This window comes from Amphiura filiformis, chromosome 7, assembly GCF_039555335.1.
Source record: "Amphiura filiformis chromosome 7, Afil_fr2py, whole genome shotgun sequence".
Taxonomy (NCBI): Eukaryota; Metazoa; Echinodermata; class Ophiuroidea; order Amphilepidida; family Amphiuridae; genus Amphiura; species Amphiura filiformis.
In genome coordinates, this window is record NC_092634.1 from 18,531,314 (window position 1) to 18,603,402 (window position 72,089).

A 72,089-nucleotide genomic window follows, 5' to 3' on the forward strand; every position below is an offset into this window, starting at 1 on the left:
AATAACTTCAAACATTATTGTGATTGTGTGATCATTTTATATATGCATTTTGTTGTCATATATTGTACCAATCCTACATTACTTTTAATTAAAGACTCAGATTTTGTTAGCTTAAACAAACAGTGTATTTATGTTGTGCATTCGTGTGAGTTCGGGTAGAAGGTGATTTTGGCCTTGAGTCAGTACGGCTCGTAACACTACTATGGCATTAGCACCGTAGCACCACCATGCAATTGTCAATAGTGCAAAGTTGAATGATAATTGCAGTGGAAAATGATACCAATTTAATAGCATTTCATTGGCTATTCAGCGATATCATGGCAATTGTCAGACTCAGATACAGCGCCTTGTATCATCCAACATGTCCAAAGCGCCTAAAACCCAAGAGATTTCTATCAGAAAACCGAAAATGTTCATTTTATAAAATGGATTTTTATATTTGCATTTAGAAGACGGAAAAATTATAGCTCTTATAACCAGTATTGTTAATGAGTTAATGAGTTATTATTAATAAGTACTTTTTTATTAATAAGTATTTTACAAGAATTGTTGAAAGAATTAGACGTTTAACATTCGTCATGTTGGTATTGTTGATTAAAACAAAATACTTACCTTTTGTCCTCGATTCTTTTCAGTTCAGAGAATGATATCCTTGTCCCTACGGATTTACTGTTCTAGCTTACGATTCCCTTTCCTCTCACTTTCTTCAGTTTTCACTTCCCTAGTCCACGTCTCAGTTTCATCAAATTATATCTCTACCAGTTAAGTCAATGAATGATTTACAGCAACATATTTGGGGGTTTTCACACTGTGATACTTGGGTAAAGCTTGAAGTTTAACATCGGATCGAGAAAACAAACATACTTCAGCATAATAGAACTGGTTTTCCTTCAACAAACGACATAGGCAAGCAACAAGAGTCGAGCCGAATAATAAGCAAGCTAAATTTAATTCGAAATATTAAAATTATTGACTAACCAGACAAGGTAAATTTACCTTCTAATCGTGCGCGAGATAATAATTTTTAGCCAGTGAAGTAGATTGTTCTTTCCAAAAAACAATAAACGACCACGCTTATTGGTCAGATCTTAGTTACTCATCGCTAGCGACTACATCGTCGTTTTGCTATAAGCAGATAAGCGATAAAGCAGATCAGCGAGAAAGGAATAAAAAGGGAGGTAACCAGCATTTTACAAAAATCAGATTTTCTGATATTGATTATATAATAATTTCGCGTCATGAGTTTAGAATCACGTGAGTATGGTGCATAAGAAGAAATACATCCAAATGAAAATGAATAATCGCCCATGTGATAAAACAGCACAAATGAAAAATATCTAAAGTAAGCTAAGCAGCGCAGAATTTTGTAATGCAGAGTTCTTGGAGTACAATGATGCAAAACTGCTCGTCTTGACTTATAACCCTATTGGTTTAAGTATAATTATGGATTGTCTTTAAACTTGCATACAATTTCAAATATGGTCCCCTTTATGCATCAATGTGAGAAAAAGAGAACATTTTCAGTGCAAATGTGAATAATCATAATAAGATCACGCGTGAATGGCATTCTAGTCCAGCATCCCGAAACAACATTGTGTGCCGTATTTCTATTCGAGTGTATGTTCTGACGTTTTGATACCACTACGCCCATTATCATTTTTGACAAGATAGCTCATGCTTTTTAGTATCAATTTTTAATGTATGTATATCATATTGGCCTGTGCCCACATTTTACATTTTTCTTTTATGATTTTATGATTTTTTTAAATTAAAAACTATTTATTTGTTTAAGGGGGTACTACACCCATTGCAATTTCCTTTTTTTTTTTTTGCCTTTTTTTGCATTGTTGTGAAGAAATGAGAAAAGAAATTGGACAAAGTGGTATGCAAAATGAAGGGCAAATCTTCTCGTTCAATTGGTGGCATCAGTATCAATGACGCGTACATACTTCTAATGGTATAAGCCAAAAAGTGGTACATCACTGATGTTTTAAATTCACTTCATTTTGGAAAGCTTACTATCAACGGATTTCGTTAAAATTTTGGATATGTGTTGCTAACACATTAGGGAAATAATGTTGATATGTAAAATGGGAATAAGTGGTCCCTGATTTCTTTTATGACTTCATGAACTTCGTGCTCCACAACTATCAAAAAACGAACCGGTTAAAATGCTTTTATTTTCAATGTTGAGCTATATTACTTGCGACACTATTTCACTGAAACTTAATTAAGCCATAGGTAACAGGTTACCACAACCACACTACAGCAATGTTGAAAAAGATTGTATTTTTTGTCATCTATACCACCATATTAGGTAGTTTTCCGTAAGCTTCATTTTTGTGATTTTGGTAACTATTTTATATTTATTTGCCCAATCCATCTCAATCTAAATTGTACTCACCATTTACATCCCAAGGTATTTTAGTATATCCACCTCACAAATTTCCATTATATATCCAGTAACAGACAAAATATCAAAATTGATGCCTCATTATGACATGTATGATATCACAGACTATCACATGTATTCAAAATGGATGACTGAATTTGACCTGATCCAATTGACCTATAACCTGACCTTTGATGACCTTATAGCCTTTTTTAATCTCTTTTCCTAACAACACATTATACAAGATACATACATGGTGTAGTATCAAATTGTCTATGTGGAAGAGATTAGGCGTATTTAATTTATTCAGTGTTATAATCAGTGAGTACATTTCTATAGATAGTATAACAAAGGATTTAATGTATTCTATTCATGTATTCTACTTGGACATGTTCAATAGAATAAATTATGGTTTGTTATGAAACACACATCTCAGTTACTAGGTTACAGTAAACAAAAAAATATATAGGGCTAAAATGGCTTACTAAAATGGTTTAAAAACAGTTTGTATGTAGATACATTTTATAAGTTCATGACATGAGGTGATGAACATATACGTATATATGTACTTTATAAATTTGCAAGAAAAAAAAGGAGAGGGGTACTGATGAATATCAGGGTGTTATTCCCCCTTAACTAATTCTGTAGTGGGGCATACTCTCTTATCTTTTTTTCATGTTCCTCGTATCATGTTTGACACGATAGTCATGCTTTCTATTTATTTCGTAGCCTCGGTTCTGGGCTCTGGGGATGGTGATATTTTTTTTCCTTTTTTTTTTTTTCTTTTTTCTTTTTTTTTTTTTTTTTTTTTTGCTTCTCGATTTATTTTTTAGTCATGTGTTTTCATATCCTGTCCACCCACCTCTGATCTGTACATGATAATATCAGATTACTACCTCTCTTAGTTGTCATGGTTCTGAGAAATAACCAGAGAAAATTGCTGATTCCAATCAGTTTTTATGTCTTACTCACAACACTGTAAAGTTCTCTGTGTATTATAAGTCACAACACTGTAAAGTTCTCAGTGTATTATAAGCTCCTAATTCTTTCTTGTTGCCCTAGAAGAGGACTACGGAGAAGTCTACGATTCACACAAGTAGTATATCATATCTACGAACTGAATTGACATAGGTCAGTTTATTTCCCGGCATTTGGTCACATTTTATCAATATGATAAAATATTTTAAATATATTTTATGGCATAAGAACTATTCTATATAGTAAATCAGTTATACCAAGTAACTGATGAGGCATACCGTATTAAATATGCAGGATAATAATCATCTTTCTATCACAAGGCGTGGCTTTTTACTTCCGCAATGGCCGTATCAGAATGGTCGGCTGCAGATCCGTCGGATAACGCCTTTTCAAAGAATGGTCGGCTGCAGATAACACTTTTTCAATGGGAAATGAACTTTGCTGCTTGGATGATGTCACGATGAGGTTAGCATTTATTCCGTATTGAAAAGCGTGTTCCGACGGACCTGCACTCGACCGGCCTCTATAGTGGTATATCATCTCTTCTCAAATTGTGACCTAGGTCCCGACATTTAACCGGAGCAGTCTCATCCCCCTGGTTATATAAAGGTCATGAAAACGTTTTAAAACGTTATGTATGAAAACACACTACAAAACTATTTCTAAAATATTTTCAAAATGTTATTGTAAAATATTTTTTTAAAAACATTATGTTAGAATATTTGCAGGTTATCAAAAAATGTTTTTAAATGTTTAATATGAAAACGTTTTTAACCCTTTATATACCCTTTATATAACCTGACATTTACACGTTTTTTGGCAACCTTTTCTAACCTTTGGCGAATGATGTTGAAAACGTTTGTGTTTCATACCACATTCTTTTTTATTTGAAAATCCAGTAAGTCCTGTTTTTTCCCGCGCCAAAAGAGATAACTAGACTTAGCTGTGGTCTAAGACCACGAACACAGCCGTGTTGTTACCCCTTAATGACCTTTGACTCCAAGATATATGAAAACCCCACAGACATTGGCTAATGTCAATGTATGTGTGCACGTGGCATCACTTTGCCATGTTATTTGTGGCAGAATGGGCATTTTGAAGGTTTTTCGTCTCAGACCGGAAGTGACCCCTTAATGACATTTGACCCCAAATAAAAAAATACCACATATGAATTGGGTAACCACAATTCATGTGTGAACATTCCGTTACTGTCCTATGTTTTTCTTAGCAAATAAAAAAATTGAAGGTTTTTCGTTTTATACCGGAAGTGACCCCTTAATGACCTTTGACCCCAAATCTGTGTACACCCCATAGACACTGGGTAATAACAATGCATAAGTGCAAGTGGCGTCACTGTCCTACAGAATCTGTGGAAGAAGATGCATTTTAAAGGTATTTCGTTTTATACTGGAAGTGACCTCTTAATGAGATTTGACCCCAAATAAAAAAATACCACATATACATTGGTTGACAGCAGATCATGTGTGAACATACCGTTACTGTCCCATGTTTTACTTAGCTAATAAAAATTTTTGAAGGTATTTCGTTTTATACCGGAAGTGACCCCTTAATGACCTTTGACCGCAAATCTGTGTACACCCCATAGACACTGGGTAATAACAATGCATGTGTGCAAGTGGCGTCACTGTCCTAAAGAATTTGTGGGAGAAGATGCATTTTGTGTTGAAATCACGTTTTTGACCGGAAGTGACCTCTTAATGACCTTTGACCCAACATTAAAAAATACCACATATACATTGGGTAATCACAATTCATATGTGAACATACCGTTACTGTCCTATGTTTTTCTTAGGTGATTAAAATTTTTGAACATATTTAGATTTATACCGGAAGTGACACCTTAATGACCTTTGACCCCCAATCTGTGTACACCACATAGACGTTGGGTAATAACAATGCATGTGTGCAAGTGACGTCGTTGTCCTACGTTAGTTGCGGGAGAAGATGCATTTTAGTTGAAATCACGTTTTGACCCTATGACCCCTGCGTGACCTTTGACCCCACGAGTTTCATGTGACATGTAGGGGCACGGTCAATGATCATTGTGACCAAGTTAGGACAAAATCGATGTAAGCATGTGAGTGCTAGAGCAAATGTAAAGGTTGACAGAAGAAAGAAAGAACTAGACTTAGCTGTGGTCTAAGACCACGAACACAGCCGTGTTGTGACCCCTTTATCACCTTTGACCCCAAAATATATGAAAACTCCATAGACATTAGCTAATGTCAATGCACGTGTCCCCGTGGTATCACTTTGCTATGCTTTTTGTGGCAGAAGGGGCATTTTGAAGGTATATCGTTTTATACCGGAAGTGGCCCCTTACTGACCTTTGACCCCAAATGTGTGTACACCATATAGACACTGTGTTATAACAATGCATGTGTGCAAGTGGAGTCACTGTCCTACGTAATTTGTGGAAGAAGAAGCATTTTAAAGGTATTTCGTTTTATACCGGAAGTGACCCCTTAATGACCTTTGACCCCAAATAAAATAATACCACATATAAACTGAGTAACCATAATCCATGTGTGAACATACCATTACTGTGCTACGTTGTTCTTAGCTAATAAAAAATTTGAAAGTATTTCGTTTTATACCGGAAGTGACCCCTTAATGACCTTTGACCCCAAATCTGTGTACACCCCATAGACACTGGGTAATAACAATGCATGTGTGCAAGTGGCGTCACTGTCCTACAGAATCTGTGGAAGAAGATGCATTTTAAAGGTATTTTGTTTTATACCGAAAGTGACCGCTTAATGAGATTTGACCCCAAATAAAAAAATACCACATATACATTGGGTGACTGCAGATCATGTGTGAACATACCGTTACTGTCCCATGTTTTACTTAGCTAATAAAAATTTTTTGATGGTATTTCGTTTTATACCGGAAGTGACCCCTTAATGACCTTTGACCCCAAATCTGTGTACACCCCATATACACTGGGTGATAACAATGCATGTGTGCAAGTGGCGTCTCTGTTCCACATAATTTGTGGAAGAAGATGCGTTTTAAAGGTATTTCTTTTTATACCGGAAGTGACCCCTTAATGAGCTTTGACCCCAAATCAAAAAAAATACCACATATACATTGGGTGACTGCAGATCATATGTGAACATACCGTTACTGTGCTATGTTTTACTTAGCTAATAAAATTTTTGAAGGTTTTTGGTTTTATACCGGAAGTGACCCCTTAATGACCTTTGACCCCAAATCTGTGTACACCACATAGACACTGGGTAATTACAATGCATGTGTGCAAGTGGCGTCACTGTCCTACGTAATTTGTAGAAGAATATGCATTTTGAGTTAAATTCACGTTTTTGACCCCTATGACCCGTGGGTGACCTTTGACCCCACGAGTTTCATGTGACATGTAGGAGCACGGTCAATGATTATTATGACCAAGTTAGGTGAAAATCGATGTAAGCATGTGAGTGCTAGAGCAAATGTAATGGTTGACAGAAGAAGAAACAAAGAAAGAACCTGTAAGAAAAAAGACACAGCCGTGACTAACGTCACGGCTGTGTAAAGAAAGAAAGAAAGAACCTGTAAGAAAAAGACACAGCCGTGACTAACGTCACGGCTGTGTAACAAAGAAAATATTTTAAAATAGAATGCAATATTCGTTTCTTCCATAAACGTGATCAATATCCTATATAGCATTGTCGCACCCCGTCCACAACTCCATGCACCACAGCGACCGCCCCGGTATCCTACATGAATACGGGTTGCAATTTTCGATATTTGTTACTTACGTTAGAGGGGAGGGGGGAGGGGGTTAGCCTTCTAACGAAAGGACTTTCGTTTATAGGGCTTCATCGAACTTTTGGGTTGTTCCCTAACCAAAGTACTTTGATAATTATATAAACTCTGTATGACCATTTTACTATTAAACACTTTAATTTTAACTGTGTAATTTGAGTTCAACGGAATGCGTTCATCATGATTAAATAATAATAACATATTTTTTATCAAAATTCGACTATGGCATAGTCTATGTGAATCGTGACCTTTTTCAGTCGCGATTCCCAGATATCGAAGTTCCCTGATATAACACGACATTTTAATGTTATTAAAACGTTTTTACCAAAACCAAAACACCAAAATATAACATGTTTAAAACGTTTTAAAAACGTTTTGTGTTTGCTGGGACAGCTGATTTAAAAAAAATTACATGATGTTGCAGGTTACGAGTACTGCACTCCATATTGATTTGCAATAATTTTGAAGAAACCAATGTAAAATGTCAATATGGTACTTCGGAAAATACTAACATTTGAAAATGATCAATTAAATCCTTAACAAAAGATAAACTTGACCGATGTTTTAACTATTTTTTTACAAACGTAATCGGACTTTCTGACCCCCTCCCCCCCTAACGAAAGGACTTTCGTTTATAGGGCTTCATCGAACTTTTGGGTTGTTCCCTAAAGAAGGCCCAAAATATTCATCCATCATCACCTGTGTATGTTTCAGACCAAGATTGAGATTTACTTAGACAGTTTTAACTGTTTATTAAAATAAACAAATTTCACAGTTTGTTTGTTGTAAAGTCTCTGAATGGGTGCTTATAGGGCGGTTAATGCAATGAATTCAATTTGGTATAATTATGTCTTTCAATATAATCTGAGTATTTTCAATTTTTTACCCCCGTATGTGACCTCTAGCGGTCACCAGGGGTCAAATCCAAAATGAATCCACGTCTTAAATGGATAGAAACGTTTAATAAAATGAAGCCAATATTGGCAAATTTACATTACAAATTTATTACAATAAAATAATTCGAAATTTCTGCATTTTTTCATTGCAATTTGATGATAAAATTCAAGAAAAAATTTGGGTAGCTTAATCTCAGAAAAGGGTCAATGGATATAACTTGAACCTCCAGTTGTGGAGTATGAGTTCTTTGTTTGTGATGTCACCAGCTTCTAGGTTAGAACAGGCTTGCCAAAATCCTGTTTTGGTGTGGCAAATTCCCGGGTCAAATTAGGCTATTTTTAGATTTTCACTGTAATCATTTTAGACACTGATGGAAAGAGCGTTTTTAAAATTCTAGTGAAGGCAATTTGTAATTGCTTCTTGTCTCTAGAAAATGATAGTTCTTATACTAGTCCTGCAACATTTGGGAGATTTTGTGATTGGTGTGCAGTTTCTGTAAATTTTCAGCAAACTTGTACTGTTATTATCAGACTATAAAATAAGACGACCCAATGAAATGGGATCAAATAGGATGCGAGAATCATGACGAAATGCTCCTAGGAACACGCCGGCAGTCACAACATTGTGCATTAAATGTTAGAAAAATAATTATGAAGCACGAATCACTTATTTATAACAAACTCATATATTGACATAAAAACAAATAAGAAACAGCCGGATCTCAACACGCGATATTCAAAATTCCCGCGCCTAAAATGTCTGTGGCAATGACGTCATGGTTACTTGTGCTCAATTGTCGTCAACCTTCATTATATTACTGAGACGTCATTGCCACAGACAATTTCGGTGCCCGAATTTTGAATATCGCGTGTTGAGAGCCGGATGTTTTTTATTAATTTTTATGGTCAATATGAGCAGGGAAGATGGGTTTGTTTTAAACCATATGAAAAACCATATGATTCGTGCTTCATAATTATTTTTCTAACATACGAGGCATATTAAAATGTTGTCATAGGGCCTGCACTTTGGCTCGTTTTTTGCAGGTTTACATGGTCCAATAATCACAAGATGACTGACATGTGGTAACAAAGGAAGCAGTCACTGCAATTTGATTATGTCCCATATGATTGGCCATTCAAGACACCCCTGTGAATATACTATAGCGGCCTTTTCAAAATATAATACCTGTTTGCTTGACTGTATTGACAATACCCGGGAACAATAGAGGTTATCCGTGTTCTATAAGCTGCATATCCTATCAACGACTGCTATACCTTGTTTAGGACTTTCAAAAGAAGTACCTACATGTGCAACCATGACTGTTTCAAAATAGCCCGCCAAGAGTCATGCAGGTAACTCCGAGGTTATGCATTGAAATGTTTTGACTAAGGAATACTACGGTGATCAGCGCCTTTTGTTAGAAGTCACACATGAGTAAAGTGGATAACCTCTATACACACAGTATATGCATTGGACAAACTTTTTACAATAAGCATGATAAGTGATGATGTGACCTCCAGATTTATACATCGTTCGTCTCGCACACTGACAACATTTGATTGAATGGACTGTAGGCTACTGCGCCGTGATTACGGTGAAGGACACCGGTTCAAATACTTTGTTTGGAGCCAATCGATAAAAGCATGCAGGGCCTCTATACCCATGTACAGTTTATCCCTACATAACCTATGTCTTGAATACGCTGGCAAAGTTATGTAATAATCGGATTAATACTATATAGCAGTAGGTAAAAACAAGTTTTGAATAATCCGCGCTATAAAGTCCCATTCAGTGATCCCAGCGAAAGTGAAAAAAAAATCAAATTGTTACGTTTATAAATTTTGTTAAAGGAAGTGTCCGGCAATCACAACATTATGTCTTATATGTTAGAAAAATAATTATCAAGCACGAATCACATGGTTTTATTTAAAACAAAGTCATATTAACCATAAAACGAATAAAACAGCCATCTCTCAACACGCGATATTCAAAATTCCCGCGCCGAAATTGTCAAAACAATGACGTCCTAATAATTCAATGAAGCCTGACGACATTTAAGGACAAATAACCATGACGTCACTGCTCTAGAAAATTTCGGCGCGGGAATTTTGAATATCGCGTGTTGAAAGATTGCTGTTTTTATTCGTTTTTATGGTTAATGAGTTTGTTTTAAATAAAACCATGTGATTCGTGCTTGATAATTATTTTTCTAACATATAAGACATAATGTTGTGATTGCCGGACACTTCCTTTAATGAAAAACAAATGGCAAAAAAACAAAACAGGAAAACGACAGTATTGACGAAGTTGAAGCCCCATTCAAATACATGTAGCTAATTTATATACTGTCAGTACCGGTATATAAATTACAGACTCACGTAAATGCATTATTTTTTGTCTTAGACACACGGCGCGGCTTTCGGCTGAACCACTGCACTAGCAAGCTATGTTAGCACATCTATAACAATGACGAAAGGTACAAAATCAGCCATAGGCCTTTAGATAGCAGAAGACACAAAAGTGGTGTTTTATGACCTTTGACATTCTTTTGTGGCGAGTGACATGGTCTTTCAATTCACGCCGAGTGTCCTTGACAGGTTTGACTATGCTTCAGTGGTCATGAAAGAATTCAAAAGATAACCTCTGCCCCAATAATCCCAAGCAATTGTCTGAAACTGCTCCCCGGATCATAAGAACTCAGTCCTCAAATGATAGTCATAATAATGTCCAAAATATAAAAATTACTGACTATCATTGAAGACTGAGTTCCGCAGTCTAGTATCCAAAATCTGAATTTTGATGATTTTTACGATCGTCGGGATGAAAAAAAAAATCAAAAAATCACTGAATGGGCCTTTAGTTCCCTCCTCTCCTTACCCTGGCAATATAAATCAAAGAAAAATAAAGAAAAAAATAAAGAAAACAAGAAAAGAAAATTAACCAAATTAAGGGATCTGTTTTGAGCGTTTCGATAGTATTTTTTGTGGGACATGAGAGCACATCAGACATATCGAATTGCATTCTGAATACGAAGAATGTCTTTCTGATATCAAATAAATTTCATTGTTTGAAATTCACGATATAATACAATTTTTATGACAAATTATTAAAATTTGATATTTTTCACATTTTTGATAAATAACAGTCCTCGAAGTAAATATCATAAATCTAATGTTATATTCTTAAACAGTCCCTGGCATACAGATACCATACATGTATAGGCCTATGTATAGTAAATTTGTCTGCTTTATCTGTTTTGTGCTGTTTAAGGGGACTCGATTAATTATAGAGGGCCAGGGGATTCACTCTACCATTAAAAAAATCATTTGAAGAAGTCAAAGAGCCCTAAGAATAAAAACTGTAGTGTAATTCACGCCAGACACAATTTCTTTATATGACAAAAATTAATTTTGTAATCGATCAAAAACAAACGTTTTATATCAATTTTAAATTTAGCCTGAATCCGTAAATATGGTACCTCTCGCCCTTTTTTAGGTCAAGGCTGTTTTTACCATTATACAGCGAACCATTGTTGAAGCTATTTCACATACATGTATAAAACATTCTAGTACCCATCTTCTTTTTTTTGTTGCAAATTTATAAAGTATATAAATATGTTCATCATCTCATGTCCTGAACTTATAAAATATCTCAACATACAAAGTGGTTTTAAACCATTTTAGAAAATCATTTTAGCCCTATATATTTTTTTGTTTACTGTATCCTGGTAACTGAGATGTGTGTTTCATAACAAACCATAATTTATTCTATTGAACATGTCCAAGTAGAATACATGAATAGAATACATTAAATCCTTTGTTATACTATCTATAGAAATATACTCACTGATTATAACACTGAATAAATTAAATAGGCCTAAATAATCTCTTCCACATAGACAATTTAATACTACACCATGTATGTATCTTCTATAATATGTTGTTAGGAAAAGAGATTAAAAAAGGCTATAAGGTCGTCAAAGGTCAGGTTATAGGTCAATTGGTTCAGGTCAAATTCAGGCATCAATTTTGAATACATGTGATAGTCTGTGATATCATACATGTCATAATGAGGCATCAATTTTGATATTTTGTCTGTTACTGGATATATAATGGAAATGTGTGAGGTGGATATACTAAAATACCTTGGGATGTAAATGGTGAGTACAATTTAGATTGCCTAGTTGAGTTGGATTGGGCAAATAAATATAAAATAATTACCAAAATCACAAAAATGAAGCTTACGGAAAACTACCTAATATGGTGGTATAGGTGACAAAAATACAATCTTTTTCAACATTGCTGTAGTGTGGTTGTGGTAACCTGTTACCTATGGCTTAATTAAGTTTCAGTGACATAGGTTTGCAAGTTCAAAATACAAAATATAGCTCGACATTGAAAATAGAAGCATTATAATCGGTTCGTTATTTGGTAGTTGTGGAGCACCAAGTTCATGAAGTCAGAAAAGAAATCAGGGACCACTTATTCCCATTGTACATATCAACATTATTTCCCTAATGTGTTAGCAACACATATCCAAAATTTTAACGAAATCCGTTGATAGTAAGCTTTCCAAAATGAAGTGAATTTAAATCATCAGTGATGTACCTCCTTTTGGCTTCTATCTTCAAAAGCATGTAAGCTACATTGATACCGATGCCACCAATAAAACGAGAAGATTTGCCCTTCATTTTGCATACCACTTTGTCCAATTTTTTTTGTAATTTCTTCACAAAATGCAAAAAATGCAAAAAAAAAAAATCAATGGGTGTGGTACCCCCTTAAGCAAATAGTTAAACATAATTTCCATAAAATGTAAGCTTTTACTGTCAGATATGTCCCCTTTTAATTTTGAGCAGAACAAGTGAGGTAAAGCAAAGAAAATTGAAATTTACTACTACTAGCGCCAATGAATGTTATACGATTGTAAAACGGTACGATCCTCTGGGTGTGTGGGGTGTGTGCGGGGTGTGTCCTGCACGCGTATTTTTTTTTCTGCAACTATAACGGGACGCAATACGATACCGGTATGTTATAAGAATCAAACTTACAAGAAAGATGGCTCTTGTCAAATCCTACAATTCTGTCAGAGAAAATATGCATATTTGCATTAAATTTTAATTAATTGACATAATTGATTAATTAATAAATATTTTATTTAATGATTTACCATAATTCCAAATATGTCAAACAATATGTCAAATTAAAGCTAATGAAATGCTTTATAAATTGGTCAGAGCGCATTTTGCAGAATGCATTTAGTACTTTAGTTACATGATTCCAAACATTCTATTCCAATTTTTTGCTATACACGCATAGGAGCTGTACTTTTAAAATCCGCGCCTAATCAATAATAATAGTCTTTCACTCCATTGTCAAACTACTGTGCTCCCTGTAGCATTATGGAGTGACCAGGTCCTAGAGTGTAGTCCTAGAGTGTGATGGTTTTGTAGCAGATGACAGTGCTCATTCAAGCCTGTCAAGGTCAGTTAGTAGCCACTTGCTGAATGGATGGCCATGATCAGCTATCTTGTCTTGTCTCGTCTTGTGCTAGTACTACTCAACACCCTCAAAATTGAGAGTCAACCGAGTAGGGTACGTGAGGCGCACTGCGACTGCAGACTAGTTGTTTTGCAGGTGGTTCTTTGTTGCTTGCTTGAAGGATTCTTTGTCGTCGATGTTGGTTAGGTTAGATGGTAGTTTATTCCAGTCAGTTAATGTACGGGGGATAAAGGAGTATTTGTAGCAGTTTTTATTTGTTGAAATTGGGATAAAACTCTTTGCTGCCTGTGATGTGTGTCGTAAATTCCTCTTGACCGGGCGCAGGGTATTTCGTACTGGAATGGCGAGGTGACCTGCTACAGCTTGATGAAATATGGTTAGTCTGTCCACTTTCCTTAGTGTTTCTAGGCTCTCCCAGTGTAAGTCCTTTTTTAATGCGCTAACGCTTGTATTTCTGCCATACACCCCCTTTACAAATCGTGCAGCCCTGTTTTGAACTGCTTCCAATTTGTTAATTAACACTTGAGTGTGTGGGTCCCACACGGAGGAGCAGTATTGTAGGATTGGGCGCACTAATGTCTTGTATGACATTTCCTTTATGTGTTGTGGGCATGAATGCAGATTCCTTCTCAGGAAACCCAGAGTCCTATTTGCCTTTGTTGCAATTTTATTTATGTGTGAGTTCCAGGATAAGTCCTCGGTCAGATCTACCCCTAAATAGGAGTGAGATGTTGTTTCATTAAGTATTATGTTGTTTAAGGTATATGTGTTGAGATGTGGTGATCTTGCATGGGTGACATGCATAACATAACATTTTTGCGGGTTGAACTCCATCTGCCATTTTGTTTGCCATCTTGTAAGTGTATCTAAGTCTGCTTGTAATTTGCCAGCGTCCTCAGGCCCGGCTACGGTAGTATACAAAATGCAATCGTCGGCAAACAACCTGACATTTGTGTTGATGTTGTCCGGCAAGTCATTGATAAATAGGAGGAAATCAAGGGGCCCTGTTACGGTACCCTGTGGCACACTTGAGTCCACTTTGACCCAATCTGAGCATTCACCATCAATCACCACGCGTTGTTTCCTGCGTGTTAGGAATGCTTCTATCCACTTATGTATGCTACCTCTGATGCCGTAACGCCATAATTTCAACAACAATCTCCTGTGTGGTACCTTATCGAATGCCTTTGTAAAGTCCATGATGATTATGTCAACTTGATGTTTCTTGTCTAGTTCAGCTGCAATATCTTGAATTGTGGAAATTAACTGTGTCTCACATGAGTGACCGATCTAAATCCATGCTGTTGATTGCACAATATATTGTGTGTGTCCAGATGGGTCATAATATTAGAGTGAAGTATGTGTTCGAACATTTTACTGCAAACAGATGTTAAGTTTACAGAACGGTAGTTTGCAGGGTCTGTTTTATCCCCTTTTTTATAAATAGGGGTGATGTTGGCACACAACCAGTCTTCTGGCACAACTCCCGAATCCAATGTTAATTGGAATAACACTGTTAGCGCTGGACTGAGTTCTTTTGCCGCCGTCTTTAACACCCACGGAGAGATCTCATCTGGACCTGTAGCTTTGAAAGGGTTGAGGTCAGACAACAACTTACAAACCCCTTCTTCTCTGATGGTTATGTTAGGCATTGATGGAATGTTGCTCTCTGGCTCTGTTGGTAGGTCCTCAAGTCTCTCTTGTGTGAATTGCTTTTGGTATTGACAGTTTAGGAGTTCAGCTTTTTGTTTGTTACATGTCACTAGACCACCGTGCGCATCTTTTAATGCTGGTATACCTGACGAATCATTTTTCAATGATTTGATGAAGCTCAGAATTGTTTTGATGATTCTAGACACTTATCTCTTATGTATCCCCTGTATGCTTTCCTAGTTGCCTTTTTTATTTTCCTCCTAAGTTCTTTAAAACTCTCCCAGTCTTCTTGACTGTTACTTTTTCTTGCTCTGTTATACGCCCTTTGCTTACGTTTGTGTAGGCGTTTTAATGTTTGATTGATCCATGGTGTGTAATTTCTTTTCCGCACCATTTTTGATGGCACATGTTTATCCACTGCCTGCAACAATCTAGTTTTGAAAATGATCCAGAGAGCATTTGCATCAGTTTCAGAAACGTTACCACTCTTGAAATCACTACTGATTTCATTTATGTCAGCTTTCAGCTCATCAATGTTGGCCTTGTTATAGAGGAAAATTTTCCTAGGCTTTTGCTTGACAGTGGATGGTTTGGAATGAATACTTACAACCGGGATCCCGTCGTGGTCGCTTATGCCCGGCAAGAGCCCAGATTTAACCACCAGGGATGGATTTTTCACAAATAACAAATCCAGGGTATTTTTACCCCTCGTGGGACCCTCCACGACTTGTTCGAAACCGCAATCATTCGCAATATCTATGAGATCTCTACACATGGGGCCTTTTGGTGAGCCCGGGCGAACTGATTGAGTCGCCCATATGATATCGCCAAGATTGAAGTCACCTCCAAGCCATACATTACTGTAATTGTCAACCTTAACCCTGGCCAGAGAAGTTCTGAGCATGTTCAGATCCTCAATTGGTGAACTGGGTGGCCGGTAAAAGGACCCTACTAAGATGGGCTTGGATCCTACAACGCTAAGCTCAATCCACACCAGTTCGCAATCGGTATCTAAATCATGTCTCTGGGCGTGGATCATGTCACTTTTGACAGCAATTAGAACGCCACCATGCGGCCTTCCCTTAATTTGAGGTCTGTCTTTCCGATACACTGTGTAATTATTGGGGAATATTTCGCTACTGTAAACAGAGCTGTCAATCCACGTTTCTGTCGCAATCAAGATGTCTGGATCATCAAACTCCAAGCATGTGGCGAGTTCGGCTGTTTTCCCTCTGATGCTTTGGAAATTGATTACCAGTATCTTGGTTGGCTTGTATGGTTTCTTATTAGTTTTTGTTTTATTGTCTTTTCCTCCTGTGTGTGTCCTTTACTCTCTTGATGTTTTTTACTGAACTTTGTTTGCGGGGATGAGGTTGCTATCGGAGATGATAATGGTTGATCAACATCTGCATCTATGTCAACTGCATCAAGACTACTGAAACTGTTAGTAACATCTATGGAGTCAGATGAAAAGAGACTTGAGGCAAAATTGGGCAAACCACACCGGCAGCAAATCCACGAGATATTACTGTGCTGCTCTAAAACCTCATAGATGCCAGTTTTCATCCCCATGCAGTTAACATGATACCACTCGTCGCAACTATCGCAACAAACCGCACGTTCTCCCCATAAGCATGCTTTTTGGCAAATATTACAAGGAAATTTACAACTTGACTGATTACTAGAATCAACTGACACTGGGCCTGGGTTAGGTTGACAATCCCCAGACTGCAAGATTATAATCATACACATGTACATCAAAGCCATTTTGTTTGGGTGTTTTGTTGCGTGTAAATACATATTAATACTCTTGTTAAAGTTTAACAGTTTTATTTGAGAGGGGTAGGCAGAATATAAGAACTCTGGGTAGAATTGAATTCTCATTAGCACCAGTTGCGTTTCCGTTTTACTGACTTCTCCTCCGGCAGTGTTAGGCCCTTCTGCCATGTCTGCCCGGCTCCAATCAGTGTTGACAACAATATCATAAGAAAGGTAACGCTACTCACGGTTGCAGCTGGTCTGCTCATATTTGCATACAAAATATAACAAATATATCAATGACTGGTAAGGAAAAGGATACTGCAGTCACCTCGCGCAATCCATTATTAACTACTAAACCCCGCACCCGGCCGTTGGGAAATCTCTACTCCTCCATCACTATCCACTGTGTCTCCGCCATGATGGAAATTTCACGTAGATACAATCTGACTGGTTACCGGAAAATAATCCTTCCTGTCTCCTTCAATCTTAACCATTAAAGATCTAAAATGGTTTCAAACTAGTCTCTGGTAGTTTTGGTGGCACTACTACCAAGATTTGGGGCAAACTATCCCTAAAAGATGTGAAATTTTGGGGTATAAAATGTTCAGTTGCTCCGATGTTTCGAACAACGTCTTGCTCCAAGCAGTGCGCCCTCAAAGAGATGCCTTGTGCAGCTGCCAATCACAGTAGAGGTTTGATAACATTTTGTTAAAAACCCAAATGTGATATAAGGACAAAGCTGTGCATGTTGGTACTTAATTGTTTGGATTCTTACGTTGAAATTCCCTTGTATTAGTATTTTTATGTGTAGTGTATAGTGGTCATAAATTATATAGCTTTTAAATTTTGGGCATTTTTGCTCTGTTGCACTGTACCATTATGGAATTTGAGCAAATCAATTACCGAAACAAGCAGGTATACAGTGTATTATTTTATTTTTATTTCGTATCTCAGGAGCACAGCTCACTTGGTAAGGCATCAGAATTTGGTACACTAGTGCTTCGAACTTTAAATCGGAAGGTGGTGAGTTCGAGCCTCATCACGGTCACATTAATTTTATAAACCAAATATTGTTCGAACTTTTCATATTTGTTTTTCTTTTATTGTTTCTTTTCTTTGTCTTTTTTTTCTTCTTGTTTTCTTTGTTTTTTTCTTTATTTTTCTTTGATCCATATTGCCAGTGTAAGGAGAGGAGGGAACTAACGGCCCATTCAGTGATTTTTTTCATCCGGACGATCGTAAAAATCATCAAAATTCAGATTTTGTACAAGACTGCGGAACTCAGTCTTCAATGATATAGTCAGTAATAATCTTTTGGTCATTATATGACTATCATCATTTGACGACTGAGTTCTTATGATACATCATCCGAAGAGCAGTTTCAGACAATTGCTTGGGATTGTTGGGGCAGAGGTTATCTTTTGAATTCTTTCATGACCACCACCGAAGCAGAGTTAAACCTGCAAGGACACTCGGCGTGAATTGAACTGACCATGTCACTCGCCACAAAACAATGTCAAAGGTCATAAAACATCAACTTGGTGTCTTCTGCTAGTGGTTCAGCCCTAAGCCGTGTAGGCCTATTTAAGACAAAAATAATGCATTTACGTGAATCAGTAATTTATATACTGACAGTATATATAAATTAGCTACATGTATTTGAATGGGGCTTCAACTTCGCCAATACTGCCGTTTTCTTGGGTTTTGTGCCAATTTTTTTCATTAAATTTTTTATAAAAGTAACAATTTGATTTTTTTTTTTATTTTCTCTGGGATCACTGAATGGGGCTTTGCAACGCGATATATTCAAAACTTGTATTCACCTACTGTTATAGCATTAATCCGATTATTACACAACCTCGCCAGCGTCAGCGCACTGAATGGTCTATTGTTCTATTGTGTCCGATTTGAGCGCTGACATATTGGAAAATGTTGCCAATCAATATTCATGAGAGTGTACATTCAACGTCCAATTTTCGAAATTGGGTGACTTGTGCTTGGCAGGTGTAAAATACATCTGACTGGGCGTTTTAAATACGTAACGCATAAAGGCATTGACATCATCGAATGGCTGCCTATAGTGCTGTTAGTGTTAGGCCTTTGTGGGGGGCTGTGTTTAGTTTCTATAATAATTATTATAAGGCCTACATTTATTTGTTATTCCTTTCTTTTCCTTTCTCTGTACTTTCTCTGAAACAACTTTAATATAGGCCTATACCGGTATACTTATTATATGTTACATGTAGGCCTATACGTAGCTATTACCATTATACAGTAATAGACATGCAGACATGGCAGCCTTGATATGTAATCATTCAGCAAGCGCATTCAATTTATTTAAATGAAGCACCTACAGTCAGTGGGGTGACAACGAACTGCATCAGCGGCTAATGTGTGCCTTTTGAGCTTACGGCTACTCAATTACACCCTTGAGTGGTATAACAACAAAAGGTACTTTTCGTTATAGTAAGCGCTTTCACGCGAATTTCGTTTGATCACTTATTGACAGTAGTCTGCTAGGTAAAGCGTTAATACACTGTCTGGTCAGCATACCGATTTAATGGTGGAAGCCCTTTGTCCCAAACAAAAGGTACCTTTCGATGAATAGCTTCTCAGATTTCAAATCGGCACAAGTGTACAATGCGTTACATAATCTATTGCCTCTCCATTCTTAATAGCTCCATGGCCAGCGTATTCAAGACATCCAATGCAAATAATCACCTAGATTATGACGTATCATACCATAAATATGGCGGAGTACTCAAATTCATTCAACAAAAGCATGATTACAAGCTATTGCAATCTACCGCGACAGCTCGTCTCACACACATAACAAATGCACAAATACGATCAAATAGGTTGACGACAACGTTTGATTGAATGCACTGCATTGTGCCATGATTACAGTGAAGGACACCGGTTCAATTCCTTTGTATGGAGCCAATCAATAATTTCACGCACATCCTCTATTATTGCCCAATAATTATTGCCCGGGATGATTGCACACTGTAAAAGAGCTATTGTTATAATGTTTGATGAAATCGTGTTTAACTACCGTATTTGCTTAAGAACGGCACAATACAGAGAAAGCAGACAGATTGACTACATGTGGTACATGTATATACATATAGGGAATGTGTGTGAGTCGAGTATTACCAGGGATCGATATAATGGGATAGGCATCGTAGTATTACGTAACACACCGAAAGATGTAGTTTAACTCTAGACAATAGGCGCCATATTGCAGGAGGGTTAGAGTTCATAGAGGAAACGTTAAAGGTTAGTAGATTAGGTCAACCAGGCACATCACTAATGTGTTTCACGAGTTGTAATACCGACAGGTAAAAACATTGATTTTTAAAATTCTCCCGATTTTTAAAATTACTAAATAAGGTTAGTACTTCAAACCATTCTTTGATGAATCTATGCAATATGACGGTAATTTTTGAAACATCTAAGAATCAATCTTAAACATCTTCATGATATTCATTTTTTTGCGCATGGTCAAAGCATGCTCTTGCGCCATCCACAGACTATCCGGTGGAAACTTCAAAGCAACGATCATGCGTTAATATTTACAAAATGGCGAATGATGTAGTTTAAGTCGAACAATAGCGTGACCGGCGTGACGTAGTTTTTGGCATTGTTCCTATATGCACTTTCACCCTCCTGGTATTACCTAATTATAATAGGGGCGTATCCAAAAATGAATTCACGCCCCTTTCAAATGTCGAGCCAAAGTGCAGGCAGGGGGGTGACACTAAATTCACGGCTTTTGTTTAGCCACGCAAACCTATAGCATATTTTGTTGGTTTGCTCTCAACAAAGTGAGGCAAGGTATCGATCGGTTATGAATAATTCACATCAACTCTTACTCAGCCCATGTGATTGAGGTCACCACATAAAGGTGTCGTAAGTTTAGCGAATCGAACCTGTTGAAGATAGTAAAAAGCGCCCCAAGCAAGTTAGACCGGGCGGAAGTGGGTCAACTACTATGATCCCATCAGGCCACAGTGATTTGTTTCTGCAAGAAAGTCTTTTAATTTGATAAGGGAATGTCTTGTTGATATAGTAATGTCGAAATTGAGACTAACTATCGATAATACAAAGGAAATATACGACAAGCATAAGATATGAAATACAGTGAGTATTTGAAGTCAAAAATAGTTTGACACTTCACGTGATTCCAAAATGGCACCCGCGGCAAGAGTTTTTGCCATGTGCTTCCTCCCTGTGGAAAAGTATCCCGAAAAATATCAATCTGCACTAATACACTTATTGGTGTAGCCTGCCAGTATGAATTATTGTTGAAAAGTAGAATGGCACAGTAATTTTGACATTTAATTGTATACCGCCACTAATAATCCAAAAATCCGATCTTTATTCATCACGTCTATTGGCTCATTTTCTTACATTGAACTATTATAGGCACTTCAACATCGATGATAACCAGCGTACACCACAAGACCCCAGAAAAAAAATCATAGTCTCACGTCAAGCCGTCTGTACACCTGTCTTCAATCATATAATAGATTGAATACAATACCGTTCTTTTCAAAGAGACTAATCTTACAGGTGCAAGTGATTAGCATTTCTTTGACATCTAGGGTTCGATGCATCGGTAGGTCCTACAGCATGAACGTGAGTGCGGGCGATCTAGTCAAAATTGTATTCATCTATTGTTATGGTACTTAATCCGATTTAAGTACGTCACTTCGCCAGCGTGCCTATAAACGTATTCTGTTAGGAAGTAGCCTACATAGTACAATTTCAAACTTTGTGATTGGCAATAGGCCCCTACAGGTAGGCCTACATTAAAACGTATGCATGGGTGACACCCAGGAGCGATTATAGTATTTATTTCCTAGCTACATCATATTTTGATTGTTTCCGTTTGCCATAATTTAACACAGAATAAAAGCAAAACTCACTGAAAAATAACATTTGCTGAAAAATCAACTAAGTTTAGGGAGTGTTCAGAAATACTTTGGTGGGGGACAATATATTTTTCGTGTTTATAACTTACAAATGTTTTAACCCCCACCCCTCTTCGTTAACCCAAAACTTTGTTGACCCCCGGTCTCACAAGTTAATGGACCTAAAAATTTAAAAGTACAAAACTATTTTGCTCCCCCCCCCCAAACCTGTACCATTGTACATCAAACGATAGAGGAAATAATATTATTAAATAATACTAAAACTTGTATTCATGTCAGTGTTGTGAGTAATTTAGTGAAATAGGGTAATTTTTTTAAATTAAAACTTCAAATAATATTGTTTTTGTTTGTTTGTTTTAGATGACAATTACAGTTTCATGCAAAAGAGTTATGCAAATGCTTTAAAATATACGTTCGGCACATAGGCCTACGCGTCATACTCTACCCTGGCAACAGTAGCGTAGCCAGCAGGGGGCAGGTGGGGCAGAGTGCCCCCCCTGACAAAAAATGAAAGAAAAAAGTGCCCCTTTGACAAAAAATGAAAGAGAAAATCAGGAGGGCAAAGGAAAAGAAAAAGGGCAAGGAGCCCCTTTTCTAGCAAAATTCAGGGCCAAAATAGTGTAAAATACAAAATTTTTCCGCGCTACGCGCGCACATTGTAACAATAAAGCCCTTTTTAGCCGGATAATGGACGAAAATAGTGTAAAATACCATTTTTTTCGCGCTACGCGCGCACATCATCCCAATAAGGCCCTTTTCGGGAAGCTCGAAGACATACAGTCTCTATGTATTGTATGATGCAACTGCAATTTTTTTCGTCTGTGCCCCAAAAAATTTATTTTGCCCCCCCTGACCAAGAAAGCTGGCTACGCCCCTGCCTGGCAAAGCTAGTCTTGTCGGAATGTGCATAATAATTATGTTTCGTTCGGTAGCCGATACAAACGGAAACTACTCTGTCCATTGATCAAACGTCTATTATATTAACGCCCTCTGGCCAGGTCAGACCATCATTTTAATAACAATATGCTATTAACATATGAATTGGACACATGCAAATTACGAAGTGTCACATCCTGATTTAATAATCCTTGGTGCAGGCCCTATGGATTTCCGGCGTGTTCCTTTAACAGATTGAAGCAACCACGTTTTTCTTCCTAAGCCTCCTCGTCAATAAGACCAGTCCGAGTGGCGCGCCTGCTTGCTTGCAGGGTGGTGTGGTGATGTTCTATTTTGCTTACAAAATATTATCTCATTATAGCAGTGAAAAGCGTGCATTAAAGATTTGTAAAATTGTATAAACGTTGTTTGCATCGTCTATACATACTAGTATGAGTCAGGACACGTTGTATACTATGCTGTAAAAGATGTAACCACTTTGGAGGACTATTTACTCCAACATTACCTTGCTGGCTTCAGGAATATATAGCTATATATTGACATCATTTATCCAGGCTGCAGACCTACCATTTAACCATAGGCAGAGGGATATTTGTTTCAATGCAATAAACGAGGTAAGATATGCTGGCTCGGTTTAATCTTCCGTAATGCATACCATGTGTGTGAATGGTTAAACGTTGTCACTTAGTCTAATGATTGCCATTTGACGAATTGTTTTTGGTTTAATCACAGATTCTGTAGTAATTCTCTATGGAAATTCTCTATTTTAAATGGATATTTCAAAAGGGCATTTCGTGATCCACAGCCTCATCCCCCCACTTTTCTCAAAAAGAGTTGAGATTTCTATATCACTGGAAACCTCTGGCTACATAATGTTTATGTACAAAATATTTCTTGCAGATTAATTCATTTAGCAAAGATATCGTGAAATTTGAATTTCGTTCTGGTGCACCAGAACGAAATTACAACGCATTGTCTATGGAGCAGTGTAATACACATAATCATGCATAACTCACGAACGCAAAATCGGAATCAACTGAAATTTTGGGAATAGTTTTTTTCGTGGATATCTATGAAAAATGACATAAATAGAGGATGCTAGGATCACGAAATACTCCTTTCAAGCAAGATTTTTCCATACATGGAACTCGCAACGACAGGACATTATTATCAATTAAGGCAATTACGAGTAAGAGGTTCAATCCCCAAATGACCAAATTTTCAACATTATGATGACCTGAGACTTTGCTTGTTTAAAATAAAACTACTGAAGTGTAAAAGATCCCAAATATAGAGTGCGCCCTCCTTTTGGGTGAACTGAGAGGAACACACCGGTAGGGTTGAAAAATCGACGTCAAGTGCTGAATATGGGAAATTTTTCATCAGAACTGTAAAATAATGATAGAAAACTTGATCGAAAAATCTATCTTTTATGCACGACGACACGAGAGTTATGTGTGCATAAGATAGAACTTACGGCTATTTGAAAACGCGTCTGCATAGCGTTGATACTTTTATAACGCAAGTAAAAACATTCTTCCGAATGTCACTTTTGGCTACAATTTTCCTGGACTAACATAATGTATCTTCGGATTCAAGGTTGCTTACTTTTAGAGAAAAAATACATCTTTGAAGTACATTCTGGAGATGTTTTAGGTCACAGCAGTGCGATGCTCCGAGCAATGATCATGGCCGATTTACTGTCACCGATGTACACGCTAGCGACGACCTTTTTCAATTGGGTACATCCGGGTCATAATCAGTCACAGTCACTGATCAGGTGGTCACAGTACATGCGCAGTGTAGACGGCTGGTGGAATAAGCACGTGCGGAGTTCAGGATTGGCAAAGCAGCGACTTAGTAGCCCAAAAGGATGACTTTTGAAGATTTTCCACACTACAGTTTCCTGTCCAATAGACACCAATTGATGGTTAAGAAAGTAATTGAGCAACTTTTCAAATCTGGCGTAGGCAATTTATGGTATTTTGCTATCCCATAGATACCAATGTATGAATTTTAAAAACAATCGATCGACTTTTAATTTATTTGACTCGCGATTTGGGCTAACATTTTGGCAACACTGCTGGAGGTCAGTGGGTGCATATACAGCAGAAACACGGCGTTGATCGAAGCCGTTCGGAGAACGAATATTGACGTTTTTCGTAAGTACATGTATGAAAATTTAAGAAAATATTATAGTACAGTGTGTCGGTAATATGTCACGAACTATTTCATGATATTTTGGAGACAACAACTAACTTGAGGAAGAAGTTTTTATTCATATGCATGAAATTGTACTCTGTATGGCAACTGCGTACATGTATCACACGTACATGTAAACAAGTACGTTACATACGATAACATCCTTGCAAGTTCTAACTTTCGTATCACAAGCTATCGGTTGTTCATACGAAAGTTAGAACATTTCGAACAATAGAAAACATGTCATTTCTGCATGTTACCCTTTGCACCTAATTGGAAAAATTCAGTGATTTTGAGGTCTCTGGTAACAACGTTTGCAAAGTATTCTTGTGACACATTAGAGCACATCAGATATATCGAAATGTATTCTGAATACGAGGAATGTCCTTCTGATAGTGATACCAAATAATTATGAATTTTTGATATTGGCGATATAATGTAAATTTTATGGCAAATTATTATAAATGATTTTTTTTTCCATATTTAACAGTCCTCGAAGTAAAGATGATAAATCTAATGATATGTACTTAAGTGTATTTAGCTGGGAGCTAAAGCCAACGATCATTTGAAAATTTGGCATATCGTATTGAAGATACACATTTTTCCCTCAAAAGACCTAATTTTTTTAGGTGTTTTTTGATGAAAAAATCTAGATCCATCAATACGAAAGATCAAAATTTTCAAATGATCGTCGGCTTTAGCTCCCAGCTACATACACTTTAAGTACATATCATTAGATTTAAAAGTTTTACTTTGAGGACTGTTAACTGTCAAAAATATCAAATTTTAATAATTTGCCATAGAATTTACATAATATTTCAAAAAATCAAAATTATTTGATATCAGAAGGACATTCTTCGCATTCGATATGTCTGATGTGCTCTCATGTCCCACAAAAATACTGTGCAAACGTTGTTACCAGAGCCCTTAAAGCATTATTAATTTATGCAAGCACTGGCCAGTTCTAATTAGTGGTATTTAATTCGAATGAATCAAGTCGATATTATTCACCGTTGCACATTGCCAAATACTTTAACCGAGACATTGTGTAATTAATCATGTCATTTATTAAAATATTCCTCAGAAGTGCAATATCGCAGCAAACACAAAACGTTTTCGAAAACATTGCCAAAGGTTAGAAACTTGAATAGAAACGCCAGGTTATATTAAGGGTATAAAAACGTTTCAGCAAAACGTTCTAACAATACTTTTTAAGACAATATAAAAATATTTTCAAACATTAGCAAAAACATTTACAATAACATCATTATTAACCTTAACCGTAGTTTTATTTCTTACAAACGTTTTTTTTTAATTATTATTTTTATGTAAATTCTTTTAAAACGTTCTAACCAAACATGCAAAACCAAATTAAAAGGTTTAAAACGTTTTCAACACAATGTATGTTTGCTGAGAAACTGTCATGCTGTTATATTTTAATGATCAGATAGATAATGTAGACATGATGACACATAATTAAATACCCTATTGACTAGCTAGTAGCTACCATGCCATGTATTACCCAGCAGTGGTTATTTATTTTATGAATAATAATTATAGTTGAGTGCACATACACGAAATGCTAATGGGATGAAACGCTTATACCACACCATCAACTTGATTTCTCCACAACAATTCCCAGAAATCTGCTCGACCACCTCCGGTGCTGCGTGCAAAACCACATACCTTTGCAAAATATGATATTTTGCATATGCAAAATTACATACTTTCCAAAAGTATGTAGTTTTGCATATGCAAAATTACATACTTTCCAAAAGTATGTAGTTTTGCATATGCAAAACTACATACTTCGGCAAACTATGTAGTTTTGCATATGCAAAATATCATACTTTACGGTCACTATGAAAAAATACAAGTTTTGCTGGGAAACCCCGTGCAGTTCGTGTTTGTGAATAAGGGCGCATGTCACAATGATTGGTAACTTATATTTTAAAAGGCAAAATATAGCGGACTGTGTATGTAACAAATGAATTAGCAATATCTGTATCTGTCTCCACAATCCTAAAGTATTAGGCTACATATAATATAAATTATTCTTTGAAAGTAGAGAATATTAGAACAGTGACCGTATGGATCCATTCTGCCCCTAAAGCGGCCGATACCGAACAACACATAGGGCCTACACGGCCTTGACCTGCGGTTGTTCTAAATTCTGAGGGATTTGCATGCTGGTCAGGTAGAAGATAAATAACAGAGTGGGCATAGTGACCTTCAGCTTCTCCGTGTTTGATCAGACCAGAGAAGATGAGAAGATTTCTTCTCATCTTCTCTGATCAGACCTACTGTATAGGCGTAGGCTGCATGGGGTGTATCCTGCATAAATTAGTGTTCTTGGTCAAACCTGAGAGTAGTATACCTCAGGTTCAAACACATGTTTCACACTTAAGTGTACGCTGCATGACTGTATGATGTTTCTGTTTTCAGGGATGATTATCCTAATGTCTAATAAATGATGAGGGACATTAATTTGGTGGTATGCATCCTTACAACACACATCGCGCGGTGTTTCTTTATTCAAAATAAAAGTTATGCAAAACATCATACTTTGTTAGTATGTAGATATGAATGCTATACCGGGAGGCACTTGACGAGGATCATGTGGGGATACTAGTTAATCACACCACCTCAATGCCTTCGGCAAAATATTTCCCTAAAATATCGCGAAGTAGTTTGATTGACAGATTTCACCTCTGACCTCAAACATGGCTGCGCCCAGGGAGACATTCACACACACAAAATGCAATACACACGATAGTTGTGCAAAATCAATCGCATTATTTGCCTCGTTTACCGACGTGCTTGACAAGTTTGCAATAGGTTTTCAATTCATCTTGTATCAGAGAAGCAAATAATAAGATGGACTAAGGACAAATATTGCCACGGACATCGAATCCCGCATCGAATACACGGCGAAAACATGACGAGATATCGCGATTTGTTCCATTGACCACCATGTACTGCACTGCCCGTGTGTTTTCATATGCATTGATCATACCTTTCCCAGTGGGCACAGGTTAGGATTTCGACGTTGTATCAACGTTGATACAACGTCGAAATCTAACCTAACCTGATTTCAACCCGATTTCAACCTAGAGATTGGTTGAAATCAGGTTGAAATTTCAACGTCGATACAACGTTGAAATTTCAACCTGATTTCAACCATGTTTCAATCAACTTTCAATGCAAAAATTAAGAAGGTTGAAATCAGGTTGAAACTTCAACGTTGATACAACGTTGAAATTTCAACCTGATTTCAACCAATGTTTCAATGCACAACTTAATGACCTTACATAAAATATTATTAGGACGAAATATGCATGTCTAGTATAAATACATGTTTAAAGGTCGATAGCATTGAAATTTTACCCAAGTTTTTCTATATATCCAGGCCGCATGATCTAACGATTTAAACCGAACTTCCGTTCCCTTCTTCAAGTGGCGCGCGCGGCGTGCACTACCTCAAATACTTACGCGAAAACACCGGGTGATACGGGGTATGCTATACGGCCCCGTCGCCGCTCAATTGGCGGGCTGATGTTGATATGGGAATTCCTACAACATGGTGAAGCTGGTGCAAGTGACGTTCACAAACACTTGTTAGGGGGGCTGATGCAAAAGGGTGGGGAGGGGCTTTAGTTTTGACCCTCCTAGGGGTAGAGGAGGGGCCTTGAAAAATGACCAAAAATGTTCCCAGGAAAATTGAGTTTATATGATTTTCTATGGGATTGACCCATAATTTTCATGTCAAAGGGGAAGGCTGAATTTTTAGAGATCTGAAAGGGGCGAAAAACTTTCACGATGATTTTTTTTTTTTGCATCAGCCCCCTAACAAGTGTTTGTGATCGGTCCCTAATATGCCTATTCGCATATCTTCTATCTATTTTACTAACCCGATCATATCGCCCCGGGGTATTGCCCGGGTATCGCCGCGGCGGCATAGCCGGCGTCACAGTGACATCGCCCCGATATCTTCATGGTAGAAATCGCCATGGTAGGTTGAATCCACAGCCACCGATGGCCATTTTATTCGGACCTTATGAGATGCATAATTAGCGAAGTGACCTGACTAAGGCTACTGACAATAACAGGGGTAATTGATTTCTCGCTGTGTGAGTAAGCTTGTATACGACATTGCGGTCAATGGTTACGGTATACTGCCTCCACTGAGTAGTGAGTGCAGCAGACTATAGCCTGCTGCGCGCTGTAGTCCATGCAGGACCAACGCAATATAACATTAGAGTTTTGGTTAGATTTTGAGTTCAAAGCGCACGGCCAATTTTCAAAGCGCACGCTAACGACTATCATATCTGTTCAACACGTATTTTCAAGTGTATGAGACCACATCTGGTTTCTTGAGAAAAATTCAATTGCGGGAGATATTCATCATTTTCTAACCCAGTATCCGAAGATTTTCGTCTGATATCAAAATCGTGCATAGCAATTCACGTGTATCGATCCCGTGTATTCGTTTTAGTGTCTCTGCTGCACCAAATAATTATTAGCCAGGCGATGTCGGTGTGCGTCAGTAGCTACGAGGTCGGCAGATCGAGGTCGGCACCCATACGCGGGAGGCAACCGGGTGCGGGAGTGGGTGGGCCGGCCGCATCATAGGCCTATGTTGTCGATCATAGTTGGGGAAAGCAGGGGAGAGTTAGGGGGGGGGCACGCCCTCTCTATTTTTTTTCATGGGGGACGGCAAGTGTTTATAGGTAGGCCTATACCGCACGTTTGCAAGATATTGTGGGTGGGTACGTACACGCGTGCACAATTGTGTTAACAAGCGTTCGCAAATGTTTGCGAGTACGCACTCATGTTTACAAGTGTTCATGGGTACGCTTGCGTACATTGCCGGTACGCACACACGTTCGCAAGTGTTTGCGAATACGCACGCGCGTGCGCAATTGTTTATGGGTACGCATGCACATGTTCAAGTCTTTATAGGTACGCACATGCGTTTGCAAGTATACATAATGCATACACAAGTGTTTGCAAGTACAAACGCACGTTGTGGGTACGCATGCCCGTTCCCAAGTGTCTGGGAGTATACGCACGCACGTTCGCAAGTGTTTGCATGAATACACTCGTTCTCAAGTGTTTATGCGTACGCATGCACGTTCGCAAGTGTTTGCAAGTACGCAAGCGTATGCGCAAGTGTTTATGGGTACGCACACGCATGCGCAAGTGTTTATGGGTACGCACTTGTGTTCGAAAGTTATTGCGGGTACGCACGCGCGTACGTTACGCAATCGAGTTTGCATGTGTTTTCGAGTACGCATGCCCGTTCGCAAGTGTTTATGGGTACGCGAAAGTTATTACGGGTACGCATGCGAGTTCGGAAGTGTTTGCAAGTGCACACTCGCGATCACAAGTGTTTATAGGTAGGGGTCTACGCACGCACATTTGCAAATTATTGAAGGTACGTATGCGCGTGCACAATTGTTTATGAGTAGCACATACGCCCAGACAATAGGCCTACGCACACGCGAGTGCAAAACTGATGCCACTGCCACGAGCGGGATGGCGCATCAATCAATGACATAATGCCTAAATTGAATGTGTCCGTTTATGTTTGAACTTGATGTAGGATCTGGATTTGGATCTGGATAGGCAAGCAGTGAATTCTGCATCACGCTAGAGTTGTAGGCTAGTCGGCCTAGGCCTATATCTGAAACATGTTGAAAAACAATTTTAAATTTTTGGATATTCGTTACATGTAGGGCTAGTTCTGGTCGCATTTTGACCTAAAAACATGTTTCTAATCCTAGATCACCATGTTTGGACATTCAAAAGTTAAAAAATTTTGGATTAAAATTGTAGTAGTATCGCTTTCGCCCAACACTTTTCCAGAACGGATATTGCCCAATGTACATCAGTTTAGCAAAATGAGTTGTACGCGTACGTGTGACGAACATGAACTTGAGGCCTAAATTTGCAAATAAAACAGGTTAGTAAACATTTAAATTTTCTTTAAAGGTCTACTTGACTTTTGGACACATTGCTGGATGTATATTTCAACTTGGTTTTCCATTTTGTATCATCAGGATATGTTAAAATAGTTAAGCTTACTGAGCAGTTAAATTACATGCCCATGTGCCTGCTGCACATGACATGCATGCTGTACAATCATGAATGCACCATTCGACAGACACGAAACAGTGCCTTGAAGTTGACATGCTTAATGACTTGTATTTGTACAAGACCCAGTCATGCCAGTTTGGAATATTTGCTGGGGGCAATCAGGCCCGTAGTCTGGATTGATGGGGGGGGTATTGATTTTGAAAAAGTGGACTTTTTCATAATTTGTAACTTTTGGACTGGGCGGATTTGGACATTTTTGGACGGACCAAGAAGGCATAAAAACGCTCGCTGCGCTCGCAAATGGGACTTTTGGGTTAAAAAGGGGAACTTTTGAGCCTTTGCCTTGGCATTGGGGGGGGGGTGCTGGCTACGGGCCTGGGGGAAATGCAAATGTTTATTGTATAATTAAGAAACTAGGCCCCTAGGTCTAGCCCTAGTCATATCCTGCAGCAATGCTCATGTGCTGCAATCGCAAATTTTCAATTTGCGATTGTACTGTGTTTGGTCAGTTCTTTCTTTCTTTCTTTCTTCTGTCAAACCTATAACGAGCCATCGCCATATGCTCTAGGTCAGTGTCCAACTCGGGGGGTCAAAGGTCATAGGTCATTTATGGCCAAAATGTGATTTTCACTAAAAATGCTTCATCTTCCACAAATTACATAATACAATGACGTCACTTGCATACCTGCATCGCCTTAGCCAGTGTCTAAAAGTTGTACAAAGAATTGGGGTCAAAGGTCATTAAGGGGGTAAAATCTCCCATTGCATTATCTCGACATCCGTAATGGGTATGGGGCTCAATATGGGGAATATATTGAACACTTTGCAGGGGTCAGGTCAAAGGTTATCTTGGGTCAAATCTTATGATTTTTTTCTTCTGGACTCAAACTCAGTGACAGCAAATCTCATGACCAGGGGAACATTTTGCAGGGGTCAGTGAGTTAAAAGGTCATGCAGAGGTCAAATTTTAGAAATGCATTTTTTGGACATCTGTAAGGGGTACGAGGCTCACACTCGGTGACAACAAAATTAATGACCAGGGGGGATATGTTGGAACACTTTGCAGGGGTCAGGTCAAAGGTTAACTGGGGTCAAATCTTATACCGTAATTTCATTTTCTGTAATGGATATGGGGGCTCAATTTCGGTGACAACAAACCTCGTGACCGCCCGGGAAACACTAAGGTCAAAGGTCAGGTTAAGTTACTGGTAGGGCAGACTAGATGTGTCTTTGATGATTTGACATGAATTTCAATGTCAAAATGACAATGATTTTTAAACATAATATAGGCATACTGAGTGATAGTGATACCAAGTTTGTGGAAGTCCACATCCCAGTGACAAAATGATATTTTAATAAGCGCAGAATTATGAAGAACACAGGGCCCAGGGGCCTATAAATATGGCCAGGCGTAAATAGTATTACCAGTAATAGTTAGTAATCTTAGGACTAGGCTAGTGGAATTTGTGGAATAAAGTTCTTTTCAAATAGATAGAGCTTTTAAGAGCTCGGATAGCGACGTTTTCACGCATTTTGTGTGGGACCTGAGAGCACATCAGACATATCTAATTGCATTTTGATTTGAATACGAGGAATGTCCTTCTAGTACGGTATCAAATAATTTTGATTTTTTGAAATTCGAGATTAAAAATTGATATTTTTGAAACAGTCCTCGAAGTAAATTCTATAAATCTAATAACATACTTAAAGTATATGTAGCTGGGACGAAAAGCTGTCAATCATATGAACATTTTGACCTTTCCTATTGAAGATATAGATTGTTCCCCAACAAAATTGAAGTCTTTTGGGGGAAAATCTATTATGAAAGGTCAAAATTGTCAATAGTTGACTTTTCATCCCAGCTACATACACTTCAAGTAGATATCATTCGATTGATTAAGTTTAGGGCCTACTTTGAGAACTGTTAAATGTCAAAAATTGCCATTTTTAATAATTTGCCCCAAAATTTTTATTGCATTGCGAATTTCAAAAAATTTAAATTATTAAATATATCAGAAGGACATCCCCCTATTCAAAATTAATCATGTTAATGTTCGCTTGTGCTTCCTTGGTAGGCCTAGTTGCAACCGTTTAGTAAACATAACGGGTAGGCCTATATCTAATCTTTTCTGAGAGACTTAAGGTTAAATTACAAAGATATACATCATAGGACCCTAATATTAATAATCTACTTATCTTCGTTTTTAATAGGCTAAATGAATTATGAACTTTATTCAGTATTATTTTGTATTCACGAGATTTAGGCCCTTAAAGCTATAGGCCTATAATACCTTCAAGTTATTAAAGGTCGTAAAGATCTTCCTCAAATAGATTCAACATTAAGGTGCAATCTGCAGTTCTCTAGAAAGAAAGTGAGGCTATTTTTAATTTTTCATTAAACTTATCACTGCTCTATGTCAAAAATATCATGTTCTCTGAGTATGCCTACTTTAAACATGTGCAAGCATGAGCCAATTAGTGTTGAACACTTTTTAGGCAGATTTTTTAGGCAGAAGATTTCACATCCCCAAATAATGTCTCTAGTCTAAAGCATGTGTCTAAAGGAGCAAAAATAAATTATAATTTCCCTCTTTTTGGTCCCAAGAATGGCCCTAAGAATTGTTCAGCAGAATGACCCTAAACAGTCGGGAGTAACAGGTCTACCTTCAGTAGGCCTATGCCTATTTTACACTAAGCATATTAATCGTACTGCAAGTCTATGTCAAATATAATGTTTTTGTATGTGTAAATTATGGAAATAATTGTATTTTAAATCCCTAATTGTTATTTTTGTCGTTACAGCTGACGTGTTGTTGTGCCACGTGACAATGGAATCAAAACCAGATTGGCCATGCAATAGACAGACTATAGTCCATGACAATGTACAATGTATAAAGCATCAAGAAAATTGACTTAACTTAGAAAGTTAAAAAGCAGCCAAAGGTTTCAGATGAACTGACAACTTGAGAGAGCCATAATTTTAATACAAGAGCATGGTCAAATCAAAGATGGAGTAAACTGGCACGGCATGGCATGGACCAACTCCTACACTGAATAAAGTCCATCGCTGAGCAGTTGCTGCCACATACTACTCATCCGTTCAAGATCTAACTTGAGTTGTTAGTCATCATTCATTCCATATAGCCCGCAGATGGAATGAACTCACTTACTCACGCCTCACATTCCAGGAACTGTGAAATGGACCAGCTTCAAAAAGTGTTTTGGTCAAAAATGTGAAATGTGTAAACCCATCAGCTTAATGATAACAGCTGTTATTGCCTTGATATGTGTCTTGACATAGAAAGAACTAAGTAAGCAAATACAGATTCTGGTCTAGATTTTCTTAATATTGGTATTGATGACATCATTAATGCGATATAAGCCTATTGATAGGGTTGACGTTTTCGATGCTTATCTCCTTCAGCTAACACTGAGCACGACAAGGATCCTTTGAATACGTTGAAGGGTGAATTGCAAACGCAGAACACTTCCAAAGCTGTTGATCACACTATCTGTATATGATCTGATCATCAGTCTAAGAAAGTTCTGTGAAGTTCTTCGATGAGAAAAATAGAAGTATTCAGTTGTATAATCTGTCAACAATTTCCAGTTTAGTTATACGTGTAAAAGTCAGGACTTAGAAACCATAATTATGTTAAAGATATCTTACATGGTATCAGAAGTTTTAAGTACGTTGTAACGTGAAAAGAAGAAAAACTTGAGATTTTTACTCAAGATTTTTACGCAAGCCAGGGGAAACCCTATATTAACATTAAGTATATATAATGGGCACATTGCATCCACATTCTTAAAAGGTTCCAAAAGGGTCAAGTTCTAAAGTGTCCTCCTAGTACATATCTAGGCCTATGGATAACCCTCGCACTTTAACACAAACAGTTCTTTTGAGAACCATCACAAATCTAATGTGTTTAGGCTCTAAATGTCCAGCTCTTACACTCTTTAAACAAATACGCACGTTTTAAAGGAAGGCTCCGCCTATCACAACATTATGCCCTATTATATGTAAGAAAAATAATTATCAAGCACGAATCACGTGGTTTTATCTAAAACAAACTCAATGGCGACCATGTGATTCGTGCTTGATTATTATTTTTCTAACAGCATATGATGTAATGATTGCCGGAGACTCCTTAAAGTGCTTAGGAATAAAAGAAAATATTGTTTTCTACATTTTCACGAAACGATAGGTATTTTTGGCAACTCCAACTCCTAAACATCACAAATCACAAATAAAAAGCTTACATATCTAATTTCTAAAAGTTTAAAATGACTTTCAGCATAAAATTCCAAGCAACCTTGAATTTTCGATGTGTGACACACATCTTCATGGTAGGAAGTCCTATGATGTTGTTACTTGTTACATATCTAAACATGTCACTTAGCTAAACGTTAGCAGTGTTGAAGACGGGATATAAGTGTTTAGGATGCGTTTAGATACAAATTGTATCAAAGTATGATACATGTAACCATGGTAACGTAACTTGAAAATCAAAAGGACGGAGCTGATTTTATTTTGGATTTGCGATGTGTAGGAGAATATGTTTCAAAATATGAAACCATAACCCTGAATTCAAACTCTATTAAGGGATTGAGTATGAACGTTTGGACAGTATTTATTGTGGGACATTAGAGCACATCAGACATATCGAATTGCATTCTGAATACGAAGAATTTTGATCCTTTTTGACCCATATTTTTGATTATTCAAAAATTATTGAGAGAACTGTTTCTAGTTTTGTGTCTTTAGAACATAAATATGCAGTTTTTTTTAAGACACACAAAACTATTTAAGTGTTTTTGGTTGTTTTCCAGCTAAGGCGGCAGCCACTATGAAAGTGGCTATACCATCTTGAAAAAAATAATGGATTACCTCATATCCAAAACTGTTCTGCAGCTAGAGCACTATAATATTCCTGGTCGATTTTATACCAATAATAGGTGAAAGAAGTGTCCTGTATGTACATGTTTTTGTTGTTGTTTTCAGCTAAGGTAGCGGCCATTTGAAAATGGCGACCCATCTTGAAAAAATACACCAGAATTGTTTAGTATTGCTGTATTACTATTACTTGCATTATAAAGGTACACAAAATGCTTTGTCAACTCTATAATAACATGTTCATACATACTCACGATATAACGACGTTTCTGATTGGATTTGCGCCCTTTTTTGCTGGTCATAAATACCGTTTATGACCAGTACGCAGGGCATAAACAAGCTGCGTCACGCAGCGTTGGAACCCAATTAACACGATCCACGATTTGCTAGTGTTGCGTACACGCGCATGTCACCGTGCCCATCTCACGCGGAGCGCAAAAGATGACGCGTATCACGCGTTGACTCCCGGCCGTTGACCTCATAAGCCGAGCTGCTTCCTGCAAGTAGGCCTACTCATTTTCTTCCAATTTTAAAGGAAAGCGGCATGGAAATGTTATTTAGAACTTGTAAACCCTTTTTATTTTCATCTGTATTGAATTGCTAAGAATGTTGGGTATGTATGAACGGGGTTCATTCATAGGATTTCGGGCATGATCGCTGTTTATGCACTCGGCTCACGCCTAGCGCCTCGGGCATAAACAGCGATCATGCCCTCAATCCTATGAATGAACCCCTAATTAAAATATCGTGCATCTATTTTTCAAAAGTGTTTTTAGAATGCTATTAAAACGTTTTTATACCCTTTATATAAACCAACAATAAAACGTTATCTGTAAAATGTTTTGTGTTTGCTGGGCAACTCAACTTGCAGGTTCTACGACGATGTTGAAAAATTGATATGATGATAATATCAAAAATAAATTTCAAAGTTCAAGGTAACTCGACTTATGGCCTAAAACGCGACGCTTACTTTGCACGTAAAATCTATGGAAAGCTATTTAGGATTTGAAGGGTAAAAATAGGTCAAATCATCAAATTGAGGCTTTTACGGTCAACTGATATAAAAAGGTGAGAAAATGTGATTTTTGGGCAAAAATTTGATTTATGACAAAATGTTTTTTGGTAAAAATTTTATTTTTGGTTATAAATGTGATTTTTGGTCATAAATGTGATTTTTGGTCAAAAATATGGGTTTTTTTTTCAAAACATGTGATTTTTGGTCAGGGGTCAATAATGTGATTTTTGATCACAAATGTGATTCTTGATCAAGATTTTTGGTCAAAAATGTACTCTTGGTCAAAAATGTGATTTTTGGTCAAAAATGTGATATTTGGTCAAAAATGTAATTTTTGGTCAAAAATAGGATTTTCGGTCAAAAATGTGATTTGTTCAAAAATGTGATTTTTGGTAAAATTGTGATTTTTGGTCAAAAATGTGATTTTTTGGTCAAAAATGTGATTTTTTGGTCAAAAATGTGATTTTTTTGTCAAAAATGTGATTTTAGTCAAAAATGTGATTTTTGGTCAAAAATTTGCTTTTTGGTCAAAAATGTGATTTTCAAAAACTCCGCACCCGTTTGCCTCCCGCGTTGCGGTGCCGACTGCACCGGCGGCCCTCCGACTCCGACGCATGCTCCACTGCACGCGGCCAACCGACACCACACCCGGTAGACTCCCGCGTATGGATGCCGACTGCGCCGTCCCTCTGCACCGACCACTGCGCGCGGCTCACCACGACTCCACACCCGGTTGCATCCCGCGTGTGGGTGCCGACTGTACCGGCCCTCTGCACCGAAAACGACGGCGATACCAGTTACCCAGGGGCGATACCAAGCCTAGCCTATAATCATGAATTCATGATAATATTCTCCCAGACGGACCACAGCGTGGGTACGTATAAATTTATTACTATATAATAATTATATTTAAATAAATATCAGGTTAAAATCGGATTGAATTCAGGTTGAAATTAGGTTGAAATTTCGACGTTAATATAACGTGAAATTCAGGTTGAAATTAGGTTGAAATTTCGACGTTGAATCAACGTTGAAATCGGGTTGAAATCAGGTTAGAGTCGATTTGCAAATACAACGTGATTTCAACGTCGAAACGTCAACCTGATTTCAACGTGATTTCAACGTCGGGTGTGCCCACTGGGTTTGTCTGTGTGTACAGCTAGCTGAGCATGCTTAAAGTATGTTGGATTGTGTTGCTTGTTGTGCAATTGTGTACACGACTCTGCAAGGTGGGTTTCTTTATATTTAAACCATTACTACCGTTCACAAACACTTAAAAATGCAAAAAGGGGGCCCTGAAATTTTTTGACCCTCCTAAAGGGGGGCCCTGAAAAAAATGACCTCAAATTTTCTTGGAAAAATTGAGTTTATATGCTTTTCTATGGGGTTGACCCATAATTTTCATGTCAAAAAGGGGGGGGGGCTGAAATTTTCGAGGTCTGTAAAGTCCCCCCTTAAGTGTTTGTGAACGGTCCTTTACATTTAATTATTTTGCTTAAAAGGTGAAAAAAAAACGAGGGGTCTTGCCACCATGTCAATAATTAGCTAAATATGGAAATGACTGTTTTCAAATTCTGCATATTTCTGCAGCCATCATTAACATAGGGGCTGTGCAATAATTATGAACCGGGGGGATTTCCAAACGGCTTGCCAAAATCACTTGGCCCCCCTTCTCGCCCGCCAAAATTTGCTTCCCCCCTCGGCCTGCCAAAATTCTTTGCCCCCCCCTTGGGTATGCCAAATTTTGGGATCCGCATTTACAAACCTCAAATGGCCTAGACATATGTTGCGAGCGCATCGAGCAGGAACATTTACATATTTAAGCGTTTCCGTCCTGTTTTCCATAAGCCTTTTATTTAAAAGGTGCCCCATGAATGTGTGCCACAAATCGTTTGCCCCTCCCTCTTGGCTTGCCAAAAATTGATTGCCCCACCCCTTTCTGCTCGCCAAACATTTCTTGCCCCCCCCTCCCCAGGGCTCATAATTATTGCACAGCCCCTTACTTTTTTACTGTACAAAAAGCAAGTAATTCATCATTTTCACCACGGTGATCTGTATCGCCATTTTTCTTCTATTCTGCAACCTACTACAGGAATTTTTAATAAATCGTGGCAATGTGATTTTCAATTTTAAAAGCGAGTGCATCCGAGTTAAAAGAATGAAACTAAAAGCATCGCTGGATGCTGTCCATGGTAAAAGGCAGTCTATAATCCTGATACATGGATAATAATTTGTAATTTATCATTGGCTAATATTTATTTTATTCTCATTTCCAGGTGCAGTAGAACAACTGAGGATAATGGCGCACTTCTTGAAAGACCAAAAAGATAATGATTTGGAAGCGAACAGCTGGCATCTGTAAACCATCTGTTGCATGCATTTAAAACTCTCCCAACATGCTGCTGGACCGATAAAGTCAACAATTTAATTTTTGAAGAAAAATCTTATTTGGAGGTTGAACATTTTAAAAGAAATTAAATACTTGCATAGCAATACATGTTGTGCATAAACTAACTACATGCACGATGCAGTAGTAAATATGAACTCCAATTATAAAAACAATGAGGACCTCACCTCTCAACAAGTGACACTGACATCATGACATGTGATGCCTACGAGTACAATGCAGAGTTCCTTATACATTTTATAGACTGTAAATTATAGCACAGAATGATTGGAAATGTTCAATGTGCAGCCACTTTTATTTGGTTCGCCTCAATTTAGGTAGGCCTAATGACATCAATGTCTTTTCGCGGTTGTGCCATTACAAACCAACTGAGGCTCTCACCAATTCCGAGTTCCCGCCTGTTCTTGGCCTACCCGGTTCAAAGTAACTACAAAATTTGAAAAAATAACCTGGCAGTTATAGGCCTTAAATTACTTGTTATTCGGGGTTGGAAACCAGAGAAATACTGCTATATAAAAAAAAAATTAAATTGGATTAAGTTGTACAATCAGGTACATGTACCCAAGTACATAATTACCTGTTAGTTGAGAGCCCTAAAACCAACATTGTACATGTGCGCTCTACGCAATTAACTTTACAAGTGCGATTCAATACTCCACCCCGGCCCACAAAATTTTGCACCAACGTCACTACCTAACTTGAGGCGAACTAATGAATAGCCAGGGTTCCGGTGGGTGGGGGTGGGCAGTGATGGGTAAGGTGTACCTTCATTCCAATAATTAAAAATCTGGATACTGCAAATATGATGAGTATCGACTTCAAGGGTTTAAGTCCAGAAGGCCCCAATTGCAATAGCTGCCATGTAGACATCTCAATAATTTTTGCATTATGTAGTGTACATATCTAAAATATGACACCTGTCAGCTATTGCAGATAGGGCCTTCTGGTCCTAAATCTTCAACTTGTAAATGCTTTATTGTTGGCAGACAAACTATTTCTTTCATGAAGACTAGCATTGGCAGGTGTCAGTCAATGCTAGTCTTTTGTGAAAGTACCATATTAAGTAGGGCTTGAATTGCAGCGAGGCCACCAAGGCCATTGTGTGCCCTATTTCAGTTTTGGCTTTGGTGCCCCATATCATTTTCAAGGCATTCTTCATCACTTGTTGGCCTTGGTACCCTCGCTAGTCTTTAGGGAAATTGGGAAGGCTTGTGTTCAGGCCTTGAATTTCAATGTTTTTTGGGGGGGCACCCATTTTCAAGCCCCCCAAAAAAAAAAAAAAACATTGAAATTTGAGCACTGCACACAAGCCTTCCCAAAGACTAGTGACTGCCAATAGACAAACAAATGATCTTTTTGTACTTGCAATTCATTACTTAAGTTATTTTTACACTATATAAAAAGACAAGAGTTAATGAAAAAAAACACAACAAGAAAGCATGGTGAATACGGCCGGTATGTAGTTTTGATCACTGTTTATTTTGAGATTTGTAAGAAATTTAAAAAATAAAAAGCACTATTTTTTAATTAAAAAAGTATGAAGAAGTTCTGTGTTTGCTTGTGTTTGGCATCAATAAACAATCAAACCAAAATAGTTCATCCCACCTACTAAATAGAGAATAAATGATGGGAATTTTTTTTACTAGCCCCTACTATTGTGTGATGGAAGATATCCATACAGTATACGTTCCCTACAAATTCCTCAAACTAAAAAAAATCAGTCTACTAGTGATTGTAATCAGAGACAAGTCCAAAATTGGATTAAAACATTTAAATGAAATTTAACTGAATTCTAATCTATTCTTAAACACTTGAGAATGTTCCTGCAATCTTATTGGTTCTTACCCGTGTGATATGACACGATATCACACGGGTCAGCGCGTGTGCATCGATGCGATACGCGTACTCGCTATTTGAACCAATCGGAGGTGCATAGCAACAACAGGACTGATTGATTTTAAGCCCTAGGTATAATTCCTTGCAAAATGTAGGATTTAATTTGATTAAAATTTGTAATACTTTTGATATTTTTATTTGAATTGAAGTGTTTAAGAATGAGAATAAAGGTATTGTTTTTAGCCGCTGTCGTGCATCTATCATCTCATATAACACGGGCGACATCATTATTTTTGGCGTAAAACAACTCGGTTTCGCCTCATTGTTTTACTTAAATTAAAATAATGATGTCGCCCGTGTTATATGAGACGATAGATGCACTCCAGCAGTTAAAAACAATACCTTTATTCTCTAATTAGAAACATTCAATCTAGAATTCAATCTAATGCGATTTTTAAAATCGCTTTGATTTTTTAAAATCCAATTCGATTCAATCTAATTTGATTTTAATTTAAGGGGTTAAAAATCAATCTAAGCAATTTTTAATCCATTAAATTAAAATTGAATTAAATTGTATTCTAATCTGTCTAGATTGAATTGGCGTAAAACAACTCGGCTTCACCTCGTGCGACATCATTATTTTTGACGTAAAACAACTCGGTTTCGCCTCATTGTTTTACTTAAATTAAAATAATGATGTCGCCCGTGTTATATGAGACGATAGATGCACTCCAGCGGTTAAAAACAATACCTTTATTCTCTAATTAGAAACATTCAATCTAGAATTCAATCTAATTCGATTTTTAAAATCGCTTTGATTTTTTTAAATCCAATTCGATTCAATCTAATTTGATTTTAATTTAAGGGGTTAAAAATCAATCTAAGCAATTTTTAATCCATTAAATTAAAATTAAATTGAATTAAATTGTATTCTAATCTATCTAGATTGAATATTTCTAATACTAGATCTAAATAATTTTTTACACATTCCATTACACCTAATTTATGAGTCCCGACTTTTAATACTAGTATTGTTCTTCAATTAGCAACATAGTGAAGTGCGTTTTTGAACTCCGTTATTTCAGTCCTTTGTTTTGTCTGCCTCTGCTGCAAAAAAAGCGACATGGAATGGCTCACAGGGGCATTGGTCAATGGTGACTGGCAGTTGCTTGTTACTTGTACAGTAGCTCTCATCTTTTGGCAGGTCTGAAAAGGAAAATATGATTTTAGAAAATTTGTTAGGGTAGAGCTGGGACAGTGGCACAATACGCATGGGGCTGTTACAGCAGCTTTGTTTGAAATCCTTGCCCCCACTCACACTTCCCCAAATGAACACATTCTTCAATAAAAAATCAGCATTTCCCCAGCCCCCTTTGGTGGTGGTGGCAGATTTACCCCCAGCTGACTGTTCTCTTGATTGCGAAAGTCTAGTTTCGTCACTGGAGAATGTTACCCCTGAACCCTGTGGTGCGGTGTCATTCAGCACTGAGTGATTTCATTTATGGGGCAAATTATTAACCCCCAGTCTGTCGCACACCACAGGGTTCATTTAGGTGTCATATTTGGGAAGGTTCACAAACACTTGTAACAGGGGGGGGGGGCCTATTGCCAAAAGAAAAATTGCCGGGGGGGGGGCTTTAAAAATTTCACCTTGTTCTTGTAGAACATTGATTACCGGTACACTATTTTCTATAGGGTTGACATTCATTTATGGCCAAAAAGGGGGCCCTGAAAATAATATTAGGTCTGAAAGGGGGGCCCTGAAAAATATTTCAGACCCCCTTTTTCCCCAATCCCCCCGTTACAAGTGTTTGTGAACGGTCCCTTTTTTTCCCCCCCCCCCCCCTCTTCATTTCACTTTTATATTCCTAGCCCTAGGTCCTTAAATTTCTAATTACAGACTTACTTTTTCACTAAGGGGCTGTGCAATGTGCAAAATTATGAGCCATGGGGAGGGTAAAATAGGGGGGACAAGAAATTTTTGGTGAGCCGAAAGGGGAGAGGCAAGAAATTTTTGGCAAGCCGAGGGGGGGGGGCAAATGATTTTTGGCACACATTCTTGGGGCGCCTTTTAAATAAAACGCTCTAAAAAGGCTTAGGAAAACCGTACGGAAACGCTTAAATATGCAAATTTTCCTGCTCGCTGCACTCGCAACATGTACATATAGACCATTTAAGGTTTGCAAATTGGGATCCCAAAAATTTGACATGTGCATAAATAATTTGTCTTGAGTCTGTGTAGGTGGAAGGGGGGGGGGTGGTCATAAAATTTTTCGACCCAAGATAGGGGGTCCTAAAATTTTTTGCCCGCGATAGGGGGGTCATAAATTTCTCCGGGGGGTCATAAATTTTTTCGGAAGAAAATGCCAGCCCCCTTATGTGTGGGAATTCTCATAACTAAAATCTAAATTAACAGGTTTGGAAGTTTTCTTTTGTAATGAAGACATTTGTTATTAATAAACAAACACTCGTTGGGAGACACTCAGTGATAAAGTGCATTTTAGGGTCAGTGAACTCGTGAAAATACTATCTCGACATTGCCGAATTCCACAGTCTTGCACTACTGGCGAAGGGAGCAGAATCCGAAACCGCTGACAAATACCTCGTAGTTGTTACGCTCGTAAGGCCAAAATTTCCATTCTTAACTATTTAAATGGAAAAAGAGAGTGTATATCACACATGGACGAGTCGATTTACGAGAAAGATTTACAAAATATTGTTGTATAGGCCCTAATGCCGAGACTAAAATTTAGCCTAGCCGAAAGCTTGAGATTCCCATTGAGTTTAATACGAACCTGTCAATTCATACCAAAAACATGCCCACATTTCAACTCGATTTTCTACCAAACTGGTCATAGATCTCCTACAATTTTTTGATATTACATAAATGAAAGTGTTATTTACCTCATATATCCATTTCAGTCGAGATCTATGACTGGAATTCCTGTAATTCGTTGCCAAATATTGGTAATTTCCTCATTTTGCACCACACAAACCAATGGAAAACGTTACTTCCGGGTCGCCGAGAAGGCAGGAAAAGTAGGCGGGGCTTGTGAGAAAAACTTCTAGAATCGTTTGAGTCGGGACGGTAGAAACACCGAGTGCATTAAAAGTAACGAACCCAATGTGGTGGTGTGCTAGTTAATGACTAAAGGTCTCTCGGTGAGAGTTTTGACACCAAAAAAGGTCATTCTGTGAGAAGGCTTCCAAAAATGGGATTTTTCTAGAGACTGTGGAAATTTTGCCAAAAAATGAAGTCTTTCCGTGAGACTTTTTCAAAAAGTCCTTAAAATTATATTTGAGAAAAAACAGGGCCATTCGGGGAGCTGAGAGATTATTAGAAATTTGGGGATCCTTTGGGGGACAGAAAAATAAAAGGGGGGTAAAATGAGGATCAAAATGATCAATTATTATCATGATTATTGTTGGTGCTTAATTTTTTGGCGGATTTTGGATTTAAAGGATAATTCCTCTCATCCTAACATGCAATGGTTACACTTCCAAGTGTAACTAATATAATACCAAGCCCTATAGAATTTACGAACTGGACCTGGCGGTGTGTCCTTAGACTATCAATAACATCTTCAGTTTGGCTTAATTGATGTAGTTGCTCTCGCGGGTATAAATCATTAATTAATTATTAATTTGGATTACAGAAGGAGGTATTATGAAAGGTTTTCGAATATTTGCGAGGTGTGGTTTTTTTCACAGGGAAATCAGTGGAGGAAAATTAAGGCCTACCTAATTCATGTAATTATTAGGTTCAATACCACTAATTCTCTGGAACACCGTACAGTTTTCAATGAAAAAATATGCAAATCAAGCACAATCTATATAAATAAAAGGAAGTCGCTAAATCTTGTCCAGAAGCAGTCTCCGAGATGCTTTCACTTTCAGCTCTGATTTATTCGTACATTGATCGGGTACATATTGCCATTAAACCATCTGACGTTCATTTTTGCAAAACTATTCAGTAACTATGGAAATAACAAAAAAAATGTTCGGTTGCTAGGCCGTTGAGGTCAATAACCTTATGGGTCAGGTCATGATAGCAAACGCGTCAAAATGCATGCGGTGTCCAACACGCGCGGTAAGTGGCGAGTCACGCACCTGCGCGTACACGGCACCATGGTTTCACGCGCATTGCGGCGCATGGTATGGACGCATTTAATGTTGGCTTACCGCGCGTAGGCCTACGTATGTTTGTCTGGGTGTGTACGTGACTGACTGCTTCTCTGAGACAGTGGCGGATCCAGGAATTTGGAAGGGGGGCACACTCGGAAGTTTTTTGCCGCCACCTTTTTGAATGGCCACGAAGCACCATTGTGTCGCGCGCCGTGCAGCCGGCTGTGTCCCTTCAGAATTGGAAACTGGGTCAAAGCAAAGGCCTTGAAGCCATTTCGGGGGGATCATTGGGTGTAAGCTGATGAAAGGGGGGGGGTGTTATTGAGTGACAGATTTGCAAAAAAAGTCCACTTTTCAGATGGAATGTTAAAATATAGCCAACAGAGTCGTTTAACTGTTCAGTATAGCCCGAAAAGATTAAATGATAGGGGGTGGGTGAAAGTCCACATTTTGGAAATTCTGCGACCCCGCAAATAAATCCTGGCTATAATGTAGGCCTAGCTTTTAACACGGGCTCGCTAAAATGTTTTGCATCAACTTTTAAACATGATGCTTACATGTTTTATACCATTAATAACCCGAAATTGAAACGTTTTCTAGCAACCTCTTTAACATTATTGTTTTATGTTTGTTGGGATAAAGTTAAAATCAACCATTTTGTCACGAGCTGTTTCAAAAGAAATATGAGGGATTGAGTGAGTAACAACATTATCACAGGTCTGGATATTCACTTAAAGTTATTTTAGCTTCTTTAATATGACAGGAGCTAACATAATGATTATCAAGCTAACATGGTCATTACTATACATGCTATACTGGATGAATAATCTACACCAAGACACCATGATTATCATCATCACCGTTTACCATGTTTACTAACCACTCCCGTGTACTAACCGCTCCCGTTTACTCAACTAGCGGGGACCCGCGCGAAGCGCGGGTCTCCCGCTAGTTTTCTAATACAAGAAACTCACACAGTGAAAAGACATATTATTATAAATTAAGAGCAGAAGGTTGACTCCCCAAAAGACCAAAATTTTAACATATGATGACCTGAGAAAGAACACTGTTAGTGTAAAGACCAGGGTAAACAAGACCAGGCGGCATAGGACACGCAACACGGACGTACGAGGCTGGCGAAGATACAGGGCTGACAGCCCCATTCACAATACACGGTTAGCGATTATAAATGGACAATTAACATACTTGCAGTGGGGTACTTTGCAGAACCCCAACGGTTTTAGAGTAAGATAATTTTGCTTTGACACCACATAACAAATTTAGAATTGTTTGTGAAGATTTCATGATTATGTGTTAATCCAATGGCGACGTCAAAAATAGCGATATCGCATCCACCATCATCTGAACAAGACCGCAATTTTACCGTGCGCCCTCCTTTTTTTGAGACGAGATAAGACTATTAAGAGCACATCGGCTGGGTGGGAATTTCTGGGAAAATCGATTTGCAGCGGATGAATTTGGGAAAACTTTGATCTTTGCCAATGACGACGATATCACTGCACAGAGGGGTGGGGATGCGGGTTGCGATCCCTCCAAACGTACAAAACGTCCTCGAAAAATCTGAACATGTATCCAAAAAAAGGTCCAAATTATGAATAAATTAACAAAGTGGACCACTTTTTCAAGTTAAACCGTTCAGTTAAAAGTCTTGGGACAAACGTCCGGTTTTTCAATGCCTTGTGATTAATATAGGATCTACAACTTAGTTTTTACGTATGCCTTCTAACAGTTTGCCGATCCAATCTAGGATGTTTCCACATCATAGGTTTGCCAGTTTGGCCTACATAGGGTGTTTTAATTGTTTTTGAACAGAAATAGCGCCCTCAGTTTTCACAAAGGGAAGACAAACATAATAGGTAAAACTATTAGATGATTTTAATAGGTGTTACTTATATATATGCCCAAGCAATCATTAATTTGAAATTAAGTTGCTGTTTTTATCATAAATAAGTAATAGAATGCTACATGCATCAAGCTGTGTGGAGATCGATCCCGCGAAGGGGGTATATTTTACAAACATGCTGAACTACTTGATTAAGATCAAATAATCATGCTAACTCATGCTGTATACCATGGTCACGTAGGCCTATGTCTTATAGGTCAATGTTCATACCTGGGTGTTAACAGACAGAAGAAACCGGTTTCCCTGGACCGGTTTCCGGCATTTTGCTTAACTCATTTCCGTTCAGTTTTGATCGAGTCATTGGGACATTCACAACGAGCACATAATGCACATGAAACTTGTTAAGAAATGTTCGTCGGCGCTATAACAGAGCAAACGAAAAGTCGGCGCTAACGGATCTTAGCAACCATAGATTTATGATTACTATAGTAAGTTTCGTGTTTCTTATTTCAGATTTAAATTTAATAGATTCACATTTAATTTCAATCAACACACTATACAAATGTTATATATCTCATTATGTTTCTTCTGCAGGTACTATCAGCAGCAGTTTTATTAGCGGAATATCCAGTCGTGACGTGTCATCAAAATGGCTGAGCAGCAACTACTTGAAGACAATAAACGCCAAATAGGGACCCAATTGGATTACCTGAAGTCATGCGACGATTACAGGAGCAAGGAGGCACTCGATGCCATCAGCTTTCTCCGGAACACTGTGTGGTCCCTGGGTCCTGGTAAAGCCAAAAATCACCTGTGCAGTGACCTTACTGATTTCATGGTTGAAAAAGGATTAACGTCCTTGATTGTCAAGATGGTAAGATCTTTGACAGGCTCTGCAGACGTGAGTGCATTCGACTCTCGGTGTGAGTTGAACAAAGCAATTTATAACATTGCTTGCGTATTGAAGAGCACCATTGCTATGCCCATTAGACTAGAACTTATAAAAAATGGAATACTACGAGCTTTACTTGACGATTTGGAGTCATGTGATCCAAATACTAAAGACCCCCGGCAACGCATCCGAATAATTGATGACTTATTCAGATTGCAAAATTTGGTTCTTACCCCGGGTTCCATTTCGTACTACCGAGAGGCAGGCTCTGTGGATACCCTGATGACATTTGTGCAAGCAAATGATGTGAATACCAAGATCTTCAGTATGCGAGTGTTAGCTTGCATCGTGAGCGAGGAGGAGAGTCAACGCTTGGTAGCGACTGGATGCATGGAGCCAATGATTGACATGCTGCGAAAGGCTGCCCAATCTCCGGACACAAAGTATCAGTATGTGTTTGTTGTCAAGGTACGTAAAAATTGGTATTCTATACGGGTGTGGCTTGAAAGTAGACAACAGTAAGAAAAGCGATAAACCATGATAACACTAGGTAAACAAAGGTGAAATACGTAGCCTGAATCCTTCTGGCCTCTAATGGCGGCGCCTTTTTTACCCACAATCCTTCACGTTGCTTTATTCGCAACAGCACAATCCGATAACCGTGCGTAGTTGTTATACGATATCGGGTGACGCGTAATTCAGTTGTAATCAATCGGCACGCTTTCATGTACCACGTATATATGAAAGAGATTGCTGCGTGGACCGTACATACGGCGTCCAAAACGTGGGTACATTGCTAGTCTCCGTTTCAAGTTTCGATACAGGAGAGTAATTTCGAATAGATTGGAAATCGCCACCTCTCTATTGTATCAGGCAACCAAATGTCAAGAGCTGTTGCCCGGCTGATAGCTAATCTCATGAATTTTCAGGGGGACAAGGACCAGGCTCGAGCTCTGTGACATTATGATCAAAATGATTTATTAAGATTAAAATATACATTAGAATTCGTTATTTTTTAATACGTTATAGATAAAACCATAACTTACGGGAGTATAATTTCGTTAATAGTGTTCATAATCCTTCATGTGATAATCGTAACAGGAACGAGCCTAATGTTGCATATGCAAATCTAGGGTCAAAGGGTCAACTCTGGTCATATATGATACTGTAAGGATTACATGAAACTTAAGAAAAACTTTTGCACTCCTTTTTAGTAAAAAATAAAACAAACTAGACTAAGTTATGGTTTTATCTAGGCTACAACATAATTATGAGGGACCATTCACAAACACTTGTTAGGGGCCCTGATGCAAAAAGGAGGGGGCTGAAAATTTTGACCCTTCTAAGGGGGGCTGAAAAAAATGACAAGAAATGTTCCTGAGAAAAGTGAGTTTGCATGCTTTTCTATGGGGTTGACCCATAATTGTCATGTCAAAAAAGGGGGGCCCTGAAATATTTGTGATCTGTAAAGGGGGAAGAATTTTTTTGCATCAGGCCCCCCAAACAAGTGTTTGTGAACGGTCCCTTAGAAACACAAGAATTTTAATATATTTTGTATATCGTAAAGAATACTTTTAATCACCACGAGTTAAAGGTCAAAGGTTTATATCATATTCCTCCCGCAGGTAGACAAGGAAGAGCGAGTGTTCAAGAGTACTTTAAAGACATTAACCGAAGGGATTGTCAATCTATCAAGCAACGATGTCAACAAGACCACGATTGTAGCCTATGGAGGTATACCAGTCTTAGCTTCCATATTCAAACCAGAGTACACAGATAACCAGAAATATGCGGCAGCTGAAGCTCTGTGGAAGTTGGCTTTCTTGGAAAGTAACCGTGAGATTATTTTGAATCACTTGAGTATAACTGATACTGCAGCATTACATAGTAAGTGGTGAAATAAATGTCAAGATTAATGAGAAACGAATATATAATAGAACCCCCACATATCCCAGACACTATTTCCAGGGTAGTCTTCTCCGCAAGTTTGAAATTCAACATTCGAACTCAAACATGAGAATATTACTGGAAAAAGTACCTCGGTGGACATGGTGGAGTAAATGGAAAAAGGTCTATAGGTTCCTCGCCATTTCAGATTTGGCATCCAAAACAGCATACTAAGTATAACTTATAGCTAAATTATTCTACATTGGGGTATATACATGTTTATTTTTTAAGTAATAAGACTTCATCTAAATCTTCCAGAGGAGAAAATGGACTTCAAATAGCCCCATAGTCTGCACATAGTTGAATCCTATGAAACAGTCTTGTCCACTATTACAGGCACAGATGACAATTATTCTGATAAAACCCATATGATATTCAGAGATTTTAAACAGTTTTCTTAACAAATAATAACGATTGTCTTACCTTAAATTTTTGACTTTTATTTATGACTTACTTTATACAACCTGTATATCTCTTTCATACCAGTGCTGAAGGAAATGCAATCATCAAAGACTCCTAAACTACGTGATGTAAGTACGGGGCTACTACATCAGCTTGGTTTGGTCGATATTCATAAAAAACCATCGGATGAAAAGTCTCTTGATCCCCCGCAGAAAGCATCCCCGGAACCTTCTGACAACCTGGAGAAAACACCTGAGGATCCCCCGCCATCCTACCAAGAAAGCACGGAGACTTCATCATCACATGTGATGATAAGTTACCAATGGGATCACCAGGAGAGGGCATTGAAGGTCAGAGACCAACTCAAAGCAAGCGGATACAATGTATGGATGGATGTGGATAAAATGGGTAAATGCAATGTATAAGCATTCTATTATAAACACATCCAATTTATCAAGGGGAAGCATCCCCATCAGATACCCCTTTGTAAGTTAACCTTTCGCTTTGGACAGTAATAGTGAAAACTTGTCCACGATAGCTTTAATTGGGTCGTCATGATCATGTGATAAATTGATATCAAATGAAAGATCCTATTTTTCTATTTTTTATTGAAAGTTCCAAATCGGTGTTTCCAAAGATATCATCACAAAACTGTTGAATTGGTCTCAAACGTGGTATACCACAGTCGAGACTAATTCGTCAATTTTTTGATGATTTCTTCGGAAATATATCGATTTGGTACGCCTAATTTTAATATAGTAATTAAAAAGATATGAGTTTTTTACCTGATAACAAAATCTGCATTTTCATGGGGTAAAGTGGTGGGGATGAGGCTGTCAATCAGGTTACCCACCTTTAACTTGTAATCTATTCGGATGTGATATGCGCATTCATATAGTGTTTTCTTCTTCATTATATGGTTTCAGAAGGTAACATTCTAGTGGCGATGGCAAATGCAGTAGAGAAGGCAGATGTAATTCTCCTGTGCGTTTCAAGAGCATATAAAGGAAGTGCCAACTGTCAAACAGGTACGGTAGCAAATTGATTTAATGGGCTATTCAGTTGAAATCCACGCACCCTGTATGGAATAGATGGACTTAGTCTCACACACAGGTAGTGTGTGGAAGGTTTATTCCCTGTATGGAGAATTGAGATCATCCCTCCCTATGGTTACTGCGCTTTTAGGATGGATTTCACCTGGAATAGCACGGTCTACTTACAAGCATAATACTCGGGCAGCTATTATAGGATCGCATCCCTTGCACCCCTGGATTATAACATTTTCCCATCCAAGAGTGCAACCTCTGATACCATAGTAGTGCATTTTGTTCAACAGTGGTTCATGGGGAACCAGTCAAGGATAGCAAGTTGGGCAATGTTTCCTTTCTCCAGATTGGCTGTTATATCATGGTTAATCAGGATTAGCTGTGATTCAGTAGAATGTTGAGCTCTAAATCCATGTTGCTTGCTTGTGAGTATCCCATGTCTGTCTGAATTCTTCATTATCTGAGAGTGGATGATGTAATTGATGATCTTACTTATTATGATGCTGGTCAGGGACACCGGTCTATAAATCTGTGGCTTTGCCTTATCTCCTTTTGTGAAAATATGTACTGTGCAATGTTCGCCTTTCTCCATTGGTGCGGGGTGATACCTTGGCCAATATAGATTCTTGGAATACATCTGTTATAGTTTGATCAGCTCGTAATCGGCGGGCCTTGTAAGATCGCGGATTAATATCAATATATTTTATTTTGCGAATTATCTTGTGACATCTCACCACACGCATCACAAGTTATTCATTAATGTCGTAAACGTTGTCTACTTTTCTTTAACACGCAAAATATAGACCATACAGGTCAACTATATCACTTTTAACGTCGGTCAACTTTTCGGGGTAGTGGTATTAGGCCTAACAATTCCCGCCGATTACGAGCTGATCAAAGTATAGTACAGGGGCCAGCGCAGGTGCAGATAACTTGCATGATGCAGTCATGTCTACAGTAGAATTCAATTCGACCTTTGCAGGACTTAAACCCCATTAAAAGCTATTAAACCAAGATAACACTCATTGAAAACAGCTCAACTGATTAAATCATATCTTCTCTGGTTAAATACACACATCATATGTTTCTGCTTTTACACGTACAATGGAGCAATGCGCTGGGATTATAGTTTCAGTTGGGTGAACGATTATAAAGCGAGCGCTAGGGAACAATTGTGTGTGGTCTTTGTTTACGAAATGAGACAATACGTGCTTATTGTTAACCAGCGTTCTTGAAAATGAGAAACATGGTGGTTTGCAGACTTAACACGGTTTGGAAATAATTTCTTCATATTTGTTGGTGTTATCTGTCGTTTACATACTCTCTAAATTCCTAAGATTTAAAAATAAGTCTAAGAGACTTGTTAGAATGACAAAACCTTTCAGAGACTTAAAATTCAAATCTTTATTAGAGTAAAATTTAAATCCATTAGATTTGAATTTTAAGTCTTTTCAAGGTTTTGTCCTTCTAATAAGTCCCTGGAATTTAGAGAGTATCCTTCCTAAAACACCAAAGTACGAATATTTCCAAACATCTAAATTAGCTAAAAATTTAGGACATGTTACAAAACTATATATTGTCTAGAATTTTAGAAGAGTACTTTTAATATTGGCCGGTTATTTTTCACACAGCGACGTTAACTAGGCAATGTACTATTACCTATAACATTAACTAAAACACCAAAGTACGAATATTTCCAAACATCTAAATTAGCTAAAAATTTAGGACATGTTACAAAACTATATTTTCTGGAACTTTAGAAGAGTACTTTTAATATTGGCCGGTTATGTTTCACACAGCGACGTTAACTAGGCATACCCCCATACTTTTAACGTAGGCTATTTGTAGAGGTCACGCGTCAATGGGAAAGAGCACTGTGTATTATGTATAATGTAGGCCCCCCTATAGGAAAACGGACAGTAACTGCAGTATGGAGCATCCCCCGGGGAGCATCCAGGCTGGTATCTGGTCCGGACCAGGTGTTTTACATGGATCTAAGTTACGAAACAGCTTGAGAACTCCAATAGTCACCTTTATGTTTGTCATATCAGGGCCCGCCGCACGGGCTCTCATTCAGGTCAAAAATTTCAGGGTTTTTTCTTCCTCGGTTTATAATTATATGTTTTGGGCCACTGTGGTCGGTGATGGGGCTTGTGGGTTTACGCTTGTACGTCTAACACACTATGCGCTTTTTTTTTATTAAGAACCAAATATTTTGCCTCATTTCTTTTCAGAAGCAAACTACTCCTACGGACTAAAGAAGCCAATGATACCGCTGCTCGTTGAAGCTGACTACAAAGCCGATGGGTGGCTGGGTGCTCTTATTGCCATGAAGTTATATACAAGGGCATACTCAGATGGTATATTAGAAAAGGATATGCCAGCTTTGATTCGAGAATTAGGGAACAGAGGGGGAAAAGTGTAATATGAGTACATGACGTCATAACGGTGCTGTTATGGCATAATATTTCATCATAGTAATGTTGAATGACCTCTGCCGTATACCAAGATCATAACTGAACCAATGTATAGTACTATAGGCAAAATAACTAATTCTCGATCATGAGAAGATACCTTCTGCGTCAGCGTACTTTTCATAGAATAACACGATCGCGCGACCTACATGATCGACCGAACCTTGACCTTGCCTAGCAATGACCGTGTGATTGGTCAATTCTCAAAAGCTGTGTTTGCGTCGTAAGCGCGCCGGTCGTTACGTAATACGATCGACGCAAATACCTGTGCGTATCCAAGTTAGCTCTCATGATCGAGAATTAGATATTTTGTCTATAGTAGTGTCACTTATAGAACTATCCCTCTTAACTCTGCAATGATCTTATGCAGACACAATTTGAAAAGGTAACTTTAATTACAACACTTGAATTTGGGTACAGTCTTCATTATTAATATTTAGTTATTCTAGATATGAAAGGTATTAATATTATGTTATATAACGTAGTCGCACATGCTGGTATGTTATTGTAAATGATAAGTTTAACAAGAAGTGTTTCTAGTGTATTGAAACTTTGATAAATTGCCGGTTATGTTTTAAGAGTGTTATATTCCATCACGTGACCCAATATTTTCCAGTACCTGAAAGTATACCCGATATCAGGGTTCAGTCCTTTGAATAAAAAATACCAAAATTATAATAAAGAAGTGTAACAAATGCCATTCATAACTGAGTATTGCAAATGAAGTGACTTTTTTTTTGCCTGCTTTGTTAAGGGATGGGGTATGAACGTTTGGACAGTATTTATTGTAGGACATTAGAGCACATCAGACATATCGAATTGCATTTTGAATACGAAGAATGTCCTTCTGATATCAAATAATTTTGAATTTGTGAAATTCGCAATGTAATACACATTTTATGGCAAATCATTGAAATTTGATATTTTTGATATTTAACAGTACTCGAAGTAAATTTTATAAATCTGATGATTTATACTTGAAGTGTATGTAGGTGGGATGAAAAGCCGACGATTAATTGAAAATTTTGACCTTTCGTATTGAAGATATGGATTTTTTCCACCAAAACACGCAAAAAAATAGGTCTTTTGGGGAAAAATCCATATCTTCAATATAAAAGGTCAAAATTTTCAATTGATCGTCGGCTTTTCCTCCCAGCTACATACACTTTAAGAATATATCATTAGATTTATCAAATTTACTTCGAGGACTGTTATGATATCAAAAAATGTGAAAAATATTAAAAAAATTTATAATTTGTAATAAAATCCAAAATGGCTGCCCTATGCCCAAAAATTCAAAATGGCGGTCAAAATGTCGAATATTAGTCTATTTCATTTGAACGGCATTCTCAGGCCGCTGGTGGTGATTTTGGTGTCCAGTTATATGTTTGGGGACATGACAAAGTCATTCAGCTAGTTTACAAAATCCAAAAATGTTGCCCTATGGTTCAAAATTCAAAATGGCGGCTAAGATAGTGAATTTTAGTAAAACTTACTTGAAAGAATTCTTAGGCTGACGGTAGCGATATTGGTGTCTAGGTATGTTTCTGACATATAGGCCCCTATAGTGTACATGACCAAGTCATTTAGATAGTTGATGAAATCTAGAATGGCTGCCCTATGCTAAAAAATCAAATGGTGGCCAAAATTGCAAATTTTATATTGATTTTATCTAATTATCATATAGACACCCCAGCTCTTTGCTACATGTTATATAGCAACAAAATATATTACGATACACAATATTTACAAAATATCATACAGTATTTACAATGTATTTACAATATATTACAAATAAGTATAATGGTATCATCAACTACAAGATAATTACAAATACCATGATTCAAAATACAGAAATACAATAATTATATTTATATACAAAAAATCAAGCAAGTAAATGAATAAAATAAAGACAGGCCTAAATTTCTTTAATTTTTGATTGAAATTGGCCCAAAGTCATATTTTCCATCTGAGCTCTTACTGTCGGTGGCAAAGAATTCCATGCATAGGCTGCCCTGACATGAAAAGTACGTTGACCTGAATTTGATTTAAATTTTGGTACAATCAATGTATTAGAAGTATGATTTCTAGTTATATGATTATGGTTATCATGAACAAAATCAAATTGAGAAGATAAGTATGATGGATATTCATTCTTTAAACATTTGAAAACAGTCATTAATAGAGTATTATGCCATCTTTGATCAAGTTTAACCCACTGCAATGTATTCATTAAATCATTAGTTGGTGTCCTTATATCTGCTGAGAGAATTATTCTAGCTAAATTATTATTACAAAGGCCAGCTTTCTAGCCTTAAAACCATCACCTGTGGCGTTCCACAGGGAACTAAGTTAGGGCCCAGTATATTTACTGTGATGGTTAATGACGCTGCCGAAACTACTTCCGATCGATGGAAATTTGTTGATGATCTCACCTTGGCAGAGATCACTAACACTCAAGCCAAAACAAAATCAAAGCACCAAAAGCTTCAACATCATCTAGATGCTTTAGATGATTGGTGCAAGGTCAACGATATGCTGCCGAAGCCAGCCAAATGTCATGTTTTGCATGTAAATTTTTAAAAAAATCCTGTCCAACTCCCACAACTTTCTCTAGGTGGTAAGGTCCTTCAGACTGTCGATCACATGAAGTTACTTGGTCTGGAAATTCAAAATAATCTGGGTTGGGACATCCAAGTTAAAAACATGATTTCTCGTGCAAGTAGACGTTTATTCATGCTCTATGCTCTTCGTAAACATGCTGCTCCAGTTGAGGACATGCTGGCCATTTTTCAGACCTATATCCAACCCATTTTGGAATATGCTTGTGCAGTTTGGCATCCAGCGCTTACTAAAAACCAAAGCCACCAGATCGAAAGGATTCAAAAACGCACTTGCAAAATCATCCTTGGCAATGACTATCAGGACTACGAGTCTGCTCTTCGTGAGCTTAACATCAGCCGTCTTGCCAACCGTAGGGAAGATCTGGTCGTGAAGTTTGGCCAGCAGGTCCTCAACTCTGAAAGACACCGTCACCTACTTCCTGAGCAGATATCTATGAAGTACAATCTCCGGCACGGCAGAATTTTTCCTGAACCCTTCTGCAAAACAAACAGGTTTCAGAATTCCACCATTCCGTTCATCATCAGTAAACTCAATTTGAAAAAGTAGTGTAATCCTATGCTTCTGCTGGTATTTTACTCCTCTGCCTGTATCTCTGTTTTTGTTTTGTTTTTAAGTAAATTGTTGAGTGTATATATCGTCGGGTGCATCACATACTGGTCTATCTTTAATTTTATACTTTTTTGAGAAAATTGGTATATTGTTCTTTTTTACAAAGCTCTTCAAATACAACAAATTACAGACCTCAATTTTTCCTAGATAATTAGTTATAAAATGTTTAATTTAAACTATCTATGATTTTTAAAAAATACGTATTTTCACATACTGATCTATCTCGAAAAAATCACGCATTTCGAGAAAATCGCAATTGAAAATCTTCGTATTAAGTTTACCATTCTATAATTTAATTAGACTACGGATTTTCATAAAAGTGGTCTTAAATTAAAGCATATACTTAGCAGATTTATTTAAGTGGAATCTTTAATTATATTTACGTATGTAATATTGCTTAAAACTACACTTAAGTTGTAGTTCTGTATGTGAAATCGTTAATTTCCCGATATCGTAGTGAAAGTGCATTACATACTGGTCTATCTCGAGATAGACCAGTATGTGATGCGTCTAAAGTCACATCATTGTTCGCGAAATCGAGATAGCCCCTAAGATAGACCAGTATGAAACGAATTTTAAATACAATATCGGGAAATTAACTATTTCACATACAGAACTACAACTTTAGTGTAGTTTTAAGGAATACTGCAAACATAAATATAATTCAAAATTCCACTAAAATAAATTTGTTAAGTATATGCTTTAATTTAAAACCACTTTCATTAAAATCCATAGTCTAATTAAATTATAGAAAGGTTAACTTAATACGAAGATTTTCAATTGCGATTTTCTCGAAATGCGTGTTTTCGAGATAGACCAGTATGTGATGCGTCCGACGATATAATGTATATTTTTGATGTGTAAATTGTATTTTGTAAAGCCGGCGCTATTCAGCCTATGCTGCCTGCCGGCTATTTGTATACCGTGAATAAATAAATAAATAAATAAATTATGAAGTACCTGAAGCCTATTATGGTACTCTACACTAAAATTTGACCAGACCATGCTTCCATAATCAAAGTGGGGAATAACAAGAGCATTGGATAACATTGCAGTGGTTTTGTATGGAAGGAAATATTTTATACATTTTATTATGCCAGTTCTTTTGGAAATGGTTTTACTAACATTATCGACATGAGCTGACCAAGACAGCTTGCTATCAAATTTCACACCTAGATATTTAAACTCATCTACTCTTTCAATATCATTGTTGATATATATTAAATGTACATTGTTGAACTTTTCAAGCATTTTGTTTGTACCGAAGATCATAAACTTAGTCTTTTCAACATTTAAAGTGAGTTTGTTTACGTTGAACCATTCAGCTACCCTACTTAGACATGACTCCATGGGACTTAAATTTTTGTTTTAAATCTAAAGTCGCCGTGTTACAATATAATCACTTATAAATAGAACATAGATGCCCAAAATATTCAAAATGGCGTCATTAAACCAATTGTTAATACTAACTAACACTATAAGGATCACATTTGATGTCCATTGATCTATTATGATTTTAAAAGGTAGTCCAAAGACGATTGAAAATGTTGTATATCCGTAAAATGTAAACTAGTTCTATCTCTAAACCTGGGAACTTGAAGACCTTGGCGGCCATAATATGTAACATCACATTATGGAAATCATTATAACGCAAAAAGTAAAGTGATAAACCCTAAAACTATAAAGCAGGGAGTTGTACCACCCCAAAGGTTTTTCATCCGCCACAAAAAAAACACGCGTAGTACGTCCAAACGACTTAAGCTAAGGCTAATGGAACTCGATTGTTAGTTTCCTATTGACCTCCCGCATCACCTTTTCAATTTGACAAAAACTTTCATTATTTTTATAAAAAAGTCAATTATCTGAAAATTGAGATGGAACTAATCAAAATTGATACTCTCAAAATGTCTGACATACCCTGCTGATCATAATCAGCAGTTTTTCTTAGTTGTAGGGGTAGAGGATGTGGTAAATAATGGAAATTTACGGATTACCTCATCATGTTTCTGGTGATTACAAAAATTGCAAATCTTTTCTCAATCTGTTGCAAAATGTCTGTAATGATGATCTAAGCATTAATACCTGTTTTGAAAATTAATGGTCTTTCATCAACAATATATACTTTGTTACTGGTGGGGTACCTAAATTTGGAGAAAGCTGTTCATAAAATCATTGATTTTGTTGACATAATGGATAATGAAAAGAGACCGAATAATGAATAATGAAATAGCGACCTCGTCCTTTTTTTTCAAACATCCAATCGGAAACTAATAATCGAGTTCCATTGGCCTAATCGTAGATCCATCCATTGCGCTCATTTTAGTGATAAAATGTTTGCCCAAGCATCTTACCGGGGTAGGACCGACCATCAAAGATGGCCATGGGGTGGGGAGGTGAGGCCCATCATGATTTTCATTTCACTCTTGTAAATTTATTCCAAGATATATTGACTTTTTACTTGTTAATTAGGTTGAAATAGTTATTTCCTTTTTATATTTTGATGAGAAAATTCTGTGAAAATCGCACTTAAATCGTAGATTTTTTTGGCCTAATCTAGTTGCCTATACTTTTGTAGATAGCCAAAATAGCGATATTATGACTGAGGAATGTGGACTTCTTTTGGAATCACTGGAGAGAGTAGACCTATAGCTATACTTTGGTACCAAATATAACGGCATATGACGTTTGTAATTGAAAATTAGGGGGGGGGGGGTTGCAACACCCCACCCCTTTGTAGTCCGTGTTACAAAACATGACTCAGTAGTTCTAGGGTTAAACTTGCACACGTTTCCCCTTTGACATTAATGTGCTAAAAGTGGCAACTATTGTTTATCATCTATCTCAATGGATACTCGCCTTTATCAGAAGGATATCAGGTCTTGGTCAATATTATTACCAAACAAGCGAATGTGATGGCTTTCTTACAGCTTCTAACAAATCCAGCTTTCGTAGTTACCTACTGACTCCGAGGAACAGTCGCTATATACCATCATGGTGATAGCGGCATAAGGAAGAAACGCCTAAAAGTTCACTCCCTATAGCAAAGGAGCCCCCCAGTTTAAAGATAGAAATCGCTTACCTTTTACGGGATATACAACAGTTGGCCACCTTTTTAAATAATAGATCAATGGACAGCAAATGTTATTATTATTTGGTTAATGGCGCCATTTTGAATAATTTGGGCATCTATGTACCAATTACAAGTGATTATATTGTGACACGGCGACCTTAGATTTAAAACAAAAATTAAGTCCCAAGAGCTGGGGTGTCTATATGATAATTATGTGAAATCAATATAAAATTTGCAATTTTGACCACCACTTGAATTTTTTAGCATAGGGCAGCCATTTAAGATTTCATCATCTAAATGACTTGGTCATGTACATACACTATAGGGGCCTATAATATCAGAAACATATACCTAGACACCAATATCGCTACCATCGACCTAAGAATATATTTCAAGTAATTTGGACTAAAATTAACTATTTTAGCCGCCATTTTGAATTCTGGACCATAGGGCAACTTTTTTGGATTTTGTAAACTAGCTGAATGACTTTATCATGTCCCCTAACATATAACTGGACACAAAAATCACCACCATTTTGAATTTTTGGGCATAGGGCAGCCATTTTGGATTTTTGTAAGCAATATAAATGACTGTTTCATGTCCGCAAACATATACCTACATCAAAATCAAGGCCATCGGACCGAGAGCGCCGTTCAAATAAGTTAGAATAATTTTCGGCATTTTGGCGGCCATTTTGAATTTTTGTTTGTATAAGGCAGCCATTTTAGATTTTGATAAACTATGTAAATAACTTTTTTTATGTCCACAGACATATTCATAGACACTCAAATCACCACCATCGGCCTGAAAAAGCCGTTCAAATAAGTTTGGCAAAAAATTCACAATTTTGGCCGCCATTTTGATTTTTGGAACATAAGACAGCCATTTTGGATTTCGTAAACTGTCTAAATGACTTTCTCATGTCCATAAACATATATTTAGACCACCATTGGCCTTAGAACACATTTTTAATAATTTTGACCCCAATTGTAGTGGCACACACCGGAAAAAGCACTTTGGGCACATTTTTAATTAAAGTGGACTACGGGAGCGTGTTCTACGCAAAATTTCAGTCTAGAAACCGTATCAAACATAAAGTGTTTCCCATCCGCGCGTGAATGAGAGCCCGACTACATATCATGTCAATCACGTTAAATCACGTCATTAACTGACAATGCGAAAATCCTTTGTAATTAGAGTTTTTCTCAAACTCTAGACACATCAGAGAATCTATCTGGATCAGGAAAAGAGGATTCATGAATAGGGACGAAGGGCCCACTACTTAAGTCACGTATACGATCCTCTCCTGACTGATACACTAGCTACAGTCAGGATTCGGTAAACAGGAAGTAGTGAGGATCTACCATCATTATTCTGAAGATGTCTATCGACCATGAAAGATGAGGAATTCTCGTTTTGTGTAAAAGAAATTTATTCAATCTGTTTATCTACAAACCTGGTGAATCTATTCAGTACATTTATGGGGTTTCTCTCCTGTATGGGTCACCTCATGCACTTTCCTTACACGATAATCTATGAAAGCTTTCTCACAACGGCTGCGTTTAATTCTCGCCTGTATGAATTCTTTCATGTTGATTTCGATGTGATGTTCGTCTAAATGTGCTTTTGCAATAGCGACATTGATGGGGTCTTTCTCCTGTGTGGACCATTTCATGTAGTTTCTTTTCATAAGGTTTTATGAAAGTCTTTTGCAGTAGCTACATTTGTGAGGTTTATTACCTGTATGAGTCATTTCATGGTATTTCCTGTCTGCAAGGACAATGAAAGATTTGTGACAATAGGTACATTTATGAGGTTTCTCTCCTGTATGAGTCATTTCATGCAGATTCTTAACTCCCATTTGGGTGAATGATTTTCCACAGTAAGTACATTTATATGGTTTCACTCCAGTGTGAATACGTTCATGTTCGTTCTTGTTTCCCACGCGTCGGAAGGTCTTTTTGCAGTAGCAACATTTATGAGGTTTCTCTCCTGTATGAATCTTTTCATGTTGTTTCATATCTCCCGATCGAGTAAATGATTTATTACAATAGCTACATTTATGAGGTTTCTCTCCCCTGTGGGTCATTTCATGATCATTCTTTTTTCAAGTTGGCCAAATGTTTTTTGGCAGTAGCTACATTTATGAGGTTTCTCTCCCGTATGGTTCAATTCATGCTGTTTCTTGTGTCTCAACTGGCTAAATGTTTTTTTGCAGTAGCTACATTGATGAGGTTTACCTCTGGTATGAATCTTTTCATGTCGATTCTTGTCTCCAAATCGGCTGAATGATTTATTGCAATAGCTACATTGATGAGGTTTCTCTCCTGTATGTATCATTTCATGATGTTTCTTGTTTCTCAATGTGATGAATGACTTGTTACAATAGCTACATTTATGTGGTTTCTCTCCTGTATGAATCATTTCATGATGTTTCTTGTTGCCCACTGTTCTGAATGATTTGTTGCAATAGCTACACTTATGAGGTTTCTCTCCTGTATGAGTCTTTTCATGTTGATTCTTGTCTCCCAATCGGCTGAATGATTTGTAAAAAAACTACACTTATAAGGTTTCTCTCCTGTATGCGTCTTTTCATGGTTATTCTTAGTACCCAATCGGCTATAAGATTTCTCTCCTGCATGGATCTTTTCATGTCGCTTCTTGTTTCCCATTGTGATGAATAATTTGTTACAAAAACTACACTTATGAGGCTCAGGTTTACCTCTGGTATGAATCTTTTCATGTCGCTTCTTGTCTCCCAATCGGCTGAATGATTTATTGCAATACCTACACTTGTGAGGTTTCTCTCCTGTATGAATCTTTTCATGTTCTTTCTTGCTTCCCAACGTGATGAATGATTTGTTACAATAGCTACATTTATGTGGTTTCTCTCCTGTATGAATCATTTCATGATGTTTCTTGCTGCCCACTGTGCTGAATGATTTGTTGCAATAGCTACATTTATGAGGTTTCTCTCCTGTATGAGTCTTTTCATGGTTATTCTTAGAACCCAATCGGCTGAATACTTTATTGCAGTAGCTACATTGATAAGATTTCTCGCCTGTGTGTGTCATTTCATGTTGTTTCTTGTTTCCCAATTGCCTGAATGATTTGTGACAAAAACTACACTTATGAGGTTTCTCTCCTGTGTGAATCATTTCGTGATGATTCTTGTCTCCAGATGTTCCATTTTGCTTCAATTTACTAAATCGACTTAATTCATGTTGACGCTTTGGTAATGCGAACTTACGTGCCTTGTCGCTGAGCGTGTTATCGTAAATCTTGTGCTTTTTTGAGTTCTGATGATGATGGTGATAGGGATAAATCCTTGATGTGTAGGGATATTCACATCTTCCCTTTGGTAATCGTCTTACTCGAAGCTCCACAGAGCCAGCCTTTGGTTTTAAGTTTGGATTTCTATACCAATAAGGCTTAATATTCAACTCATGGTTGCGGAGATGTGAAATATAACGAGGAATGTTTCCAATAAATCTTCTTCTGCAGTACTTGCACACAGGATCCATTAGTAGGTCCCATTGACGCTTAGGCCGACTCATGGTGTCTGAAAGCTTCTGAAAACAAATACAAATTCAGAATTCGGAAAATTAGATTTCGTATTACTATTACAATCATGTAGGGCTATTATGTGTACCTTAAACCTGCGGGTACCAAACAATAATCTGAGATGAGATGTTGATGCGTCTATGCTAGTCTCGGTCCCAGCCGGTTTGTGCTCCTTCGTCACTTTAGTGACGGAGGAACACAAACCGGCTGGGACCGATACAACGTCTATGCAGACTCTCAGAGGTTTGTCGGAATTTTGATTGTTAAAGAATGCTCGTGGAGTGCGCAAAAAATGATCGTTAGTATAAAGAATGTGCGCGCGACCATTTTGATTAGGCCTACTAAATAAACTATTGATTGTATACACACGTAGTCGCGCGAAACATTTGAATCACCAGCCCAGCAGCCCTTAATAATTTTATACCCACCCCCCCCTCTTGTGTGTGTGGGGGGTGTGAACAAATTATACCCCTCCTATTTTTTAAATTCCATGACACCTCCCCCCCCCCGCCCCAATATATTAGCCCTTAATAATTGTATACCCTCCCCGCCATTTGTATGTGGGGATGTGAACAAATTATACCCCCTCCTATTTTTAAAATTTCATGACCCCCCCGCCCCCAATATATTCATGACCCGAAGAAAATGGCAGCGACTTACAACTGAAAGAATCAAAGAAACGAACATACCTTGGCTTGAACTGCTGTTGTTTTCCGCCGGTTTTCCGCACTGAGCTGGTTTTTATGATGTCTCTCTCTGATGATGTCTGCTGATGGGCGGGAACTGCTGTTGTTTTCCGCACACTGATCTGGTTTTTATGATGTCTTCTCTGATGACGTCTGCGGGCGGGAACTGCTGTTGTTTTCCGCACACTGATCTGGTTTTTATGATGTCTTCTCTGATATCGTCTGACGTCTGCGGGCGGGAACTGCTGTTGTTTTCCGCACACTAGGCCTATAGCTACTTATGATGTCGTCTCTGATAGGCCTATCGTCTGACGTCTGCGGGCGGGGCGGGACTTAAAAGATCTAAAAATTCATGGTATTATCTGCTAAATGAATTTAGTGAGAAAATTATAGCCCGGATTATAGCGGCTCAGTGAACAAAATCTCTCGAGAATCGAAATCAAAACAGGCCGGGTCGGCCATTATGAGCTCATATGGAGAAAGAAACATCATTATGTATGCATAGCAGAATGATCAGATCAATTTTCCCCGGCACATAGGCCTATTATATTCGTGTCACTGAGACACAAATATACAACCAAACCATAGATTGTTTGTCTGGGTGCTCATTACTTGGGGCTGAAAATCATCTGCATTGTTCCTCTTCTTCTAGCTTCTTCGGCTTCTTCCAAATGAATACAATCCTCACGGCGGCCGGGGCGGATTTGTTACTGTCTTTGACACAAATAATAATATATCTGCACATTTAGTTTGTATTGCAGAAACTGTTTTAACTTTATGTTTTGGTAGTACCATCGAGATAACAGATAACTATTTTTCCCGGCTATTTTGATCTCGATGGTAGTACGGTAATTTCGACCATTGTGCTCTTCTATTTACATTGAATAAGTATAGTATAGTATAGGCATATCGACATATTGACCGGGCATATTTGTTCACTAGGCCGCTAGCGATATTTTTACCGATATTAAAACATTTGCACATAGGAACCGCATAGTCGGAGGCAAGGTTCATTATTGATCGGAGATTACGCCTATACAAAACGTTCGACATCAAAATAATGGATTTTCCGTCACAAACATTCGCTAGAAGATGAAAATGAATTGAAATAGATTGAATAACATATCCTTGTTGAACGAATATTCTACGTCGATTTTTTTTTTTTTTTTTTTTTTTTTTTTTAGTTAATGGCCCTTTATTTTAGTTAATGGTACTTTATTATTGTTATTCCTAATCTGCAATACACCTATTCCACGCTGATCAATATTGCGGAAAGTATGATTTTAGCTCTCAGATCCAGGAGGGGGCTGCCCGTGGGATAGGTTCTTAGTGGAAACATGTGTACGGGATGTGCATTTATGCTTGTGGATCAAAACCGATAAATCGGCAGTACTAAATCGTGTCGCACACATTGAATTATAATTTTTACGAATGCTTTAACTTCCATTGAATGTTTTTTAATCTTGTATTAATTCTATTAATTCCTTTTATAAACCACGGCAGGTTATTTAATGGATTTATGGTCAAAACACCCCGGCAAAACACTGCCTGTGTCGATATGTCGCAGATGAAATACTTTTGATATTTTGATGTTGCTCATTCTTAACCAGACGTGCATTCAGTTGGAACATGGCTCGCTCTTGAAGTAGGCCTAACAATCTATACTCATACAAATCACGGGACAAATCAGCGAAATTTTCAATGCCACGGCCTACTTTGAGTTTTTAAAAATACCATCGAAATATGTCGCAAGGTTTCGTGAAACCTACGTTACCCCGACATGTTAACGCATACCTTAGTCAGTTAGTGGTTGCAAACACTGAAATTTAAAGGTCATATATTGCTCGGACAACATCATTTCATTGGCAAGCTAATATTATGAAGACAATGAAAATGACTCTTTTTTTGAGAAAATAAGACGTATTTAAAACCAACTTAAGCGATGAGTTCACCTCGAACGAGTCAGATTTGACCTAGAAAAAAAGTTCACGTGATTAAATCATGACTGTGCCTGCTTTGCGAGAAGGGACTATAAACATTCTCAATGCACAGAACGTATACTGTTGTTGTTCACACAAAAAACCGGAATTAAGTATTACAAATTTAATGGTTTATAAACATAATGGATAAAATCAGCCGCTTCTTCTTATATATTAGTACATTGTGATATTACAATTCATATGTATGGTTCAATGCAGGGGTACGGTACCGCGCACAGTGTCGACGCCCTATACGATAAATATAAATTTAATACTCCGTTGGTGAGCGACGGGCGAGTGGTATTGAGCGACGGGCGAGTGGTATTTCACCGAACGCAAGAAAAGGAGTCAACTACAAACTCAAAATGGAGCAATGTATTCAATTCGATTGGAATCGATATTCTATTATTGACATAGATAAAGAGAGTGATAGTGTGTCAATAATGTACATTTTATAGCACCTGGATTTTACATGCATTCCTTTATATAATTATTTTCTCAAAGAGTTGAATGTATCAAAATTTTTACCCGGGATTTCAAATTTTTTACCGCAAAATTGCAGTTAAACATATCCACAGCAAAATACCGGTCCTAATTAGTGTATTTAATTTCCAGTTAGTGTATTTAAAATAAAACCTGTGATTTACCTGACAACAAATAAAATTTTCTTGCAATAGAAATATCATATGGGATACTGATATGGTAGGCCGCAACCGCCACAACGTGGAGCTGCTACGCGTAACTGACTTTTTGCTCCGTGGAGCCAAATTGACCAATCATGTTAGAGTTTTTCACTACTCGGAGGTAAAACTGACCAATCAAGTACGACTTACTCACTCTACGTGAAGCGAATTTATTCATTAAGAATATGCCAGACGAGCTTCACGTAGTTGCAAGATATCCTCGGTCACGAAAGTTATGATTCAAAAAGTACCCAGCAAACACAAAAACGTTTTAAAAACATTTTAAATAAGTTATATTCGGGTTATATAAAGGTCATGATAACGTTTTAAAACGGTTTGTATGAAAACACACTACAACAATATTTTTAAATGTTTTCAAAAATGTTATTGTAAACTATTTTTGCAAACATTTTTGCCAAATATTGTGTCAATACTTAAATAACATTATGTTAAAATATTTGAACCCAGCAAAGACAGAAATGTTCTAAAATGTTTTTATCAAAACGTTTTAAATAACATTTAAATGTCGGGTTATATAAAGGTCATGAAAACGTTTTTAAAACGTTATTGAAAATATTTTGGGCAAACATTTTTTGTAAAATATTTTTCAACCCCAAAATAACATTCTGTTTAGAATGTTTTGTATCAAGTTTTCAAGAATGTTTTTGGAATGTTATTAAAACGTTTTTATACCCTTTATATAACCCGACATTTAAACGTTTTCTGTAAAACATTTTTTTGTTTGCTCAGCAGAAGATTACCAAAAAATGTTTTTTAAGGTTATGAAAACGTTTTATACTCTTAATATACCCTTTATATAACCCGACATTTAAACGTTTTCTGACAACCTTTTGTAACCTTTTACGAATGATGTCGAAAACGTTTTGTGTTTGCTGGGTAGTTTATGAAAAGTACGAACCGACTTATTATTAAGATGGACATGCACTCATAAGAAACTCATACAGTATTATACATAACTATATAGCTAGGCAGAGTGGTGGTAAACCATGCACACAATTCTGCGATCTGCAGTGTATAGCCGGGAGCTCATTTGTACAACTTGCGCGGCGTGGCCTGCGGAATTCGACCTTCAGCAAACCAGTTTGGATTATATATACTAGTAGTAGGCCATACATACTGCAGTTACTGTCCGTTTTCCTATACACAATACTCAGTGCGCTCACCATTGACGCGTGACCTCTGCAAATAGTGTATGTTTTAAGTATAGGCCATTGCCTAGTTGACGTCACTGTGTAAAAAATAACCGGCCAATATTTAAAGTATTCTCTGAAATTGTAGAAAATATAGTTTTGTAACATGTCCTAAATTTTTAGCTAATTTAGGTGTTTGGAAATATTGGTACTTTTGTGTTTTAGGAAGGATATGTAAACGACAGATAACACCAACAAATATGAAGAAATTATTTCTAAACCGTGTTAAGTCTGCAAACCATTATGCTTCTCATTTTCAAGAACGCTGGTTAACAATAAGCAGACTATTGGCTCATTTCGTAAACAAAAGCTCACACAGTATTGTTACATTGCATTCGCTTTATAATCGTTCACCCAACTGAAACTATAATACCAGCTCATTGCTCATTGCACACAGACACAAGTGCAGTGTGTATTTAACCAGAGAAGATCTGATGTAACATAGTTGACCTGTTTTCATTGAGTGTTATCTTGGTTTAATAGCTTTTAATGGGGTTTAAGTCCTTCAAAGGTCGTGGTGAATTCTACTGTAGACATGACTGCATCATGATTATTTTAAAGTCAACAACATTCAACAATATGATCACCGTGATAGTATGACAGTATCAGTACCGTGGGTGTCAGTGATCCTGGCCTGACACAGTAGACAAACAAACAAACAAACACGCCACACACATGACACATGCATGCAAGGTAACATTGACTATACACTAATCAAACAATGGTATTGATCCTGTACAACTGGTCGTGGTTTATTTACATTCGATTCATTTAAAATCCCCATAGTAAACATTAATTTTGGCAAGAGTTTTCTCTCTCTGGAACAAGGATGCATCCACTGGCTCCGCGTAATGAAAAGATCTAACATGATTGGTCAATTTAGCTCCGCGAAGCGAAAAGTAAGCTACGCGTAGCAGCTCCACGTTGTGGCGGTTACGGCCAGCCATATACTGATCATGCGAAAATCGTAAAAACATAGAATAGAAACAGTGTGACAGGCTCTCAAAATCTCAAATTGTATTCTTAGCCTGAGTCGCTCGGCCTATCTCGAACAAAATCACCATGCGCGCGTAGCTGTTGAAAAACGTGAGGATTCATCGTACTATCGCGGCAATTTTTGACACGAAGATAGGAATGATGATCAGTGCAGCGCGGTATATTCAAAAATTGTTTTAACCTATTGCTATGAGTTAATACTGCAGTTACTGTCCGTTTTCCTATACACAATACACAGTGCTCTCACCATTGACGCGTGACCTCTACAAATAGTGTATGTTAGAAGTATAAGATATTGCCTAGTTAACGTCACAGTGTGAAAAATAACCGGCCAATATTTAAAGTTTTCTCTGAAATTCTAGAAAATATTGTTTTTTAACATGTCCTAAATTTTTAGCTAATTTGTGACCGTCCACGGCGAATGAGCCGTAAATTCCTCCCCGGTCAATTTTGTTTTATTTCGTGTTTAAAAATAAACATCATAAACTTAAAAATGGTATATCATTTGACTTCAAACGATATCCAGAAGCGGAGTTATGGTTAGTTAAACTTTGCTCCTTCAACAAAATTATAGCTTTTTTCGTTTCTATGTGTGTCTCTTTTTCCACATTGCTGGCAATAAATATCAAACAGTCATAATTGGCGGTCATTTCAAATCATCCCCAAGTCAACGAGGTTTAAGAAGATTCTCTCATTGTTAATTGTTGGTTATGCATATCTATACAAATATCCTACCACTTGAAAAGGATTTAGCAAAAGCAAACAAAGACCAGAGCTATTAAAAGTTCTATAGCCATCTAAGGTAGAAGCTTATTATCCACTTCAATAATAGGATTATTGATTGGTGTTGTGACTATCAAAATAAGACAGATGTCGCGCCAGCTTAAGTGACCGATGAATACGACCTTCGTACACATTTTACACCATAACTCAGAATACAATTTAGGGAATTTACGGCTCGTTTGTGCTGCCGGGTCACATTTAGGTGTTTGGAAATATTCGCACTTTGGTGTTTTAGTGTATGTTTTAGGTAATAGGACTAGTTAATGTCACTGTGTGAAAAATAACCGGCCAATATTTAAAGTATTCTCTGAAATTCTAGAAAATATAGTTTTGTAACATGTCCTAAATTTTTAGCTAATTTAGGTGTTTGGAAATATTCGCACTTTTGTGTTTTAGGAAGGATATGTAAACGACAGATAACAAAAAAAATATGAAGAAATTATTTCCAAACCGTGTTAAGTCAACAACCATTATGTTTTTCATTTTCAAGAATGCTGGTTAACAATAAGCAGACTATTGTCTCATTTCGTGAACAAATGCCCACATATAACTTGCGTTTGCTTTATAATCGGTTACCCAACTGAAACTATAATACCAGCTCATTGCGATACCGCACAGGTAAAACAGAAAAAATTTTAGTGTGGATTTAACCAGAGAAGATCTGATTTAATCAGTTGTCGAGCTGTTTTCAATGAGTGTTATCTTGGTTCAATAGCTTTTAATGGGGTTTAAGTCCTGCAAAGGTCGTGGTGAATTCTACTGTAGACATGACTTCATCATGGTGTCAATCATTATCTGAGTAGATTTGTTCACTGATAATTATGCAGTTCCGCATGGGTCAGTCCTTGGACCCCAATGGTTCACCATTTATACCTATCTAGCGGGCTATCCAGTTCATAAGATGATCCTCAAATACAAATTACAGTATCATGTATAATGCTCAATATAAATTACAGTATCATGATATGCTGATGATAAGCTGTTGTACATCTTTCAAACCAACCCAAGAGTGTACGTGCTGATCCCGGGTGCTGATCAAACCATTGAGCGTATCGAATCATGCATTTGTGAGATCCGTAAGTGGATGCAGGAGAATTTTCTCAAATTGAACGATATGAGAAGACCGAATTTGTTTTAATTGGTTCTCGACAGCAGCTGTCAAAAGTTAATGTCCCACATCGTGAGGGATATCACTCCTTCATTGAGTGCACGTAATTTAGGTGTTATTTTGGACTCGTCAATGTCTCTTAACTCATGTAGGCCTATATATGTTCAGCTTCATTTCATATCAGAAACATTGGTACTTGTAGAATAAGAAAGTAGGCCTATTATTGTACGTTCAGCTTCATTTCATATCAGGTCGGAAACATTGGTACTTGTAGAATAAGAAAGTACTTAAAGCCATATTTTAACAATAAGTTTGCTGAACGCCTTCAATATTTTTCAAAATTCTGTTTTTTACATAATTATATTGTACTTTATTAAACAAATATAACCTGCAAAAATCATAATACGGTACCTATAGGTGCCCGGTATAGGTGCTGTAACTTTGTCAAAATCCGAGATTTTGAATAAAACGTATGAACCGTCGCGTTTTTACCCTCCCACCAGGGCTCCGCAATCCGCATATTTATTGCAGCCCCTATAGCTGAAATAACAAGGTAAAGTGAAAGAAGCCCCACTGGCTATTTTGACCGTTTAACATGGAGTTCTAGGCATATAGACCTATATATATGGCAAAATTAGGGCCTACTTTGTTAGCTTTTGTTGACCCGAGGCCTACAAAAGTTTCAACACAACACTTGAAGTTGGGAGATCGGAGCGGGGTATTGGTCCATGTGACCGTGTCAAATCAGGTGGTGGTCGCATTGC

The 72,089-nt window shown here is 37.5% G+C and overlaps 1 protein-coding gene across 2 annotated transcripts; it reads left to right on the forward strand.

Annotated features, from left to right (window-relative positions):
• Positions 1-23,098: 23,098 nt before the first annotated feature.
• Positions 23,099-54,718, forward strand: LOC140156828 (uncharacterized). Of its 2 annotated transcripts, none has more exons than XM_072179824.1 (6): positions 23,099-23,419; positions 47,845-48,610; positions 49,768-50,029; positions 50,576-50,899; positions 51,418-51,519; positions 53,772-54,718. In XM_072179824.1, the coding sequence occupies exons 2-6, from the start codon at positions 47,900-47,902 to the stop codon at positions 53,960-53,962; spliced, it is 1,590 nt and encodes a 529-aa protein (XP_072035925.1). In that variant the 5' UTR covers positions 23,099-23,419; positions 47,845-47,899; the 3' UTR covers positions 53,963-54,718. The 2 variants fall into 2 exon arrangements, with proteins under 2 accessions (XP_072035925.1, XP_072035924.1); XM_072179823.1 differs by lacking the exon at positions 23,099-23,419 and adding an exon at positions 47,594-47,738.
• The last annotated feature ends 17,371 nt before the right edge of the window (positions 54,719-72,089 follow it).

Bases quoted from the DNA above. Each gene is read 5' to 3' on its own strand.
- LOC140156828 (XM_072179824.1), top strand. From the start codon at position 47,900: ATGGCTGAGCAGCAACTACTTGAAGACAATAAACGCCAAATAGGGACC. The intron at 50,900-51,417 runs GTAAATGCAATG...ATATGGTTTCAG, and splicing joins GATGGATGTGGATAAAATGG to AAGGTAACATTCTAGTGGCG. The intron at 51,520-53,771 runs GTACGGTAGCAA...ATTTCTTTTCAG, and splicing joins AAGTGCCAACTGTCAAACAG to AAGCAAACTACTCCTACGGA.